The sequence below is a fragment of the Miscanthus floridulus genome, chromosome 14 (assembly GCF_019320115.1).
Source record: "Miscanthus floridulus cultivar M001 chromosome 14, ASM1932011v1, whole genome shotgun sequence".
NCBI classification, from domain to species: domain Eukaryota; kingdom Viridiplantae; phylum Streptophyta; class Magnoliopsida; order Poales; family Poaceae; genus Miscanthus; species Miscanthus floridulus.
The window spans coordinates 10,984,902-11,056,990 of NC_089593.1; the positions used below are offsets into that span (position 1 = coordinate 10,984,902).

Below are 72,089 nucleotides of genomic sequence, written 5' to 3' on the forward strand. Positions count from 1 at the left end.
TCTCGCAATTTCCCACCAAACTGTGCAATTAGTTTTTCTTTTTGTCTACATTTAATACTCCATGCACGGGCCGCAAACATTCGATGTGACAGGTACTGTAGCAACTTTTTGGACTTTGGAGTCTAACTAAACAAGGCGTTAGGACCATACGGATGCTTTGAGCAAAACATTGGTGTTATGGTGAAAGATGGCATGGATGGATGGTGAAGAGCTGAAGGCGAAGATATATGATAGGGTTTATGCTTCAATGGCCAAAGGTGATAGTCAACACAAAGAAGTTGGTTCCGGTTTTATAGGTTGAGGGACCCTTTGGAACGCAGGAATTGTATAGGAATTTCACGGGAGTCCGTTCATGTTCCACAAGAAAAACAAGATCCTATGTTCCAAAGGGAGCCTTGAATGGTAGAAAAAGTTTTGGTTATCACTGACAAGTAGTGTTCAGATCCCGATCTAGAAGAGATGAGAATCAATCACCGTACTAGTGGCCGGCCCATGCCCCCATGGTTTGACCCTTGACTGCTTCTTCCTCGAGTACCAATTAACTAAGGGCGTGTTTAGTTCCGAAAATTTTTGGCTTTTGGCTACTGTAGCACTTTCGTTTTTATTTAACAAAAATTGTCTAATTATGGACTATTTAGGCTTAAAAGATTCGTCTCACGATTTCTCGGCTAACTGTGTAATTAGTTTTTTTTTTCGTCTACATTTAGTACTCCATGCATGTGCCGCAAGATTCGATGTGACAGTTACTATGCAAAAATTTTTGGTTTTTGGGTGGAACTAAACGGGGCCTAAGCCATGCATGCACAAGTTCATTGAACAGTACCGCGTATCTGAAGGAACGTTAACTTCTGACTTCTGACGCAAACTTGCAACGCGACGACTGGAGCAAGATAGAGATAATAAAGTAATCCTCGATCTATACGTCAACTTGTAACACGTTGCGAGATGCCTTCGTTGAAGTCTCAAATGTAGTCTAAACTAGATGTTTATATAGTATAATAAACTAGCTATAGCCTATATATAGCTAGGGCTTCTAATGGTCGATGCATGCCCAAGTTTAGGGCCTGTTTAGTTCATCCCAAAACACCAAATTTTTCAAGATTCTTTGTCACATGAATCTTTGAACGCATGCATGAAGTATTAAATATAAATAAAAAATAAAACTAATTACACAGTTTAGACGAAATCCACGAGACAAATCTTTTAAGCCTAATTAGACTATGATTGAACACTAATTGTCAAATAACAACAAAAACACTACCGTGCCTATTTTACCAAAAATTTTAAAACTAAACTGAGCCTCAGTGCCTATAAAAAGCTAGCATGATACAGGGGCACCGATATAGTCAATTGACCTTGCCTGTTTGCCCGTCTCCATTTGTAGCATCATCTCGATCGTGTCATCTGTACATCCTCATATATTCTATTTCTAGCTAGCTAGTAGCTCCTCATTGGTTCTCGTGTCATCCCTCCGTTTTAATATATAAGGTGTAATCACTTTTTAATCGAGTCTCATAATCTAAGGCGTGACTTCTTTCTAGACACATATAAATCGATTCACTAATACTAGTGTTGAAAGAGAAAATTAAATATATTTTTTGGTCTTTGAATACGCCTTATTTACTGGGACGTGAAGCGGAGGGAGTAGTAACTTCTGCTGGTCCCATCCAAGAAAAAGAAAGACATGGCTTTAGCTGCTGCCGCTCTTAACTTAAGAAGGCCAGTTTGATCGTTGCCGTGTGCGTCGTGCTGCTCCACTCTTCGCTGGGACAGCAGCAACAGCAACCGCCGCCGCCGCCTCCACCAGATTGCCCTTACACGGGGCAGCAGCCACCACCCTCGCCAACGCTGGTGGTGCCAGCGCTGACGCCGACGCTGACGCCAGTGCCAGCGCCAACACCACCGGTGCCGGCGCCGTCACCCGTCAATAATTGCACCTATAGTGAGTGCGCCTGGCAATGTGATCGGTCATGCCGAGCCAGCCACTAGCTCGGCTGGTATGCAGAGTGACCACGTGGCCGCCTTCAACGCGTTTTACGAGAGCTGCACGAGCCATACCTGCCCTGGCAAGTCGTGCGTCCACAGTGGCTGCGGCTTCGGCGACTGCTCCTGCCACAACCGCAACGCAAGCAGCTGCTGCGAATATTGCGGCAACGCTGTTAGCAGCTCCGACCCCGTTTACCAACGTTGCCTGAGTTACTGGGAGAGGTCTGTGGCGTATTGCGTCATGGGCTGCCAGGACAGCTGCTCCAAGAGAGGTTGTGTTTGAATTTCCCCGTTGGAACAAGTTTGTTCCCTAGAGTTCCTAATCTTGTCATCTACGTAAGTGTGTCAGTCCTCGGTCGAGTCTGAAATAAACTCTGAATGTTACTGTTTGTTCACATGTTTCTATGCATTTTTCATATGTACTCAGTTATAATCCCTCGATCAAAAATAAAGCAACGTGAGCTCTGAAATTCTCTGATTAATTACGGCTCTTGTGTGTTTGCCCAATGATCATTAGTCACTACTAAAAAAAAACAACTGTAGAGATGCATGCATTTTTCGACAGAGGCGGCTCAATTGCTAGCCACACCCCTACTATGACCTCCATGGGGACCCACTAATTTATTAGGATGCACTTTCAAGCCTCTAAGAAGGGACATTTTCAGAAGTGGTACAAGTGAGATCCATTTCCATACATGTGCACACTACTATTTGCAGGAGGCAACTCTCTACTAATGTGACCCATTTTATAAAAAAAGACTCCTCCGCCCCCCTTCATCGTTCTCAGGACAAAACTGTAGTCCGAGAAGGAATGAAGGGGGAGCTCCAACAACCACAAAAAATGGAATTGTGAATCTAAGGGGAAGTTCTTGCTCTTATTTTTTTTAAGGATGACAGTTATCTAGAAGATAAGTACCTGCCATTTCTAACATCTTTTTTAAGGTTTTGTGCTGGATTACTTGATTAATTAGGCTCTTGATTTTCTATCTTCATTTTTACAGTCTATTATTTAGCTTTTAAGGCATTAAGTTTGGATCTATGACTAGATCTAGAATTATTTTTGTTAGTCAATTAGTTTGTGACGAATAACATACCTGTACCCGGAGTACCCTCACCCCCTTGCTACAGGTGACTTCCTAGGCCACTGATGCAAACTGAGAGCCGACTGGATGCCGATTAGACCTATCGGCTCACGGTAGGCCAACAGGGACCCTGACTGGCCTTTTCCCAGCTCATCGGAGCCGATTAGATCTATCGGCTCATGGTGGGCCGACAGGGACCCTGACTAGCCTTTTCCCGGCTCATCCGATCCAAGTCAATTTGTACACTGACTTGTATATCCTATTGCCACTGATCCAAAAACTAAAAGGCATATTCCACAGGTACGCTATTCTAATATGATGATGTACTCTCTCTCCTCATCCCATAAAAAGTCATCATTTTTAACTTTGATCAAATATATAAGAAAATATATACGTAATTGGTATCATTAGATAGATAACTGAATATATTTTTATAATAGACTTATTTAGAGATATAAATATTATTAATATTTTTTATAAATCTAATCAAACTTAAGAAAATTTGACTAGCGCGACTCCCATTTCGACTTTTTTATGGGACGGAGGGAGTAATATGTTATGCTTTCAATAGTTCTTTTAATAGTAGGCAATGTTTCCATCAACAGCGAGACACCTATGATAACTTCGTCAATCTCGTCTCGAGAATTTGCCGGTCCAGCCTTCAAAGGTGCTCATAAGGGTAGGATTTGCATGTGTTCATAAGAGTGAGTGTGTGTGCGTCGTACTGTAATCTAAAAAAAAACTATATTTGAGGCGTTTACCGTTTACCATTTACTGCTAAATAAAATAACTAGCCACGCACCATTTACTGTTTCGTGGCAGTTTAAGGCGAACACCGCCCATAATACTATATTTGAGGTTCCGGTTAAGTTATTTGCCTAAAAAATCGTGGCCCTTTAAGGCGAACACTGCCCGTAATACTATATTTGAGGTTCCGGTTAAGTTATTTGCCTAAAAATCATTCTAAAAAAAATTCTAGAAAAAATCATATAAGTTCGTGGTATGAAAAGTAGTATTTTATCAACTAATTTAGTGTAAGGATCGACTAAGGATAATTGTTAATCAGAGTTAAAAAAATTAGCTAGCTAGTTAGCTTTTCAGTGGTGAAATATGCTCACTCGGGTAAGTTCCAACTTAGCCCGAGCGCTCGCAATTTTCTAGATTTATTAAATGATTTATAGGTGCTATTATTTTAGTGGCAGAACAGGAAGCTCCTGTATTGCCAGCCTGCTCCTCTCACCTGCAAAGGCTGCAAGTTAAATCCTATCGTCTCTTAACTCTTAAGTGAAAGTTTCATGCATGGACCATCTAATCACTAGCTGGTTTGTATGCGTACGTTTCTTTTGCTTACGAATTGAGATGAGGACTTGTATATTTATTATATGCAACCAGAGCGCTTAAACTTGAAACGCCTACTGCATCCCAAAATAAGTATTGTTTTATGTTTCGTACAGGCCAAACTTTTCAAGTTTGGCTAGATTTATAAAAAAATATTAGCAATATTTATATCTCTAAATAAGTTTACTATAAAAATATGCATTATAATTAATTTAATGATATTTTTTATACATTATAAATATTAATAATTTTTATATATTTAGTTAAAGTTAAAAATATTTGGCTTTTGAAAAACTAAGGACCACACTTACTCCAAAATCCTCAAGTGCCTATAAAAGCGCACCAGAGGGGGCATTTTAGAATGGAAGGAGTGCCATCCTGTCAATGTCAATGCTGAGACGAGGTACTAGCTGTAACACCCTAAATTTTGTAAGGTTTTAAATTAGAAGAAACTGATTTAATTATGCATTTTGTGAGCATTGAAATTTAGAAAAATAATAATTTTATTAAATTTAAAATCAAATATAGGTCTACATACATGTATGTGCATACATGTTGCTGCATATTATTTTTGAATTGTGTGGGTTGAAATCAAACATTAAATTGATTTGAATTTGTATTTCAAAATTGGTTTGGAAAATTAGAAAAAAAAAGGAAAAGGAATTTTCTTCCTCCCCTCTATTTTGGCCTGTTGGCCCAGGCGTCGGCCCAGCTTCCGCGCGGCCTGCCTCTCTTCCGCTCCGGTCCAGCTTCGCTCGCGCGGCTTCGTTTCTCCGCAGCGGCCCAGCAGCACGCCGCGCCCCTCCTTCCCCTTCTCTCTCGCTGACATCGTGACCCGCGCCTCCTATCTTGCTGACAGCCCGAGCCCACTTGTCAGCCGCGTCATCCTCCTCTAGCTCGTGTCCGAGCAGGACACTGACGTCGCCGCCGAGACCGCCTCCTCTACACGGCGCCCTGGCGTGACCCACACACCAAAGCCGCCCATAAATAGCGCCCCTGTGTTGCGCCGCCCCATCCCAAGATCATAGTCACGTGTCGCCGCCCTCGCTTGAGCCGCAAGAGCAGCCGCAAAACGCTAGCTAGCCGCCGCCGCTTCGTTCTCCGCCGTCGCCGTTCTTCCATCACCATAACCACCTCCCTGAGCTTTGGAACCTGGTAAGAAGTACGTCGGTGCCTCTCTTGATCTCTCCCTCCCTTCCTCTTGCGCAATCACACTCGTCGGAGCAACGCTGTCCTTGCCGAGCCGCCATCGCGAGCCTCCCGCTGCCTACGTGCCTTCGTGGCCTTCCTAAAGGCCCCCATCGAGTTCGCAAGCTCGAGCTACGCACCCCGGTGCTTTTCCCGAGCTGTTTCGTGGTCTCTAGGGCCCTGGCCGTGCGCGCCGGTGAGGAGCTCACCGCCGGCCATGGCCTCCACCGCGTCGGCTTCACTGTTCCGACTGGCGCATCTCATCCAACCGTTCCTAGCCGTCCGATCTGGATCGGACGATACCAAATAGAAGATACCCCTTCGTTGCAAAATTTGCAAAAAGACCCTTACAATTATTTGGATCTTAACCCGCCGTACCTGAACTTTTGTTAAGAGCCCCTGCCTTTTCTTTAAATTGTATCCGAAGTCCCTGGTTCGGTTTAAAATCAGATTTTAATTATTTTAAATTTAAAAATCAAGTTTCATCTATTTACAAAACTGCCACTACCTTCTGTAGGCCATAAAATCTTCGTTTTAACTCCGATTTGATCTGTTCAACTTGCGTTAGGTTCGTAATTTCATAATCTACATGTTCATACTATTGTTAAGTATGTTTTTAACTTTTAAAATTTGAGGTTAGATTAACCTATTATTTTACTAAAGGAAATCTTGTTTAATTCATAATTTCTTCGTTTTAGCTCTGATTTTTGTGATCTTCGCGTCTATGTTCGTAGTGAGACGTAGATTCATTTTACAAACTTTTAACCTTGATTTTATGCTGATTGGTGTACTGTTCTAATCTATAGTTTTTGTTTGCTATGCATGATTGCTTCTGGATGTTTGTATGTTGTTGTGATTATTGAGTATAGACGGTGAGCAATTCGTGGGAGATCAAGAGTACTACTTGGACAAGCAGGATCAACAGGAGCATTTTATTCAAGGCAAGTATAGCATGGGATTATCCTTGTTTCCTATCAACTTTAATACATTTAAGTCATATTGCATGTGTCACCTTGATAGGGATTCCCTAGAATTGAACTTATACCTTGTCTCCTATAGGATATGCATTGGGTAGCTTTACTAGTGCTCACTTAAACCATGATCGTGTAACTTGACTAATGGTATATGCAATAAATGTTAAAACATGACTTTTTAGCAACTTGGAAACAAGGGACTGGAGTGTTTAGCTACTTTCTAAATGCTTCAGATTCTTCTTCCTAAGGACTTATCTGCAAGCGAACATCCGAGACTTATAGTACAACTGTGAGGGCTACATGGCTCTGGCTTTAGCTCAGTACAAGGACCTTTTCTAGCTTGTTAGAGGTTACCTTTATGGCGCAAGAGGGGTGTGTTTCGGGTTGGATATAGTGCGGCCTCTGTTCGTCAGTGTATAGGCTACGTGACATTGTGCCTGTCGGAAGGGGAGCCCTACATTCGCAGGGCACAGAAACCTAGCGGCCCTAACTTGTTAGACGAACTTTTGAAAGGCTTCATAGTGATCCTGCCTGCTCAACTTCGAAGTATTTTGGGAGTAATTAACCTGGGCATATGGGTTTCACGACTCATAGTGAAAGTTTACAACTTCTGTAGTGTAAAACTGGTATATCAGCCATGCTCACGGTCATGAGCCGCCTTGGACACTTATGAAATAGATGATCACTAAGAATTACTGGTTTATGCTATTCGTTATTCATGTTTATATTGATGCTAAAATTATGATAATTAAAAGTTGAACGCTGTTAAACCCATGTTAAGCCTTTTGAGCCTCATGAACCCCATGTTACACTTGTTGAGTACGACACGTACTTACGCTTGTTTATTTTTATTATTTGGATAAAAATCTCGGATGGGTAACAGATGGCTATGGTAATGACGACTTTTCTGAGGATTACTAGACTTGTGGTCAACCAGTTGACGTCCCTGTGATATGGAGTTTCCGCGAGAGATTTTTCTTTATACTTCCGCTACATTTATGTGAAGACTATGTCTTATTATTTATGATGTAATAAACACTTGTGATGATACTATTTATAATTTGCCGGCTTATATGTGTGACTGATCTCTAGGCGCACATAAAATTATGTATCACATTTTATCCTTAAAATCAGGTGTGATAGTAGCAATGTGAAATGAAATAGAAAAAGGACATGGCCAACCTTCCACCAGGTGAAAAGAAACAGCAGAGCTATGCGAAATGAAATAAATAAATAAAAGAAAAGGAAAATAGACATGTGCAACCTTCTGTCAGTACCGGGACTCGGTCTGGGGAGGAGAGGAGGACCTGTCCAACTAGTTGTCTATCGGTTGTTCAACTGCCGATGGTATCTAAATTTGCAATCTTTTTATCATAGTACTTAGATCTGTAATTATTTATTTAAACAATATTATTTTGAAAAAAATCTTCTGAATGTTTCTGTATGTTCATCACGTTTCTACGATCAAATAAAACAAGGTGAGCTTTTTGAGCTCTCCATATTTATTGTTCTTGTGTGTTTTGTGCTTTTTTTACGACGAGAGAAGAATTACACTAGATAATATATATCTGGGTATATCAACAAGTTACAAGCACTCTGGATTACACAAATATCCAGAAACTGATTTTCATCTAAATTGTACTCACGCTGTGAATAGCTCCATATCACAAAATCAAGCATGTACGACGCTTTGTAGTATAGATGACCGCGCAGGTAAACACTCGGCAAAAGGTCTAAGAACAGATGCCCAACGAAGAACAGCCAACATTCATGTAGGCGGAGTTGAGAAACTTCTTTTTTCTGGTGTCTTCCCTTCTCTTCTTTCTACCACCGAAGAATAAGGAAGACTGATCTGAAACTTATTCTCTCTAGTCCTTCATCGTGGTTAGATCTAACCACAATAAAACAGAGAAGAGACCGAAGAAAATTATTCTAAGGCGGTGACACCATCTCCGCCTTGATGTCGTCATCCAGAAATAAAAGTCTTCATGTCGTCATACCGCTAGTGAGGATGTTGATGCCATAGTTTTTGCCCCCATCTTCAACAGAGCTGCCATGGAGAAAATGATTCCACCCTACCATCTCGCCATCGCCAAAGAGGAGGAGGAGAAGATAAATCCCCAAAACTAAAAAACTTGGCATGGAGAGACTCTAACCCTAAGGACTCAATGTACTGAAAAAACTTATTAAAAATGATTGATCCCCACTCCCTCCGGCCCTCGGCGATATGCTGGAGGGAGGAGACCAGCGATGGTGGAGGCGGGGGAGCTGCTGCTACTATTGGAAACTATGAGTTTCCGAGTTTGAATTCCTAGGGAAAAGGCCTAAAATCGTATGGAACCTGATCCCCTACGGTATTTCATAGGGAAAATTTTCTAGGGACACTTCGACGGGAAATAAGTGTCCTGTTCGTTTGGGCTTGTTTGGCTTATAAGCCATGGCTTAAAGTACGATTGGCTGATTTGGTGTGAGAAAAAAATATTATTCGTTGGCTGAAAAAATACGGCTTATAAACCAAACAAGCCCAAACGAACAGGGCGAAAAGAGTGCCCTACGGTTTTACCTAACCGTAGGGGATTCTTGTTTCCCTAGGAAAATAGCACCCTAGGGAACCTGCTGGCCATACTGAAGCTAATCCATTGTGTAAAGTTCTTTTCCCTAGAACTTTGGCATTCCTAGGGAACTAATTCTACGCGGAAAGTTCCATTCCCTAGGAAATTTATCTCTAGGGAAATATTTCTGCATGACATTTGATTTGGCCTCAAATAATTGTAATTTAATTCAAATGCAAATTTCAAATCCAAACATGTTGACACAATACCATCAGCAATAATTTAGTGCATTCAAACTCAAACAGTGCATTATCACATTACAATTAGGGTGTTCACTAATAATAACTGCAAAGTCTAGCTAACAGTTAAACACTAACTCAAAAGGAGTTGTCCAATCTGTTTTGGCAACACAACATAGGTGCCATGTTTTGGCGACAGGCCATAAGTGCCATGTTTTGGCAACAAAACATGTTAGAACAATGGAAGCTTGTCCATAGGAGGAGAGTAGTTGCCGCCACCACTTGTAGTCGCTGCATTTTCGTGGCCACGGAATCTTCCCTGACCAATCCTACTTAATGTTTTATCAGGAGTTAATTTCTATTCCAACAGAAGAGCCACCGGTACAAGCCTATTCAATTAAACAAATGGCATTTCAATTAAATAAGTCTAGATTTCACGGGAAATGCTATGCCAAAAACAGGTTCAAGGACATAGCATTTGAAAATAGGTTTCACTAGACTAGCTAAGATGTGTACAACAATTAACATTAACAAAAGACAGAAGGCAACAGACCATGTAATGGAAATTGAAAATCAGGATGCATTCATGTGTACAGGAGATATAGATGCTATGGCAGACATATCTATTTGTCAGCAAGTTATGATCAAACTTACGTTATCAGGAGACGAATTTAAAGACAACAAACAGAAATAGTAATAATCAAACAGAAATACAAAGGAGACGGATTTGAAGATGGTACATCAGTATAATCAGAAATACACAGTATGATCAAACTTAGGACTGATAGAAAATCGTAGGGAACAACAAAAACCATAGGGAAACTCGTATTTTTCCGGTAGTGGGCTGCTGCTGCGGCGCTCCTATTCGCGAGTCGCGTGGGGTTCGCGAGAATGAACTCGTGCCTTGTGTGTGTTTTGTGCTGTGATCATCAATCAATGCTGAAGTCTCTGAGACAGCATGTGCGCTGTCGTGTATGAAAAGGATTGGATCGATAGTTATGGTAGGATAATTAGTTTAACATATAAGTCTTCAGCTATCATTTTTTATGGTTGCTCAAGATCCAAGTATGAACCCCTGTATGTATATACTGTACAAGGGACCTGGCTCTTCGGACTTTGAGGTCACATAATAGTGACTATTTCACTAGCATGTGGTGGCCCTAGCTAGCTCCATTGGGTCGTTCATTACAAAAACTTCCAATTGTGCAGCATCTTCATCGGGTTGGGCACCCATAGGCCATAGATTTGTGTTATGTCATAGAGTGACTTCTAGTCTTCTTTATTAAATCAGAGTAGGAAATAATAATGTTTGTGTATGAAAGAATGCATCAACAGTGTTATGCCAGGGCTAACAACCCTCCTTCATGCATTGTTTCTTGAAGAAGACTCGTTTGGTCGAAATGATTAATTCCAACTTTTGTTGGTTGGTATATTTAATTGTTACCACTCCTCTAATAACCGAGAAAGGCAATTGCAAAGTTACTGTACTGTTTTTTTTTTCTTCACTCCTTTTTTTTTGGGCCTGCAAAACCACGAACGAGGCACGGGTGCCGCTCTTATGAGAAGCCATTCTTCTTAGGTACAGGAGTTCTCATCATCAATCGTCCGGAACCGTAAACAAGTAGCCATTTTTTATTCGGTAATCCTAGGTACAAGACGTACGTCCGCCCGGATTTTTTTTAAATTTTAACATTTTTTAAAAATGAATTTTAAATCTAACACTCTATTTTTTTAAACTAACACTTTTGGCCGCGCTTATTGCCATGACGCGGTCAAATGCCTGTGCCACGCTATACATGGTGGCGCGGCAGGAAGCTGACGTGGCGACGACCGGTATCGCTGACCGGTGACGTGGCAGGGCCTGCCGCGCCACCATGCATGGCGCGGCAGTGCCGCGCCAAGGAGCATAGCGCGGCGGTACCTGGACGGTTTAATCGGAACTTTTCGCGCCGATAGTGGGAGTTACTCTAGGTATTACTTGACGTAAAACCAATAGTAAATTTGTTTCTGTCTTTTGTTTAATCTTTTTCACGGCCGAATATAGAATTTGATAAGTCAATAATTTTTTTCATAATACGGTTAACCAGCATGTTAACTAATCGACTACGAAAAAATAGATCGGATTGAAACGAATATTTTTTTAAGGGAAAAAACTTATTTTTTTGGCCCCATATTGTAGGATCGGTAGCGACGCGACCATGGACCCTGACGTCGAGATACCCCGGGACTGCCGGTTTTTGAACTAGTTGCTACTTAATCTCGGCTGCAGTAATGCCGTGATGCATAGAAACGAATATGAAGCAAATAAATGAAGCCTGTGCGCAAGTTGACAAGCTGCCACATACCATTTTCATTGGTTTGATATAAGTTCGACATAACATAACCAACTAAACCTGTAAATTTCGGACGCCAATATTAGTTTGACCTAACAAACTAAGACCCAGGAGTGTAAGGATCCCTCGGACGCCTCTATCTCTTCGGATTTGTTGGCAACACATTGGGAGTGTAGCCAACGTCGTGTGGTCGCGTCGCCGATCCGTACGGCTCGTACCCTGCAAGTATATGATATGCATGATTACTTAGAATTCTTTGTGATCGTTAGTTCATGTAGCCTACATATTTAAAGAAACTACCTTTGTTAGTACCTGTGAGGCTCCTTAGGTACCAAGCGGGGCACCACCTAGCTGAGACATGCCTATCTCGTCCTGCGACCAATTGTCCCACTGGTCGTGTTGTCTACGGAAGCCTGAGGGGTCGTCATCGTCGTCCTCGTCATCCTCGGCTGCAGAGTCCTTCCCAACGCTATGATGTGGTGGTGTACGCACCGCGGAAGTGGCATCTGTCACCGGCTGAGAAGAGCTAGCTAGTGTCCTCAAAGAGGCTGAAGACATGCCACCCGACCGCGCCAGGAGTGGCGGTTTCTCATAAGGAGTGTCTATGCAACTCAGCTTTTGAGCTAGCTTTCTGCAGCTCTTCTTCACCTTCTGCATAAATAGACGTTAAAGTTAGTGCATTTCCCAAACGCATATACACTAAAGAAACATTTTCGGAATGGACCAGTTTATGTTTACCTCCACAAAAGCCTTGAGAACGCCTAGCCCTTGCCCTCTAGACTCATGAAGCTAGAACGCTGCTTTGTCGGACAGCCTCGACAATTGTGTCGTCTGGGTACAGAAACGTGGTTGAACAGTTTTAGTATACATACTTAATACTAAATGGATAACAAATTATACTATTCAAGTATCTTACCACGTATCTTTGTAGCGGGGCTCTCTATAGCGGTGTGTCCTCTCTAGTGGCAACGTCGTACATATCTTCGAGCACATCTTCCTCTGAGTCCTTGTCAATCGCCTTCTTAGTGTACGGGGGCTTGATATGTGTCCTCGTAGACCTGTGAAGCCAGCACAGGTACTCATTGAAGATGTGCTGGTCATGTGGAGGACCCGCATAGACCGGCTGCCATTCCCTGGTCTCCCATAAGTGGATGTGCGTATTGTGTGTCACGCGCCAATCCTTAGTCTTGTACCTCTTCCTACGGTCATACCTGCAACAAAACGATGCTAGTTGTACCACACATACATCTGAATTATAGCTTTGTTATTAATCGATAATGCACCTGTGCAATCCTTGGTTGGTGGAGTAAAGCGGTGGTGGGCAGTCTATCATTCTTTCAAACTGTCTACAGACCCTAACGAGCAAGTGAATCTCGACCACGTGAAAGAAAATAAGAGAGACATTGCAGTGATACTCCTCTGACTCATCCCTAGTGATAGGACTGAGATAAAACTAGAGCTCCGGAGCATCCCAAGGACACCAATGCACCTGAACATTTTGTAATTGAGTCAGGCTGTGATATAGTGTACATCGAACAAGGCACAGGTATGATAGTAAAGAGAGCGTAACCTGGTGCTATGTCAAGACGTCGAGACCGTCCGTATACTCCCTGTACTTACGCCTCGCTTTCCCTCTAACTAACTCTGATTCCATCCAGATAAACAGAGCTATAGGGAGTGTATCCTGCCCGTTCCATTGCTGCATTGAACACGATAATGAATTAGCCATTAATAAACTCATTATATGTAACCATATCGAAGAATATAATGAACCAAAGTACTTACCGGTAAACCAGTATTAAGGGGCCTCCCAACGGGCCATCGTTCCCAACACCAAACCTGGAGTAGGTACGAGCAACCCCCAAGGTTCGCATACCCTGAGGTGTGATGGTAGGCAACACATAGCTGTCGATACGTCCATGCCAGGACTACGCTGCCCCAGCTATACGCCGCTATGTTCTCCCATGGCTGGCGTAGTATGTCAAGGAAGATTCAGCTGATGGTGTTGCCCGAGGCGTCTAGGAAGAGGAAAGCAACAAAAAAGTGCCAGAGCCACACTCGAGCGAACCCATCGATCTGAGCCTCCTCAGCCTATGGGTTCAAGTAATCAAAGCGCTCCATGATCCAGGACGACGAAACACCAGAACTTTTCCTAAAATTGAGCAAAGAAAATGAGACCCGATGGCTGCAGGAAAGCAATGCAAGTATTAAATAGCCTTGAATTTCTCACTTATTTTTCTTGGAAGCCTCGTCGTCCGGTGGAAGAAAGCCAGTAAACTGAGCCATCAGCTCCCTCCAGTGATCGTTGTCAACTATCCCTGTCACTGGAAGTCCCCCCAACCGAAGGCCAAAAATAGCCTTCACGTCCTGCATGATCAAGGTCATCTCACCACAAGGTAGGTGGAATGTGTGGGTCTCAGACCTACACCTGTTATAAGAATAGAAGGACTGTTAGTTGCCTCAAATTTGTTCCAAGAATATTTACGTACAAATAAGGCACTCGCACCTGTCTACACTGCAGTAAGTAGTGCTGGGTCAAGGGGTGGAAGACCGTAATTGACAACACGGACAAGCTCAAGGAAGCCGGCACGCCATATGTACGGTGCGTAATGCTCGTCCCACTGGTGCGCCCTGGTGTGTGTGCGGGGTCTCAAAGGAGGCAAGGCCACCTCTACGTCATTGTCACTCAAGATGTATGCTCAGTGCTGGTCGTCGTACTCCACCTCAAGAATAGGGTACAACGGGTGCTGTGTGGGAGGAGCCATCCTGTTTCAAATTGATAAACAAAGGGTTAGAGTATTCAAATTAACAAAATTCAAATTAACATTATGTAGCATTGCAAAATTTGAACTACTTGTTATGCAATACAAACACAATATGAAAGCACATGTATATATTCAAAGTAACATTAACAGACATATTAAACAACTTGACTAGGAATATAAGCATTTGACGAAACTTCATCAAGTCATCAAAATCGACGTATCACACACTGATAAGTACCAACATTTGAAAACTAGTATCTATACCCAAAATCCCTAACTAAATAACTAACTATAAACTAAATAATAAATACCTAATCAATCCCTAAACCCAAAATCCTAACTATACTACAACACACAACCTCAAACCTAAAATCTACCTACCTAAATCACAAACAAATTCACTAACCTAACTATACTAAATCACTAACTATCATAAATCAATAACAATCATAAAACCCTAACTATCCTAAATCACTAATTATCCTAAATCAATAACAATCAAAATAAAATGAAATTGAGAGGGGGTACCTTGATAGGAGCGGGCGGCCTTGACGCGCCGACGTTCGTGGCGCGGACATGGGCGGGTGGGCACGGCCGGAGTGGGCGGGCGCGGCGGGCGCTGGTGGCGGGTGGGCGAGGCGAGGCGCGGCATGCGGGCGGGCATGCGCAGCGTGCGTGCGTGTGGGTGGGGGGCTCGCTCATGATATTTATGTGCCCGTAACGCGCCATGCTCCGTGGCGCGGCACTGCCGCGCCAAGATGGGTGGCGCGGCAGGCCCTACCATGTCAACCGTGACCCTTTCTGGTCGTCGCCATGTCAACTCCCTGCCGCGCCATCATGCATGGCGCGGCACAGGCATTTGGTCACGCCATGGCAATAGGCGCGGCCAAAAGTGTTAGTTTTAAAAAAACAGAGAGTGTTAGATTTAAAATTAGTTTTCAAAAAGTGTTAAAATTAAAAAAAATCTCCGCCCGAACGGTGCCGATGGTGGGCCGCAACGCAGCCACACGATCGCCTCTTATCTCCTCATCCACTCACCCCCAACCGTTCTAAAAAAAGAAAAAACTCACCTCACCGCAGCACCGCGATAGCTCTCTACAACCGTGCTCTGTCGTGCCGCCTCGGCGACGGTGCTCTCCACTACGCTTCTCTCTCCACCGTGCCTCCACTCCGTTGGTCGGCATCTCCTCCGCGCTAGAGCACAGCAACCTATCTTCCTTTTTCTCTAGCGTGCGGACCCATCGCAGTCTTCTCCACGGGACCTTTCGTGACCTTCTCCACCGGACCAACAAGCTCCGCACCACCGGCGAGCTCTACACTGGTGAATTCCACACTTCGACGAGCGTCCATTCCCAAATAGCAAGGAAATGTTGCGCTGAAAGCACATGTTGCAAATGTATGTTTCAAGTGTTTTAGATGTTTTAGAGGTATGTTGCAAGTGTTTCATATGGATGTTGTAAAAGTAGATCAGGACGATGCATATGGTGCAAGTGTTTCAGAGACATGTTGCAAGCGTTTCTTCAAAGTGTTCATCTCTTTCAGACGTATGCTACAAGTGTTTTGATCTGGATGTTGCATGTGTTTCACACATATGTTGCAAGGGTACGTTCCAAATGTTTCAGTTGTTTTACTCTTATGTTGCAGTAAGTGTTTTCATGTTGCAAGTGTTTTTATCTGGATGTTGCATATGTTTGACACTTATGTTGCAAGTGTACGTTCCAAATGTTTTATCTGCTTCAGACTTATGTTGCTTTCAAGTGTTTCATGTTGCAAGTGTTTCGTGTTTTAGGGGTTTGTTCAGAGAGTCATGGGGCATAGCTCGGGCGCTGGGGAAGCAGCGCGGCGAGCTGGGGGCAGCAGATGGGGCGCACGACACGCCTAGGTTCATGTGGATGGGGCATGGTCATCCTCATCCAGGCTCCTAGGTCCAGCCCGCGTGGAGTTAGAGGAGGGGGTCAGGAAGGAGGAGTGGTGGGCATAGCCAGGGTACGCGTGTGGGGCAGGGCAAGGCGGACGAGGTGGGTTGAGGCAGACGGGGGATGTACGTGTGCATGTAGCAGCGATATGGTGTAGCGGCAGGCGCTAGCGGGCGGCTGGGCAGCACCATGCACGGGGCATCCAGACATGCTCTTCTACTCTATACGTCTAAGCGCTAGTAATTCCCTTTTTTGGAATTGCTATTCTTCAGGCGCCTAATTTTTTTTGTTCTTTTTGGGCAACGATCGACATTGTTGGATACAAAATGAATGCTCTAGATTAGATCGCAAACTATCATCTTCTTCCTCATGCACCCCCACCAACGTGCTCCCGCCGCCCCGGCCAGCAACTCTCGCGCCATCGCCGCGACGTCCATGAACCACCGCCATCGTGCCAACCCTGCCCTCCCCTAATCCCAATCCACACATTGTTTCTCTTCATCCTCGCGTCCACACCAGCCCGCTCCTGCCGTCGACCTTCCTGGCCACCACGACCAGTAGCTCTCTCGCTGCTGCCACGTCGCCCACCAACCACTGCCACCATGCCGACCCCGCCCTCCACTAATCCTAACCCGCGAATTCGTTGTCGAGCCCTCACCCCCACCACCGACACTTCCCATCCAGATGAGTCCTACCCTACCCCCTTGGCAGTTGCATGCCCACCGCCCAACCCGGCATCACTGCATGTCTAGCCATCTACCCCTAGGCACCTTCTTTTCTAAGGTCGCCAAAGATCTCTAAAAGGCCGCCGTCACTTGTCGGCACCATTCCACATCACGCCGAAGAGAAGGAAGATGTGCACAGGGAAGAGGAAATCGTGCATGCGTGGCCTGAACATTGCCCAAAACCAGATGACCGAAACGTAGAAAATGTGTTTTCTTTCGAGACCATGTCTATTACATGTTTTTTCATTAGCAAACAAACAAGTGGCCGTGTTGGTAAAATGAAACTTATGAAATTTAGAGAGTTTGTGGTTGCTGATGATTTGGTTATTCTAATTATTAATTCCATCTTCGATGATTTGAATTTAACTACTCTCTCAATTATAAGTAGTTTTGACTTTTTTACATAAAAATTGCTTGTATCTAGACATATAGTATATCTACTAGATGCATAATTAGGTTATGGTTGCATCAAAGGGGAGGAACTCATCACAAGTTCTGTCCTGAAGATGTTCTTGTAATCATTTCTGATGACTTATTAGCTTGAGTAATGAATTTGCCAACGACAACAACAACATAACCTTTTAGTCCCAAGCAAGTTGGGGTAGGCTAGAGTTAAAACCCACCAAGATCCCCAATTCGCGGTTCAGGCACTTCAATAGCTGCTTTCCAAATACTCTTATTCAAACATAGATCTCTAAGTATATCCCAAGCTTTCAAATCTCTTTTTATTGCCTCCCCATATCAATTTTGATCTTTCTCTACCTCTCCTCATATTATTAGCTTGGCTTAGGACTCCATAATGCACTGGTGCCTCTGGAGGTCTCCTTTAGACATGGCCAAACCACCTCAACCAATGTTGGACAAGCTTTTCTTCAATTGGTGGTATCTATAGGCGATCACGTATATCATCGTTCCGAACTCGGTCCATTCTTGTGTGACCGCAAATCCATCGCAACATACACATTTTTACAACACTCAGTTGTTGAACATGTTGAATCTTTGTAGTCCAACATTATGCTCCATACAACATAGCCGGTCTAACCATCATTCTATATAACTTATCTTTTAGCTTTTGTGGTACCCTCTTGTCACAGAGAATGCTAGAAACTTGTCGCCACTTGATCTACCCTGCTTTGATTCTATGGCTATCAACAAAAGATGCTCGGTAGTCCTCCAATGGGTATCCCACGAAGGAGATTGATCGGTGGAGGTGCGCGTGATCAGGAACCAGATGGTGACACAAGGCATCGAGACAGCGATTTAAACAAGTTTGGGTCGTCTGATCGATGTAATACCCTACGTCCTGTGTCTTTCATGTATTGTACTGAATATGAGATGTGTGAAGATGCCTTGGGCTAGGCCTAGGATCTGTATGGGGATGTCGACTAGGGGACCCCTGCCTCTCCTAATATACTCTGGAGAAGTAGGGTTACAAGAAAAGTAGCCTATTTGGTACTATACAATATCTTGCGGTACACGTCGACCAGTGTTGTGCACGCCTTGATCTTGTGGGCTGGGCCACCTCTGATGGTGTGGCCCATGTCTTGTATTGTGGATATCGAGGGTCATATACCACAGCTAGTCCCTGAGCGTCTTGTATCCTTTGAGCAATGCTGTCTTAAACAAGTCTGAGCAGTTTAACGTGAAGCTGATCAGTTTAACTAGTGATCCGAGCAGTGGAAGTTAAAACCGACCAGTTTAACTGGTGAATTGAGCAGTGAAAGTAGGAACCGACCAGTTTAACTGGTTAGGAGACCTCAGACTTAGCCAAGTAAGGCTTGCTAGAAGGATGTAAGGGGCTCAAGATAAAATTTGAAAATTCTTCCACTTAGAAGAAGTGTAGCCACTTAGACTCCGTCAATAAGGAGGGTAAATCAAGAAATAAGCACTACATTCACCGCCAAGTGAAGTGTAGCCACTTAGTCCCCGAGCCTGCTGGAAGATAAATAATGAATCTTGTAGCAGGGTCAAAGAAAAGAAGTTTGAAAGCTTGCTGACGTTATCTGACATACGCGTATCAAGACCCTAGACGTGCCGCCCAAGAAGAGCACCCTGATCCGAACAGCATGGAGCAGCTTGATAGCACATCGATGAGACATAGCAAGATCTGACCACCAAGGGAGTCCTCAGCTTAGCTGGCGATGCTTGCATGAAGAATCCAAACACCGAGGAGTCCCGACGTAGCTGGCGATGTCCGAGCACCGAGGAGTTCCTAGCATAGTTAGCGATGTCCGAGCACCGAGGAGTCCCCGGCGTAGCTGGCGATGTCTGAGCACCAAGGAGTCCTCGACGTAGCTGGCGATGTTCTAGCACCGAGGAGTCCCTGGTGTAGCTGGCGATGTCCGAGCACCGAGGAGTCCCCAGCATAGCTAGCGATGAAGCACGAGCAACGAACAGTCCGAACAACTGGTTGACGACGAAGTGAGCATTGAGTAGAAGCAATCGGCGAACAGTCCGATCAACTGGTCGGCGACGAAGTCCATGAACCTAGTGGTTCGACCAGTTGATCGATGGAGAAGTCCGAGCACCAAGTGATCCGATCACCTAGACGATGATCCTACAGTACAAATATATAGAACGGGTAGTACATGATGTAAAAATATATGAACTCTAGAGAAGAAACAGTAATGGTGATGAAATAGTGTATGTAGCTCGGCGATCAGTTGGTGTGAAGATATATTTATATTTAATATAAACCGTTCGACCAGTTAGTGTGTAGCTGAGTCTTCAGCCCTAGCTAGCCCGTTAACCATAATGCGGAGCGCGGAGCCCGTGTGCGTGTAGGAAGAACAAAGTGTCGCTAAGGAGCCGCTGCCGACCACCTATAACGTAGAGGACAGACGCTCGTGCATGTGCAGGGAGGAGCCAGAGACAGGGCCGTCTCTGGGGACATCCGAGCATCAACATGACTGTTTGGGGGTTCAGAAAATCGTTTGGAGAGCAAACATGGAGAAAACAGCTCAGAGAAACATTATGGCGATATACGAAGATTGAAGAATATTTAAAAAAAATATTAAAGCGTGACCTAGCTTTAGACGGAATGTCTGGTCAACGGCGTATGGCGTTATCTAGTCGGCGATGTGGGCAGCTCGCTTAGCGGCTTGCTTGACAGCCGGAACAAAGTTAATCTCATGTTGAAGTAGGACCGATGTAGTCAGAGCTTGACGATGTCAATCCACGTACGAAGACGTGCGCCATGGTTGTTAAAGGATGTTGATCTTGAGTTACGCCATCTGGTTCGCCAGGGATCAACACGCATGAGCCCCCCGATGGGCGCGAATTGTCCACAAAAGATGATCGGCAGTCCTTCGAGGGGTATCCCACGAAGGTAGATTGATTGGTGGAGATGCGCGCGATCAGGAACCGAATGGTGACACAAGGCGTAGAGACAGCGATTTAGACAGGTTCGGGCCATCTGATCGACGTAATACCCTATATTATGTGTCTTTGGTGTATTGTATTGAATATGAGATGTATGAAGATGCCTTGGGCTAGGCCTAGGATCTATATGGGGATGTCGACTAGGGGACCCCTGCTTCTTCTTATATACTCTGGAGGGTAGGGTTACAAGGAAAGTAGCCTATTTGGTACTATATAATATCTTGCGGTGCACGTCGACCTGTGCCGTGCGTGCCTTGATCTTATGGGCTGGGCCACATCCGATGGTGTGGCCCATGTCTTGTCTTATGGATACCGGGGTCATATCTCCCACAATGGCTAACGTCCGCATCAATATCTTCATCCATCTGTAGCATCGATTCCAGGTACCAAAAGGTATCCTTCTTAGGCACTACTTGACCTTCCAAACTCACATCTCTCTCCTCCTGTATAACTCCACTAAAGTCATATCTCATGTATTCGGTTTAGTTCTACTCAATCTAAAATCTTTAGACTCAAGGGTCTGCCGACATAACTCTAGTTTCCTATTTACTCCCGCCTAGTTTTCGTCCACTAACACTACATCATCAGCGAACAACCTATACCAAGGGATACCCTTATATATTCCTGGTAACCCCATCCATTACTGAGGCAAAGAGATACGGGTTTAAGGCTGACCCTTGATAAAGTCCAATTTTAATTGGAAAGTAATCTGTATTACCATCGTTTGTTTAAACACTAGTCACAACATTGTAGTACATGCCAAGTTTCAAAAAAAATGGAGTACAAATTTTGCAAATTTGTCACACAAAAGACCACAACCTTAAATAAAATTATTCGCAAACGTCGGATGGAAAACAAGCGGCTGAGATCAGACGCACCAGACGACAATATTTCCCCTACTCCTTTCCGCTGTCCCACCCCCATAGATCGAACCGGTCGGATGGCGAGCGGCGGCGCATACCCCGTGCAGGTCCTCCACCTCCCCGGCGGCGGCGGCGACGGTGGCCACTGGAGCAATCTCGGCGCCGCCTACGACGCCGTCACGTTCCTCCGTCCGCAGGGGCAGTCCCTGGTCCTGTACGCGGCGGGCCCCGACGCCGACGGCCAGCAGTGCCAGCAGCAGCCGCGGCCCCGGGGGCGCATCGTGTTGGTGTACCCGATCCTCCCCGGCGACGCCTTCGAGAGGCTGGACGGCGCGACGCTGTCGTGGGCGGAGCCCGAGTCCGGCGCCGAGTTCGCGCTCTGCTTCGCCGACGAGGCAGCGTGTGCCGCCGTCTGCGGGGCCATCTCCACCTCCCCGTCGTCGACGATGGTGAGCCCCGTCGCGGCGGTCGATGGCATCGCGGAGAGGCTGCGGGGCTGCGTGTGGCGATGGAGGAGGCCCCGCCGGCGCCCGACGGGGCGGACATCGCCGCGCGCCTGGCGCAGCTCAGCATCGGCCGCTAGGTTTCAAGGCTTTCAGTTAGGCCGTCGTCGTCATCTTCAGTCCTCTGATTTACTGCCTGTTGAAGCTGTACATATACAATGCAACACTTATCTGCTAAATCTGATGTTTGTCTCTAGCTCCACGATTGGAAGATTTTCTTGCTGTGCTTGAACTGCGGCCTAATCATGCTGAGATGATAGAATGGTTGAAACAATTAAAATGGACATCAGACAATGTTTTTTTTTTCTTTTTTATGAGCACAACTATGGATAACGAACAGAGCAAGAGCAACATATGCACCCATGCTTGCTACAATTTCCATCAAATACACAAGTCTCAGTTTTTTCAGCATAAAAAAAGTTTTGAGCCAACATGTAAGCCAAAATCACTATGTCGGCGTTATGTGACAGCACCACAGGAATCACCTGGTGGCCTGTAACAAATTACGCCCCCTTCCCTTCACTTGAGTAGATAAATTATATTAGTGGTAGATTGGCAGTGGCAACTCCACAAGAAGTGGTAATTCGGCATTTCTCTGCGGTTGAACGACCTGAAAATCCTAACATTCTGTTGTGATCTCCACCTGTGCCACAGTGCAGCTGTAAGGTTTCACACCAACAATCACCAAACCACATAACATTTTGAGAGTAATTGTTAAAGAAATGTTACTAGCAAAAACAAAGCAGCAATTTTACAGTTATATTTTAGACAACTTAATTTAATGGCAAAATTAGACACATACCACATATTCAAGATTGATCAATGTGAACAATAAACATTTGACCACAATTTAAGAAAATGCACACCATCTATGCACCAAATAAGGGAACTGATTCCATGCTCTTCACATCAGCAAGACTGCACATTTCTCAAGGGGAGAGTTGAAAGGTGAAAGCAGTTGTGCAACTAACAGTTGAGTTATTCAGTTCACTCTAAACATGCATCTTACAAGTCTAGTGGCATTCCAAACATATCGTTGATCTCTGCCATGACATCACGAGTGGTGATTGTGGGTTCAAATAGACCATTCTCATCCCCAAATCTGCAGAAATTGCTCTGACTGGCTTTGCTGTTTGAGATCTCTTTTAGGTCATCATCAGCTAATATGGAGAAACCAGAAGCTGGAGCTGCTTTTCCATCTGACTGTGCATTAGTCTCCCTCTTTGTTCTTTCACCCTTGAAGTTCAGTGGTTTTCCGAACATGTTGTTTATATCATCCATTGCTTCCTTTAGATTGACAGTTGGATCAACTAACCCATGGTAGCATGCATTTTCCACCTTAGGCTCATCATCAATAGTGGATCCAACAAACCTACGAATGACAGTGTCTTCTCGAATCCCAGAAGTCACAGGATGAGGACCTTCACGATTCCTTGTTCCTGAATTACCTTGAACTGGACAGAGCAAAGTACTAGTATCATGAGTAGGCTGCACAGTTCTGGAAATTATGTTAGCACCACCATAACTTTCCTCACATTGTTCTTCATCATCTGGCAATATTGCAAACCATCCAACAAATGGCTTCTGGAAGTCACTTTCGCCTTGATGCTGAGATGACTCAGATAATGGTCTTGGAGGATACCTATTACTCTTGTAGCACATAGCATTCCGGACAGTGCCATTAGCCTCATTTTCATCAACAAAGATTTCAAACCCACTACTTTCCTGATTTACCTTCATGTTTTCCTTCCCATAGTTCCTGTTTTGCCACGCATTTTGGTTGTTGCCATTAGGGCCATCCTCATCAACAAAGATCTCAAACACACTTGGTTCCTGATTTAACTTCATGTTTTCCTTTCTAGGGTTCCTGTTTTGTGTTCCATTTTGGTTGCTGCCAATAGGACCATCCTCATCAACAAAGATCTCAAATCCTCTTGTTTGCTGACTTAATTTTGTATGGTCTTGCTTCACACTGTTGTTCTGGAGCATATTTGTATCATTGCCACTAGGTTCATCATCATCAACAAAGATATCAAATGCACTTGCTTGCTGATTATAATTTGGGTTCTCACGCTTTGATCGCCTCTTGAGAATAGTTTCAGGTTCCAGTGGCTCCATAAACATGCCATTGATGGCATCCAAAGCCTCCTTAGTGTTTATAGTTGGTTCAACTAGGCCATGGTGACAGGCATCTTCAGTCTCTGACTTCCCAACCAAAGCAGAGCCTATAAACCGTACAACTACAGTATCATCACTATTACAACGGGACAGATTCTTGTTTGCTCCTGAGTTTCCTCTGGAGAGCATACCAACTTTAGCTGGCCCTAATGGAGGATAAGAGCCTAATGAAGGATTAGAACTACTTCCTGACATTTACTTTGTATTGGATTTCAGTTCTTTAGAGTTTCTGCTTTCACCTGCAACATGTTCCAAAAGTCAGTAAGGTGCCACTGGGAAAATCACCCATTATAATTGTGTGTCAATAAAATGAGAAAATGTGCTTTGAAAAAGAAAGTTCAAGGTGCGGATCTGCAAGAATAAGCATGCTTCTATTTTGAGAAAGAAATCACCCATTATAGTTTTGTGTCAACTAAATCAGAAAATGAGTTTGCAAAGGAAAGTTCTAGCTATGGATTGACAAGAAAAGGTATGTTTCTTTTTTATTTGAGAAAGGTTGGTCAAGATTTTAATAGAGATATAAATGTCAAAGGTAACATTGGTTACAATAAGAACTGATTTGTGTACCCCTCTCTACATGGGCCTACCTTTGACTTGGTTCATAGATGTAGCACTAGACCCAGCTTTCCTAGGCATTCTTTCCTGCAGCTAAAGCACATGAATAAACAAAGGGAGGTCAACAGACCCAACATTGGCCATGATCTAAACTGAAGTAATAAACGGAATGAGAGTTATACTTTATCTTTCCTCTTGTATGATTCCATGCGAAAATTAAACTGTTCATGTGCTCTGTGCAACTCCCCAATAGGCTCTGCAAGGCTATTAAACATTTCAGTAAGAAACCAGCTTTCCTCTCAAAGGAACTACAAACTGAGATCTATTTTAACATGAAGTGTCACTTGCAATCCTTCTTATCTAATCGACTAAATTGTTAAGTTTTGCATAACCGTGCACTACTGTTTTTGACAGAGTTGTTCAGGTTGGCGGCGTCTTGAGCTTGCACAACAATAACAGTTCTAATAGCAGATGTGTGGTGTCCAATTAAAATAGAAAATAATTTGGTGGGTTGGCTTGGTAGTGGGGGCATTAAGAGCTTTAGCTTACTTCTGGATTCCCAAACGGTACATCTTCTCTGCATCATTGAACCTCTTATGCTTCTCATAATATAGTGCATAAGCCATATAGAATGAAGCTCTTTTGAGGCCTATCCCATTCCTCTCCATCTTCTTGAGCAATGGCTTTGCATCCGTCACGTAGTCCATCTACAAGATTTAGAAACCTAATAAGATCATTTCTTATAACAATAACAAGGGCTCCAAAAAGAAATCAAGCTGAATATGGTTTAGTCATTTCCCCAAGAGCCATCGTAGCACTATTTACATCACAAATTTCCAGTGAGGTACTGTTTTTGTCGAGGACAACATTCACGCTAAGATATGATGAGATCTACACTCTACGGTATGATCTGGCTAACGAAAGTAGTATCTTAACATCAATACATATACGTCAGACAGAAAATTCAATTAATTGAACAGGTGCAGATTCTGGAGTTCGCTCCTAAAACCCACAAAGCCCCCCAACCGATCGAAGTATCAACCGCCGTCATCTCTCGATCGATCCCCAACGAAGCACGAGAAGTCAGCAACGAAAAAATTGCAAAAATGATACTGTCCCATCGAAGTATCAACTCTGTGATTATGATGACACTCGGATGACAAGTGGGTCCATCTATCTCTATGAATGTAGGTCCAGTGTCAAATTTGCAAACGACCGATGTTGTCCCATGTTTGCAAATCAACAAGCGAAGACGAAGGGGATCGAGACGTCTGGCTAACCAGCTGGATCCAGACGCGTAGGTACCGCGGGTCGTCGCGGTAGCGGGCGTCGTCCTGGAACTCCGGGGCGCACTTCTGGAGGAACCTGGGCAGCTTCTCCCGCAGCGTCGCCGGCGGCAGCGCCCGCTCCATCTTCCGCATCCCCCTAGCAGGCAGCGAGCGGGCGAATCAACCGATCGGTGGGGCGAAGGAAGCGATGCGGGGAGGCGGAGAACAGTCAAGTAAGAGAGGCAAGACAACGGTGGTGAGGGTGCCGTACCGGAGCCATGGGCGGAGCGGGTCGGAGCCGGAGTAGCTCCGGATGTCGCCCACCACCGACGACAGGAGCTCCTTCTCCTTCGCATCCTCGGCGGCGGCGGCGGCGGCGGCCATCGGCGGATTGGATTGATCGGGTTGATTGGCGGCCTGCCGACAAGACGAGCAGGAGCAACGAGGATTTGAGGTGGTCGGTTTCCTCCCAATTTCAAATTTCATCTCGCTCCGCGGCCCGCGGGGACGGGTAACGTTAACGTGCTCGAGAGAGGTGGGGCCCACCCAACCACCATACGGCCCCACCTGCCAGGGCTTTCCCTGCACTGCACCTATACTTGGCCATGCAGCACGAGGCGCGACGGCACGACACGAAGCACGAAAAAAAGCCCGACACGAACCTGGCACGGCCCGATGAAACTTGGGCCTGGGCTGGCCCGGCCCGCTGCTCAGGCCGTGCTTGGGCTGACCCCCAAGCCCGTGGGCCAGCACGGCCCGGCACGAGAAATGGAGGGAGGCCCGACAGCGGCCCGAGGCAGCCAGCCCCCCCCCCCCCCCCGCAACGGCTACCCGCCACCGCCAGCCCAACGGCCATTTTGGCCCATCATCAGCACACACTCGGCCCCTCCCTTCATATATAAGGGACACGCTGCGGCCGCCGGTCGCCCTCTCTCATCACCTAACCATAATCGGCTAATCCATTCGACTCCACCCGCCGCGCAGCGCCCACACCGCTCTCGTCTTTGCCTCGCCTTCGCTGTGCCGCCGTCTCCTCGGTGTCCGACCTCATCGACTCCGGTGACCTTGATCTGCCTTCCACCGCCGGCCAGCCTTTCCCTTCTCCTCCCTGATCTCCTTCCTCTCCCCCTCTCCCTTCCCCTCTTGGTGATATGTGAGTTCGTGTTCCTGTCAGTGTCATCCCTCCTCCGCCGCTCGCCGTCCTTGCTAACGGTCTATCGTCTTCTCTGCAGGGGTCATCGTCTTCTCCGGCACCGGGCTCCGGTTGCGCAGGTAAACCCTAACCCTAATCCTAACCCTAGCATCTTCTTTCTTGATCCGATTCTATCATCTGATGTGTTTCTTGATCTGTAGGTCGGTAGCCGATGCTTCCTCTTCTAGCTGCGGCGTAGAGCGAGCTCGGCGGCCACCCACACCGTCGAGGAACGGGCCGGAGTGGTCACTGCCATGGCGGATGAAAATGCCATCCTACCGGGCATGGCCCCCGAGGGTGAGGACGACGACGACCTCTGAGAGGACGCAGCTGCCTTGTTCGGTGTCGATCTCGGAGCCAGCCAGGCTCCGATTGATCTGGACGGCGGCGGTGGTGAAGGGGCGACGATGGCTGGGACTGGCTCCAACACCAATAGCTCTGCTCCATCTGTTTCTGGTAATGCAATCAGAGTTGGTAAGCGCAAATCTCCTGTCTGGGCTGACTTTGATGAGATCTATGAGGATGTGAACGGCAGTAGAATTTGCACTAAAGCTATTTGCAAAATATGTAAGGCTACTTTGTCTGCTAGATCTGTTTCTGGAACTAGGCACTTGAAGAGGCACCAGAAATCATGTATGGAAAAAACTAATCAACGTGCTGCTATTCAGTCTAGGCTTGCGCTTAATCCTAATGGTTTGCGCAACTGGGACTATAAACCTAATGTAGCTAGACAGGAGCTGTGTCGCTTGATTGCTAGGCTTGATCTTCCCTTAGGTATTGGTGACACTGATACATGGGAGGAGTACATTCAATGTGTTCATAACCCTATTTTTACTAGGGTCTCCCGGCAAGCCACCACTAGAGACCAAGGTCGTAATATGCTTAAGAATCATATTTTGCATGGTGCTTCATCTGTTGGTTTGACATCTGACATTTGGTCTGGTAATGCTAAGGAGGACTACATCAGTGTAGTTGCTCATTTTGTGAGTGCTGACTGGGAGCTACAGAAAAAGGTAATTAGGTTGAGATTGATTGAGGTGAAGCATACTGGTCAGAACATTGCTAAAAAAATTAGTTCTGTGATTGAGGAATTTGGTTTGATTGACAAGATCTTTTCTGATACTCTAGATAATGCTTCTTCTAATGCAAAAGCAATGGAAACTTTGACACCTTTGTTTGCAGGATACTTGGGTTCTGATCCAGCCCCTACAGAATCATGCTTCTTCTCTTCAGAATCATGCTTTAGCTTGACAGGAAGGATACTTGAAGAGCGGCGCTGACGCTTGTTGCCAGAACATGTGGAGATGCTTGCTTGCATCAAGGATTAGGAGTTGGGAGAACGAAGACTGCAGCATTCAACAGACAACCAAGAGTTGGCAAGCTACTTTGAGCATCAATATCTTGATGAAGAAATTCATAGTGCATCTAGGGCTCCTTCGGCTGGTACATCAATGGCTTCTGCATCTACTTCTGCTGGTACTTAGTGTTCTCTGGTCTGAGAGAGTTGAGAGATGAGAGATGAGAGATGAGAGTGAGTTGAGAACTTGAGATTGAGAGGAGAGATGAGAGTTGAGATGAAAGACATTTGTATCTGAACTTTGAACTTATCATTATAAGAGCTATGCTGCACTCTTTTTTTCTTTTTAGGGTTTCTCACAAGGGTGAGTTTTACCTAGAAAGATTTTTAATGAGGCAGCATTGCACACAGCTCAATTATCTCTTTAAGTCTTGTTTGTGCATTGTTATTTTGTGATTGTGAGTTGTGAATCTGTTAAGATACTTCATACTTGTGAGTTGTGACTGGTCACTGGTCAATGGTCTAGTTGTTAATTGTTATCTTTGAATCCGGTCTAGTTGTGAACTTGTGATTGTGAGTTGTGATTGTGAATCTGTGATCTCTTATCCTTTATGTTTTCTGTGAAATTTGATTCCAAATTTGAAAACTGAAGTTAGAGCTGAATTTGCTGGTGTGTTTACAGAATTGCGGGCTGGCATGACCCGATATTTTCGCCGGGCTGGTCGGGCTAGCACGGCCCGAAAATCAGCCCGCAGGCCCGTGCTTGGGCCGAATGCCAGGCACGAGGCCCGTGCTGGCATTGCCCGCAGGCACGACGTGCCGTGCCGGCCCGAGAAGTTGCGGGCCGTGCTTGGCCCATGCCTGGGCCGGGGCGTGCCGGCCCGGCCCGATGGCCATATATAACTGCACCTGCGCGGGGCAGCGGGGGCACTGGCAACGGCAAAAAGCGCCGCCATCTGCCCGCCGTCCGGCTGCCGGCTGCGAAGACGATGGTCAGTTGTTCTACAAGTCCGTAGAATCGCGTACAATACATACAACCAAGAAAAATGTTTGACAAACTGGCCACGATTTCAGGCTATATATATATATTGTGCCAGCGTTCGCTGCAGAGTTTCCGATACATCATCCAGAACCAGAATTGCTCGAATCAAAAGTCTATCACTATCATATAGCAGCAACATCACTCTGACTGCTTAATGTAGAGACCGCAACATTATTTCACTGATGAAACAAAGCTTTCCTCTATGTAAACTGTAAAGAAACCCCCTACATGCCTGCTCAAAATTCAAATCCTATTCGAATGGCAGACGTGTCTCGGCCTGACAACATGCCCGTACAGTTGAGCGGCTGAAGGAACCAAATGCACACACGACTGGAGTGAACAACCAAAAGCGCACGCGAGTCCCTGACACACAGTACCACCGATCAAAAGTATCAAACGCCCTGGTGCCTTGCAAGGATCAAGATGGTGTTGGGTGTTGGATGCCGACCAACGATCATGCCGTCGTCTGGAACAGGTCTTGGAGGTCAATTATATCAGCAAGGACGCCGGCGGCAGTGGTGTCATTGCCAGCTCCTGCGCCCTGGATCACCAGGGGGGAGCTCTGGTAACATCTGCTGTATATCTCCACCTGATCGCAGCACAGAAAACAATTTTCTAGAGTGAGATTGTGCTCGTAGACATTCACGATAGGGATCCTACTAATCCTAGCAATAGCAACAATAAAACATGTTCACTCCCCATGAATAGGATTAGGAACCAACAGTCAGTGGTGACATACAAGGATGATCAAACGAAGAGAGATAGAATAAGAGAAAGAAGGGTGACATTACCACATTGTCACTTCCCCTCAATCTACCCAGCGCAGAATCCTTTGGGAGCTCTTTAAGGCCTACTTGGCACCTGCAAACTGGGGTGTTAGACAACAGAAAGATTGAAAACCATCAAGCACCATGCAAAAAACAAGCACCAGAAAGAAGTTCCAAACAAATAAGAAGAAACCAAATAGAGTTAATTACAGGAGTGTCAATGGCGATATCAGTAAACCATGTTGTAGCTTCAGAAAACAGATTGATTTTTTATGCTAATGGATATCACACCAGGGCCTAGGGTGGATGCATACCCTGTGCTTTCAATCTCACAGACGTATCGAAGAACATTTCCTCTCAAAGATGCTGCTTTGACTCTTTCTTCCATGCTGTTGTCAAGTTGCACTAAACCACTTTCAAGGAAGTCCTTTGTAGACACTGCATCAGGTCCTAATTCACTAGGATATAAACTCTCAACCTGAGGCGAAGAGAAATAAAAAATCTTCAGTGTAACTGAGTCACTGACTGTAGGGCATAAGAGAAAGGAATTAAAAGTAACCACTGGCATTAAAAATAGTCAAACTAATAGCTTCCTCATATCATATAAAGTCAAAAGAAAAGCTTTCATGACATATAAAAGATTAAAATTGGCAGCTACCACAAGAAACAAGTGGTGCAATCAATCAGCTATACGACAACTTTACAAGTTTGGGGGGCTATTTAATCTACTCTTACAGATTTAGCATATCAGTGTACAATTGATGTAACAATTCAGACAAGTCAATCTATGCCTCGATAAAACAGGACACAAGCCTAAAAGATGGCCCCATGTAATCATTTAAATGAATAGGAGGCAGACCTTCCACAACTACAATATGTGAACAGGATTACTTTGCCCAGAAACTGCTTGATTATTGTTAGCAGTGAACTAACAGTGAAGTAGCACACCCATATCTATAAGCAATAACAGTGAAAATATCACCCAGTGTACAGAGCACCATGCCTATATAACAAGTTATCAAATATAAAATAATAATCTCAACTTCTCAAGAAATAGTACAGACAGGCATACATTGATATTCTCCATGCTCATCTGTTGCCCCAGAAGCCTAGCCAGGATCAACGCCTGCATTCAAAGATGAAGGTATTAAATGCGAATATGAACACTGGACTGTACCTCGACAGGTGGACCAGTTTGTGATAATGGTTATGTTTACATGATTTTTCACATCAAATTCTAGTAGGACAAAAATAAACTCAACACTGCAGCAGTTCATGCAATACACAAGAGTTCACTTAGGCAAGGGAAAAAACAGAAAACAGAATACAGTTTATTGAATGCGAAATTGTAAGGTATCTAACCTTTCTAGCCACATCCATTCCACCAAGATCATCACGTGGATCTGGCAAAAATAAACACTTCAATAAATACATATTGCAAATAGGCAAAGCAATAAAAACTATGGTTGTGTTTCTTGTGCTTAGACTATTCATATTAGTAGTTTTTTGTTTGAGCTCTGCTTCACAAACAGGATCTACTAGAAATTGACACATATAACAACTGCGATGAAAATATATCACAAGATATCTGCAAGACCTGGTTCTGTATAGCCAAGAGATTTGGCATTTTTCACGACTTCACTAAATTTCTTTCCATCCTCAAGCTCACTCATCACATACCCAAGTGTACCTACAAACCCATATGAAGGAAAAACTTGTAATATTTTATATATAAACTGTCATCATTTACAAAATAGACTAATAATTGCATACCACTCAAACTGCCAACAATACGAGAAATAGGATCTCCAGATGCAATAATACGGGTTACAGAAGCTATCACAGGCAAACCTGCTCCAACCTGAAAGTATAAACACCATAAATAAAGGAGAACAAAATGTGAAATAGAACTGTCTTATATGTATGTCCTGACACTCCTATCATGTCTGTCATCTTCTGATGTCAAGCAAATGTTACGAACCAGTACAAATTAACTCAATGCAAAGATCAAAATGATAGAATTGCAACAATATAGCTAACTTCTTTATACACCAGTGCATTCAACGTTTTAAAGCAAGGTTAGAAATATAAACCATAACAGCAAAACTTTAGTCATGGACAGCAGTAGTTAGAAAAAATGCAAAGCAGCAGTTTGTACAGATCCACAAGCATCGAAACAGAAACAAAAAAACAAACATGAACATACAGTAGATTCAAATCTTATGCGACGGAAGTTGGAGACCAACTTCTGAAAATCCTCCTGCAACAGCAACAAATGTATTTGTTAACAAATCAGATAACAACAACTCTTTGTTGAACAACATGACAGAGTGCGATACTGCGATTCCGGCATTAGGAAAGACTATTATCAGAGAAATGGAAGTCAAATAGTATTACATAAGCACCAGTAAGAGGTTTCTTGTTTGCCAACACAATACAACATCCATGATCCACAGCATCTTTCAGCAGAGCAACAGTGTCATAAGTTGCAGAACAGTCAACTAGCACCAGACCTGAGAATAGGCGTGTGAAGATGAAATGTGAAATGTGGGCTTAAAAGGAATTCCGGGCTTAAAATCAGAAACACAATTGAAATTTATGTAGACAAAACACCAAGGATGTAAGCGTTTCTTATGCTCTACTGATTGGAAGATCAGAACACGTATGTGCAGTTGGGCACAGAACAACGAACCAGTTGTTCTTCCAAGTGTGGTAGCGGCGTCTATGACTTTGCCCCTAGCCTCAGGGTTCTTGAACAGCTGACAGTGCCCTGAAATTGCACATCCAAGTATCTATCATTCTACTATACATGTCAACGAAAACGATGGAGCGCGTACATCGGAAACGGGCAAAATCAAATGGGGGAATGTCTGTCTACCTTGGGCGAGCAGGGAGGACAGGGGAGAGCCGGCGGACTTGGCGGCGCAGAGCTGGGTGAGGAGCGCATCATCGAGGCCGGTGGAGTGGACATCTTCGGCGACGAGCAGGGAGGAGCTGTCGGCGACGCCCACCACCCGGATGGCCACGCCCTATCGGCGCCTCAGTAATCAGTGATCGCCGAATCGATCAGACGTACCCGCGGAGACCGGGAGGGGAAGAGCAATACCTGATTGGCGTGGAGGGGACGGCAGGAGACGATGTGGCGGAGGAGGTAGCGGCCGACGCCGCCGCAGCCGAGGAGCACCACGGGGAGAACCGACTTCACCGGCGTCGGCATTTGCACAACTTGGATTCGTTCAAGAGGAAAGCAGGGTCTACGTAGGGACGGCTGGAACCGGGAACCTCCGGGGCACCTCAACTGACCGCTGAGTCCGGCAAGAGCCCGCACGGAAGCCTCCGCCGCCGCCCGCCGTGGCCTGTGACGCGACGGAAAGGGAGAGGTGGTGATGTGTTCGTGTGGGTGGTACTCGCACTACCGGAGCTCCTGCTCCTCTCTCTGCCGTGTGGGCCCAAAGTGTGGACCCTGCTGAATCAGACACCACTAGAAGAGTGGGACCATGGTGTCAGTTTCATAGACTCAGTTGCCCAGCCGGCAGATCGACGCGTGACAAGCTTTGCCGTCTTTTCCTGCTTGCGGCGGCGGCGGCGGCGGCGGATGAGCCCTAGACACCGGCGGACGGGCGTCGATCTGCAGCCACGGGTGAAATCGAGGAGGGAAGTAGGCAACGTTCCGGCGACGTTAGCGGACGAGCCGGCGGTTCACCTGGGTTCGTCTCCTCCCCTCTCCTCTCCTGTCCTCTCATGCCTTCGTATCTCGCATTCGATTTTGCTTGCTCATTGCCTCATTCTGTCTCGGGTTGAACCACAGTGCCGTGCAGTTGTGAGTTCTACTGCTATGCAAAAAATTGATCCGATTCCATTTTAAATCAACACTGGAGTGCCAGATTGCAAAACAATAATCTATGCACACCATGCTCATCCATTTCCTTTGGCCAAAATAAGTAGGATTACAGATTTGAAGTCAACAAAAGGTAGGTAAACAAGAACAACAGCTCAATGGATTCACATGCCCAGCACCAACTAATTATAAGAAAATTTACAGATGCAGGCAGTTACAGTTATGGATATCCCAAACCTCAACCACTGCTCTGATAAGAACATTAGCACACCCACAAAATTGAGCCAAACTCTGACTTAGCCAACATAGGCTCTCTCACATATGCCCTGCCTCTGGCCAATAACACAATATTTTTTTTTCTACTGCTGCTGATAGTGCCTTCCATTGCTTGGCTTGAGGAGCACACAATCTGCCCTCATTTTTGATCTTGAGATGGTGAATAGAATCAAGGTGCCTAGTAAATGTGTCAATTAACAACCTGCAAAGCAGGGCCAGTTCAAGGATTTCTCCTCGAGGCCTGCATTCTTCTGTTCTCTTCCATGTACCATTTCTTCAGTCTCTCTTGAGCAGTCACCACCTGCAGATAGGGGTTCAGAATAATTCAGCATATTGTGCCCCTTGTAGCTGTCCACGTATTCTAAGTGAATATTGCAATTTGTTAAGCACAACACTGGACAAACCTGTTTTTCCCAGTCGGTCCTTAATGTTATGAAGAGAAGCACAATAGTTTGGACTAGTGTTCCGAGAAGCATTCCGATCCAAATGCCCTGTTGTTGATATGTTGAACCGCCAAGAAGAGTGAGGAACAACTTAAAGCGGAGATTGCACTAGACACAATGGTAATACCAGACTCTACATCTCACCTTTACATGAAGCCCCACCACATAGCCCAGGACTGCTCCAAGAGGAATGCCAATCAGGTAGTATGATGTAACGTTAACGTACGCGACTACACTTTGCCATCCCGCACCAACAGCGACACCTATAAATGATGAAATGACGTTTTAGTGTCAACAAAACAAGGTTGTACAGTGTAGCAGTCTCTATTATCAGTAGAACTGAGAAGGATACCTGATAGCACTGGCTGAACACTGTTCAACAATATGGAGAAGGCTAGCAGAGGCGAAAGGTCGGCGACTGCTTTAGCTACCGCTTGACTTTCAGTAAATATGTAGGCAAGGCTTCCACGGAAGAAAAGGAAGGGCACAAACAACACAAATCCGATCGAGAAAGAAATGATGACAACATTGTAAATCGCAAACTTGGCCCTTCTTGCACTTCCAGCTCCAAGCTCATTTGCCACTCGCACTCTGAAGATACATTGCGTTAACTTCAAAACTGTGGAAAGTCCAACATAAATAAATGAATAAAAGGCTAAAGCTGAAGTGATTATGTACCCTGCTGCAGCCAAAAAGCCGATGGAAACCATCATCTCCCAACCGTTGATATTAAGGCTGCACATTTAGTAAATAGGTACAGCACCCCTTAGTTATGCTGTTTGTGACCACGAAGGGAATATCATGACCAGTACAATGACATCAGCTATTATTTGGGTTGTTACTCCAATTATGGTGGAAAGACTAAAGTGGGAATGACAGCTGCCAAGTGAAGTGCAGAGTGATCTGAACATTACCATATCGAAAGGGCATCAAGTGCAATCTCTGCGTTCTTCATGTATCCTGTGAGGAGCACCAATATGGTGTTGTACCACAGCTCCAAACTGAAACAGCAAAGCAGAGCATTGACTGAATATATGTATTATTATATCATGGGAATCTTGATAATTCCAGAGTGTTCTTCTTATCTGAATGAAACTTATGCGTGTACTGAAACATTAATGCTGGCTTACCAGAGCATGACACCAGAAGATATTGAGAGCTTGATGATGGCACCAAGGTCAGCGAACGCAGCAGACGAGAAGCCTGTCCACGTGAGAGGGCAGCCGCCGAAGAAGACGAAGGCGAGCTGCCCAAACACGGGGATCCACATGGCGATGACCATGGACCCCATGACCCCGGCGAGTCCAAGGTGGAACCTGACGGTCATGAGCCATGACAGGACGAGGTGGAGGCCGAGGTTGAGCACAGCGAGGTAGGTGATGATCATGTTCTTGCTCTGCGCCTGGAGGTACATCTGCAGCGTGAATGCCCAGACGTAGGAGAACATGACGGGGATGTACCACAGCGAGATGGTCCCCGCCACCGCCGAGATCTCCGGGTCCTGCCCCAGTGCCACCAGCAGCGGCTCCGTGAAGAGGTAGACGGGCAGCAGCACGACGGCGCACGCGAAGAGGATGATCCACGACCGCTGCAGGTAGATCCCCAGCATGTGGTACTGCTTCGCTCCGTAGGATTGCCCGCACAGCGTCTCCAGCGCGCTCGCCATGCCCAGCTGCAGTGGTTCGTCGTCATCATGGTAATGTCGTGTTAGTTACTGAAGCAGATAGTAGTAGACTGTTACATTGGTGTATCCTACTAAGGTGATGTTGTTTTCAGCTGCTAATTATGTTTTGACAGGTTGCTTTTTGGTCGACGGTGACACACACAGAGAGAAAAGAAAAAGAGGGAGAAGTGTTTGTGCCGGTCAAGAGTTGAAGTCTAACCCCGAAAAAAAAAAAGTTGAAGTCTAACAATTAACCTGCTGGAGGTTTGTCCATCACACAAGCATTTTTCTACCATGACTTTGGGGGCGCAATAGACAGAATCAACGACGGGGACTGGTTGGAGTCGACGCGTCGCTATTTTCTTCGCCGACGCGCGCCAAGAGGGAAGAAGAGCAGAGGAAACGGAACACGAACCTGTTGCGATCGATACGAGCTGCTGGCAAATTTTATTCGAATGATTGTAACTGGTGGATCTACATGCATGCATGAGCCGAGCCCCACTGAATCTGTTATCTGTAGTGCCTTTTTCTAGCTTGTTCGGTACGAGTTGGTGGCAAACTTTATTGGAATTTAACTGTGGGCTGAGAATACGGATCGATATTTGAATTGACGCTGCTCACGGGCCTGGACCACGATACAGTTGGTTTGGATCTGGACTTGACCTCAATGAAGAAGGCTACCACTCATGCATGTAAAATAATATAATATATAGTAATTTAGTGTGTGACTAGATATGTACTCCCTCACCCTCAGTACCTAAACGTCTGTGGTTTTCGTTTCCTAAGAAACAACTTTAATTAAATATATATTAAAAAATATTAATATTTATGATACATAATTAGTATTATTGAATAGATATAGTTTTATAATAAATTTATTTGAAGACATAAATGTTGTACGTATTTTTTATAAATCAAGTTAAATTTATCGGCACGCAAGCCGTGGCGACACACGTTTAGGACAGAGGGAGTATAGTATACTAGTAGTTTGCAGGAACTTTCCTTGAGAGTTTTTAGCAAGACATGAGTACAAATGCCCCTCTTGTTTGTGTGCGACTGTGCGTCGATCACATCGCACTCGGTGTGTGGTCACTTGCGGGTATATAGAAAATCTGCTTTGTCTCGGTGCTCTGGTCCTTGTCCAGGTACTGACGCTGCATGTGGATGGAAACGCAGGAGGCGAAGGAACTCGAAACAGGAGGGACCTGCTGCCTTGGTTTAGCCTGCACTACACGCGTGAATCTCGTTGTTTCGCAGTGCGCACCGGTTTGTTTTTTGGTTTCTTCTCGGGTGACATGACACGAGATGCCTGTGAAGGCGGCCTGCCTAGCTACGACAGAGCTGCTAACAGAGAGCTAGCTGATGAATCATGCATGCATGTAGATCCACAACATTAAGAGAGGAGTGTTGGGCGCAACAGCTGGAATCATCGATCCACGCATGCCGTAGTTCCTAATAATCCTATGGAGTCTAGAGCTTGTTGATGAACAAGACGTGCGTATATAGATTTGAACAAGAACCAAGAACGGATGGATTTGTTAGCACTACGTACCAGGATGCCGTTGCTGAACCTCATGAGGACGGTGGAGACGAGCGCGTAGGCGGCGAGCTCGGTGGCGCCGATGTGGCCGATGAAGGCCTGGCTGATGACGGTGACGCCGAAGGAGGCGAAGCGCGTGAAGATGGAGGGGCCCGCCACCACCCACAGCTTCTTGTTCTCCTCCCACGCGCGCCGCCGCAGCGGCAGCGACGACCACTCCGCCTCCGCCGCCGCCGCCGCCGCCCTTTCCTCCTCCTCCGCCCCCGCCTTGCCGTCTCCTCCTCCTACTACTGCCGCCCTTGGCTGCAGCAGAGGCACCTTCGCCTCTTCCGCCGCCTCTCCGCCACTAGCGCCTTGGCCAGTGCTCTTCTCCATGCCGTCGTCGGCTTGCACGCGGTGGCCGCCGCCTGCACGCGTGCCCACGACGGCTTGTGTGTGTGTCCTTGATCGACGGGTCGAAGAGAGGAGAAGAAGAAATCAAAGAACGAAGTTAATGGTTGGGGAGCGAGGACGACGCTGAATTTTCAAGATGGGGGAAGCCTAGTCTTCTTATATAAAGGTCAGATGGTGGCAGCGAGCGGCACCCGGCAGGCATTGTGTGTACGTACTGTGTAGGTAAGCAGCGAGGTAGCTGGGGCACAGCACGTGTTCGCTAGCTGAGAAGACGAGATTGCCCCTCTGAATTAGGAGCGGCGGCTGCATCATTGTGCTACTAGTTATTAATTTTTTTAGATTATATAGACGTAGGTAATAGGGGCCGTGCTTGGACGATTCTATGGAAAAGCGAGCCTGTCTAGCTAGTCAGCCTAGTCTTACCCAACAAGAATTTGGAGCTAATGGCCTTGTTAAGCTTCTCTTATAATTCGTACTTTTCAGCTTGTTTTTTCAGTCGAAACAGTATTCTTCTCTCCCAATAAATCAGCTAGAACAATGTTTCAGTCTAATCGACAAACTTATGTTGTACCGCCTGTTTGGCTGGGCTGGTGCTGGCCAGCCCACTCACACGGGCACTGTTCCAGCCAGAACAATATTTTTCTCTCACAACAATCCAGCCGAAATAGTATTTTAGCTTATTTAGTGAGTGGCGTTGTCAGCTGCATATGACTGTGCGTTGGTAAGGAGGGGCACGACGGGCATTTTATTTTAGTTCATTCATTCACAATAATCATAGGCCAGTTGGACTAGACTGGCCTTTTTACGTCCTGTGGCCGCGAGGCGAAGCACGTAGCAGCTAGCACTCGTGAACTTGTCTCAGGCTTTTCCACGTATACGACTGGTAAGAGCGCATGCCCAGGCCACTGCCATTTCCTCCCTGTTCACAATGGCAGCACAATGCCCTGGCCACCAACCACTCCGACCCGTCCGTTGTCTGTTCCATCTAAACCCTCCGGGGTGACCGGTCGTTAGTCCGCCTACGTGGGCGCGACAACTGCTTCTTCCTGCCGGAGCTCGCGGCGCAGGCGGTGCCACGTAGACGGCTGGGTCGTGCTGGTGGCCAACCAGCCATCGACGTTTGTCCTGACTTGCATGCAACGAATACTTCCTGCTTATTATCCTATGGTGGTGGCAGCGTGACATGCACGTACACGGGTTACTGACCGGAGGAAAAAAATAGTGGAGACAGTTCCCTTCACATGCCTGCATTCAATACATGGTACTGTTGCTTTAATTTATTAGGAGGAATAGTTAGAAAGAAAAATTATAATTGTCTCGTACATTAGACGCATATATATATATATATATATATATATATATATATATATATATATATATATATATATATATATATATATATATATATATATATATATATATATGTATAGACATGTCACGAATCCACCAGCGATGAAGCCAGAATTTAGGAGTTGGATATTCGTGTCCTAGCGGCCGGGTCACTGGCCCACCGCTTAGCCGCCTGCCCGCCGATCGAGAGTCCGCTGTACCGCGCGCCTTGCAGGGACAGGGAGGAGCTGAGGAGAGTCGCGCGCCTGCGCTAGGCGCCCAGGCGACCCCGTCCGTCGCCGCTCGCCGGGGCGGTGTAGGGTTAGCCGTGGAGATGGGTGTCACAGTGAAGGCAGCGAGGAAGGATCACCACATCTCGTAAATGGAGGCGTGTGCTGACCGAAGGAAGAGGTGGTAATACACAAACGCGTCTTGGTAAGGCTATCTCCATAAAACAACACCCAAAATACAAGACACATTTATTCTTTGGGTAGCGTTACAGGCAAATGGTTCAATACATATTCGGCATCTTCTTCAATAAACAAGACCAAAAAAAAGAATCATTTCTATAAATGTGTTTCCAGGAGAGAGAACACCCATATTTAAGTTGTGCCTCTCAGGTAACCCAAAATAAATCTTCCATTTAGGTACTCTGTTGGAGGCTGATTTTGGATCTCTTGCTATCCTTTTTAAGTTTAGGTTCCTATATGAGTTTCTTGTCGGAGATGGTCTAAGGAATAGAATGAATGTATATATGACCGGTGGGCCAGCATGGCCGTGTACTGTTTTTGCTATTACTTTACTATGTACATGGGTTGTAATGGAGAAGATACGAACTCAATTTATTGAATACTACTGAAGGAAGGCGCGCGATGCCAAAGCGTTATGTTCATGAGACTGAAGGATATGAGTTGTAGAAATGGAAGACGATAATAGGATATCTGGTTCCATGCATATCATATTAGTACGGGTAGCATATGTGTTTCTTGTTGACTAACTGGCAAATAGTACTTGATGTCATAATAGCCAGGATATTATACAGTCGATAGGCTAGAGACCGACTGTTTAAGTTTGCAATAGTACTAACTAACGATAGATACAAGTGCAACAGCCTGGATATTATACAATGAGCAGGCTTAGAAACTGATTCCATGGTTATTTGTACAACATGATCCTCTGCAGATCTTGAGCACTTTTCTTTGCCAAAGGTTCAACCTGCTACCTTCTTTATCGCTGTGATCTGCTTTGGGATTTAAAGAGTTTGCTCTTTCCCAATGCCGGGAGTAGACTTTTACTCCTGGTTGGAGGGACCAACCGGAAGTAAAAGTTAACCTTTAGTCCCTGTTGGAGACAGCAACCGGGACTAAAGGTCCCTTTCTAGTTCCGAATGGAGCCTTCAGCTAGGAGTAAACTTTTACTCTCGGTTGGAGGCACCAATCGGGAGTAAAAGTTAACATTTAGTCCCGGTTAGTAGCTCCAAACAGGACTAAAGGTGCCCTGCAGCAAAAGCCTGCCACATTAGCCGTTGGGCAGGGACCTTTAGTCCCTGTTGGAGCTACCAACCGGGACTAAAGGTTTCTCTAGTCCCGGGCACGAAAAATACCAGGACTAAAGCCAAATTTCGAAGTGGATCAAAAGTCGTTTCTCTACTAGTGTTTTCAACTTGCTGTGTGCAGTGGGCGGTGGGACTTCATGCTCTACTAGATCCGAACCGTCAAATATGCAATCGGGCATGTCACCATGCTTCATCAGCTTACCGTCTTACCAGGTGTACAAGAAGCTGAGATTGTCTAGAGTGCTTGGCCGACAAGAACAGAGATTTCATGAAAATGGAAATTAAAGTTTACATGCAATGTAAGTAAGAGCAAAATAGGAATTTACCATGATGATTGTGTGCATGCTGTCTATAAAACTGATTTCTGATGACATGGCCGAACTTGCATTCGAATTCGATCTGTTTAGCTTTTTTTTTTAAAGAAAAGTTGCGTCTCTAACCTAGAAGCACTAGACAGTGTCGGCCTTTTTAAAACCCTTAAGACAACCAAGAATATTGGAACACAGATATGCATGTTTTACTATGAAATAGTAGGTACCTTGAAGCAATGTTCGATTCAAGAGCAGCTCGAAGAGCAATTAATGACGATAACATATGGACCAACTTAGTAAAAGCCTCGAAAGTAAAAAAGATTGGATGGCACATCCAAGGCCAGTGTGTTATAATAGTAGGTAGTAATGGCTGTAACACTTGTCTTTAGTAGTGATATTCCTCTCTGCCAATATTGTAGTGATATTCCTCTCTGCCAATAATAGTAGGTGGTAAGCCCAACGGGGAAATTGATGCCTCTTCATGGAGTGGGAAGATGCACTAGAAAAGTTGCGTTGCTTCTCTTGGAATCAAAAGGTAGTTTCTTGACAGAATCCACTGAGGCAACTCCAAGGTTACTCAAACAACTTTTTGTCAATGAAGCTTCTTCCCCCATCTGTGCAAACAATTTTCCTTTAGGTATAAAAAGTGGGTAAAGCTTGCTGAAAAGAAGAAAAATAGAGTCACATCAGTCTGTCTTATGTGTCCATCTTCATGCAATAGAGAGGTCTTGTTTTTCCTATGTACACTTATACAGTACCTCTGGAACTGTTGTATGCTCCAGTGGAACCCCGCTGCTATATATTTGAGCATGAACCCTAACAAATATTTAAATTATGTTAGCCAATGAATCAACCAAGTAGCCAATACAAAGTTCATGCTGCTACCCATGCACATCACAAATCCAAATGAGTATAACTTGCTTTTTTGGAAGGCAGATTATATTAATTTAACCGATCATTACAAAGGATAGCCTGGATAACTTGCTGAATATACATGCACATCGTTTGTGCATAAAGCATATGGATGTATCACGGACAAATCCTCATTAAACGAAGTGTTTAATGAATTAAACAACAACATTTCCATTGACGAAAATAACTAAATTCACAATGGATGATTCGAGCAGTAAATTTGATCTTACCTTAAAGCCTGATACTAGTAGAGCAGGCATGGATAGGATACGGACTGCAATATTGATGAACTGTAGCATATACCTGCAACCAGAAACTTAAGTTTCAGCAATCATATAACCAAATTGAAAAATTATAGTTGCAATCTGATATAGTAAACAATTTACACAACCCAAGAACATTATTATATTTAAACTTCTCAGGTGGGTGTAGATAATAAGGAATGCTACTGGTCTCCATATAACATTCCTAAAAAAACTCGACCGGGGGGTTAAGACTGCCCCTGCAGCATTACAAATAAGAAGAAAGGACCTTCTCACCCGGCCAAGAAAACCCCCGCCCCAACCTTTACACGGTGGCTTTCCATCGCCCAAGTGAGAATTGGGCCGGTGCCCCCCCCAGTGCTTTGGTTATGGGGACGGATGAGGGGATTTTTTTAACCTCAGCCTGAAATTCGCTCCCACGGGGAGTCGAACCCAGGACCTGAGGAGTGCCGCTGGGTCACCTAATCGTTTGAGCTAGGCGCCCTTTGGCATATAACATTCCTCTATGGTCTAGATAGCGGTTATTAATGTTTAGAAGCAAGCAACTCTATAAAATATTTTTAAAAGAATTAGACGGTGTGCATAAGGCTGAATGACTGATGTCTAGAAGATAGATAAGCCATAGACCATAGAGAAATTTCTGAGGTGGTTGCCATCTGCCAGCAAAGAACAAATATTTTAAATTGCAAGAGAATAAGCATGAACATAAAATACAGGTCAAGGATGATTCAGATGTGCAACTCTGATGGCATTGGTGTGCATAGCCACTGCATTGGCTCGCCTCTTTTGCAGCTGACAACAACAAACAAGGTATATGTAGGGTTAATAAGATATCTGCATTGACTTTGTTCCAAATGAACACAAAGTGACAAAAGCGATATTTATTGATGCAATTTTTTCCATGAGATCACTTGTGCCTGGTCGATCTTGATCTTCTCTATAAAAACAGAAACAAGCATACCTCAGCATCACTAACCCCACTAGCAACGACTACCGAAATTTAACAGTGTGAAAGGGAGTGGCCTACCTATGGCAGTCTGCAGTTTTTCTCTTCAATTCAATGAGCCCACCCCTAACTGAAATGAAATGAAAACTCATCGCAACAATTTGGTGTGAAGCCATTTAATGTTAACTTGGTAGAAAAGTTAACAGTAATTAACACAACCATATCAAACTGAAACAAAGAAATTTCTGCCTAAAATATTTTTAGTTTAAGAATATGAAAATTAGTTTGTTTTACTACCCAATAAACGTATAGTTTAAGAAAAATAGTTAGTTTAGTTTAACAAAGTATTCTTCTCAGTTCTATGAATCAGTTAAGGCTTATAGTTCATATGTTCCATCAAGGCATTTTCTCAAGCACTTGGTGTCAAGCCAACATTTCTAAATTCCGTGAAGGCATTTTCTCAGGCAGGCCAACATTTCCAAATCCATTTGTTACTCAAAAAGTAATTAAATTAGGGGATAAGATATATGTGAATTTGAATTTGATACCAGAGATCACCTTTGGAGTCACAAGAATGATCTGTCGATGTTGTAGCTCCTTACTGTTGGTGTCCGATTCGAATGAGCTGCAGCACGGTTTGACTTCAGTTATTAAGATAGAGTATACAATATTGACAAAATGAAATATGGTTTGACTTCACACGAAAACACATGCAGCCACACAGGTTACTGATAGGCTTTTAGAAACATCTTGAGTAAGCCACTGGAGTACATAGTGACACTGACAGTTGTGTATTTAGCATATACCGTATATGATGGTTTGAAAGGATCACTAAAATCACAAACAGTTTTAGCTCAGATTTCTTTAAGTAAATTATCGTTTTCCTTAGCTAGGCAACTGATTATAAAACGATTCATTACCACTTAGCTTCAGTCATTTTCAGAAATTATTAAGAAAAAAAATAAAGTTAGATCCCAGAATGACTTGGTCAAAAGCAACTACAATTCTTTTCATCTTGTCTATCAGTAGATTTAATAATAGCAGATCACAAGAATCATTGTAACTTTATAATGGTATTCTCAGATAATCACACAAGAATTCTCAGATAATGGAACAGGGGATCAGAAGTCCTGCATATCCTTTAATTTCTTTTTCGAAATGTTAGATCCTTGAATTTCTGAATATTGTCTAAAATCTTAGAGTTTTTTTTAAAAAAAACAAAAAAACTTAAGAGATTTCAAAATCTGACTATGGTCTGTAACTTCAGAAATTACTAAATAAGCCAATGTTGGTGGCACAAAATTACAGAGTGCCCAAAATGTAGCCAGAAAGTTCTTTGAAGCCAACTTGTAAAAAATTACAACACTAACTTACTTGAAAACATACTAACTGCAGCTGAAGAAATAGGTTATACAACTTCTAATCTAAACCTCATCATGATAGCAAGGCAAGTGATAGGTTTAGAGAAGGTTTGAGACAATTTTATAGTGTTGTTCTTCTATTTGCTGTCTGTTCAAGAAGTCTGTGCAACTCGCATTTTTGAGCTGAACAGCAAATTTATATCTTCTATCATTATGAAAATCAAACACATGTCTTTTTGGCATTCACAAAAATATACCACATGTCCTTATCTATTTAATTTGTAGACGGAGCGAGGTTAGGATGGTAGTAAAGATTGAGAATGTGGATTGCAGTTAATTCCAAATCTTCATAAAACTAAAGGCAGAGCCTACCTGTTAGTTGTGTAGGGGAGCATCTGTGGAGGCACTTGTCAGCGATGGAGCAGCGCTAGTCCTACACCAACAATGATGAAGTGGTGCAACAATTTTATTTTCAAAAGACAAAGGAAAAAAGCAATCAGATTGTAAAGAGCTATTTTTTTATGCACAACTACCACTGAACATTATTCAGTAACTTGCCTTGTCAATTGAATTGACACTGTCTTCTCTGACTTGTTAAACATGAACCTAACACAAAAGAATGGTAATGTCAACATGTTTAACAAATAGAACCTAACACAAAAGAATGCTAATTCCTTTTTTTTATACATGATGAAATGGAAACACAAAACAACATTATTTTTTTTTACAATCCACAATCACTGAGCATGCTATATAATTATTTGTTGCAAAAAAAAGGTAGGAACCCACTAATCTCTCTGTTTGTGCTTCGAATCGCTCACGTCCGGGCGAGGGGCATATGTTCGCTCGTTCGGAATAAGGTCCACGGGTGACCTGTCGGCCTAGGAAGAGGAAAAACGAAGCCCCCATGCCACATTTGGTGACGCTATGGGCTGATTTACCAAGGGAAAAAACAAGAGAACAACTTAATTATACATTATACAATATACAACTATATATATATATATATATATATATATATATATATATATATATATTGAGTTGTTAATGAATTTGCTTCATTCGCCAACTCTATTTCATTTGCTGAATATATATGATATTTCTTTTCTTTGAAGCAAAAATTCTATAACAAGGTTTGAGACCTTGTATTTGTATCTATTTCTCTTTTTGTATACTAGTGGAATTTCATTGTATTGGGTTCTTTCTTAGATCTAAATGGAGTGGAATAGAGAAATAAAAAAAGGCCTTTCATATAAAAATGGAAGAATAGTATGCCATATATCTTACTTGTGCGTGCGTGTGTGTGTGTGTGTGTATATATATATAAGCTAGCTAGGTATCCTTCGTAATACTCTATGGCCATGCAGCCCGTGGCACGACGGCCCGCCACGAGGCCCACAATTTTAGCCCGGCCCAAGCACGGCATGACCCGAGGGTCATCGGGCTCAGGCTGGCCTGGCATGGGGCAGCAAGCCATGCCTGGGCCGCTACTTAGGCCCGCGGGCTGGCACGGCACGGCTCGGTTTATAGGGGTCGGCCCGGCAGTGGCCTGAGACCTCCCCCTAGCGGCGAAGCGCAGCAGCCAGCTGGCCCAGCCCCACAACGTCTCACCCCCTGCATATATAAGCGATGGCCGCGGCGCTCTCCCTCCTCAACCCTAACCGTAAATCATTTCCTCCCCCACCGCCTCGCCGCTCTCGCCTCTCGCCTAGCTCTTGCCTCGACCGCTCGACAGTTGACGCCTCGTTGTCTTGTCTGCTAGCGTCCGACCTCACCGACCCCGACTCCGGTGACCTTGAACCACCTGCTGCCAGCGACCTCCCCTAATCCCCTCCCTCTCTGCCTCTCCCTTCTCCATCTCCCTATCTCCCCTCTAGATCTTGGTGATTATGTGAGTTCATTGTCCCCGTCTGTTCCTCTTTCGCCGCTCGCCGTCCTTGCTAGCCGGTGTGTCGTGTTCTCTGGATGGTCGTCGTCTTCTCCGGCACCGGGCTCCGATTGCATAGGTAAAACCCTAACCCTAACCCTAACCCTCCTCTTCTATCTTCTTCCATTGATGTATTCTGATGTGATGTTTTCATCCTCCTCCATCTCTTTGTGCAGGTCAGTAGCCGATGCGTCGTCCTCTAGCTGTGGCATAGAGCGACCAAGTGAAAGGTCCTAACGGCTAGAGGGGGTGAATAGCCTATTAAAAATTTCTACAACAACACTTAACAAACCGGTTAGACTATTATAAGGCGAAGCAAGTGTTGAGCTAGCCTACTAAAAATACAAGCCACCTATCACAATTCTAGTTTATGTAGTTTCTATCCACACAATAACTTTGTCACTACACTAAGTTAGTGTGCTCTCAAAGGCTAACTAAAGAGTCACACTAACTAAACTAACAAGCTCTCACAACTAGCTACACTAAAAAGCTTGACAACTAGTTTGCGGTAATGTAGAGAGAGTGATCAAGATGGTTATACCGCCATGTCGAGGAGTGAGCCAATCAATCACAAGAATGAATAACAATGAAGACCAATCACCTCAGAATCAAATGATGACACAATGATTTTTTTTCTGAGGTTCACTTGTTTGTCGGCAAGCTAGTCCTCGTTGTGGCAATTCACTCACTTGGAGGTTCACGCGCTAATTGGCATCACACGCTAAACCCTCGATAGAGTGCCGCACAACCAACACAAGATGAGGATCACACAAGCCACGAGTAATTTACTAGAGTACCTTTTGGCTCTCTGCCAGAGAAAGGTCAAGAACCCCTCACAATCACCAAGATCGGAGCCAGAGACAATCACCAACCTTCGCTCAACGATCCTCGCTGCTCCAAGCTATCTAGGTGGTGGCAACCACCAAGAGTAACAAGCGAATCCCACAGCAAAACACGAACACAAGTGCCTCTAGATGCAAACACTCAAGCAATGCACTTGGATTCTCTCCCAATCTCACAAAGATGATGAATCAATGATGCAGATGAGTGGGAGGGCTTTGGCTAAGCTCATAAGGTTACTATGTCAATGCAAATGGCCAAGAGAGAGAGTTTAAGCTGGCCATGGGGCTTAAATAGAAGCCCCCACAAAATAGAGTCGTTGTATACCTTCACTAGACACAATACGGGGTAACCAAACGCTCCGGTCATATTGACCGGACGCAGGACCCCAGCGTCCGGTCATGCGATGCACGCCACATGTCCCCTCTCTTTAAATACTGAGCGCCCAATCCCAACGATCAAGTGATGACCGGACGCGCTGCTGCAAAGTGACCGGACGCAGGACCTCAGCGTCCGGTCATTTCCAGTAAGCATCCAGAAGCGAAAAAACACGAACGGACGCGTCCGGTCATGCTTGACCGGACACACCCAGCGTCCGGTCACTCAACGTCATCATACGTCAGACTGACCGAACTCAGGCCCTGAGCGTCCGGTCAGTTTTTGCGCTAGCGTCCGGTCATGAGAATGAAACCGCGCGCCCTCTGCTGCCACTGACCGGATGCGCCGGTCCAACCGAGACCAGCGTCCGGTCACTTAAAGTGACCTCCGTCTTTTCTGTATGGAGCGCTGGTGGCACCGTCAGACACTCCACCGGTGAAGTTTCTAACCCTTGCTCAAATATGCCAACCACCAAGTGTATCACCTTGTGCACATGTGTTAGCATTGTTGATGCAAAAGTGGATCTGCAAACACAAAGGGCTAATACCCGAATCGATATCCAAAGCGTGCCAGTCGATTTGACCTGCTAATCGACAAGGATGAAGGTACGAACACTTTGGTCCTGACAACAGCGATGCGCCCAGAAGTCACGGCCAAGAGGTGCTCACGCGGAACTCAAGAATCGCCGAAGGTCGCACTGAAACGATGCAGCTCGCCGAATCAATGAGAACTCGTAAAAAAGGAAAAAATATGCAAATTGACGAAGTCGCCGAAAAGTAAGTAGATGCAAATAGGAGTAAAAATTAGTTTTGATATTGATTGATATTATTTCTATTACATTGCCCCTTACTCCATATTTATACCCTGATCTAAAGAGACACAACCAAACACAACTAGGACACCAATCCCATATCTAAGGAACACGTGACTCTTACATGAATCATACCCTAACAAATATAGAAAAGGAAATCAACTCCTATCTATTTCCCTGTCCGCCTCAATTACGATGGAAACCTCACCGTCCTCTTTCCCATCGGCATACTCCCTATTTCATCGGCAGTAGTCTTCAAGTCTTCCTTCATCGGCATACTCCCTGTTTCATCGGCAGTAGTCTTCAAGCCTCCCTTCATCGGCATACTCCATGTTTCATCGGCAGTAGTCCTCAAGCCTCCCTTCATCGGCATCGACAATAATACCTCCAACCTCATCGGCAACGCCCGAGTCCAAATCAACCTTTCCATCGACCATCACCAGCTATCGGCAACCATCTTTTCAAACTGGCTTTCATCAGCTATCAAAGTATTCAATAACTTTCCCCTCGCCGATTAGTCCACTCCGATTATTTTGACACGTGCAAAAAACGGTGTCAACACATGCCCCCCAATTTCGGAGTATAAAACCATTAATGCTCCGAAATTTACTCCAGATAACGCTTGCCTTTGCCCGATTACCGTAACTCATTCTCCAAGCCAAAACTTGATTTGTTATCAAATCCAATCAAATCTAATCTTGATTCACGCACTTCAGTAAATATCACACAATCGCCAACCACTCTTGCCTTGATTATGGTTAAGATACCAAAACAATAACCCATCGGCAAGATCTTAACATGATAATGCTGCCATTTTCAGAATTAAAATATCATGTATCGATATCCCTTCCAAGTCATGATTACTTGTTATCAACTCATCTGTACAATCCCCTGATTATCGCGCGAACAGTTACCATATCCCTCTGAACCGCCTTGACCTATATGCGCGCGACATAGAGATAAGTCCAAAATACCCTTATTCTGGGCGGCTTATAAATAGATTTCTCCGGAACCCTCATTTCCTATCTTCAGCCTCCAATCCTTGGCATTCTCTCTCTCCGGCGGCGACTCCGACGAACAACCGCGCGACCTCAACCAACAAGAACCCTTCTCCGGCGCTAACTTCAAGTTTCTGGCTCGTACCTCCACCTTCCTCAAGACAATGGCCATCAACTTCGATGTCCCCGCGGTTCGCTCCACTTCCATTACCTTTTACTTTGATCTTTTTGCAAATTCATTCAGTTGGTGATTTTTTCTTTTCTTCTGTCTTCTGGATTCCATAACCTTAGGAACTGCGCAACAAATTAGTTATCCCAACCGATCAGCCGCACGTCCAATGCCTTGGACCAATGGGCAACCCAGATCCAACCGATCTGATCAATGCAGAGGTTAACAGAATCCCCTTTAGAGCCCAAAATTTCTCTCTGAATTTGTGGAAAGACACATTCCGATCTTGGCCCAAAACCACCAAAGGGTGGAAAGATTGGTACTTGAGGGTTAATAGATCGATGCAAGTATACTGGGCAGAACGAAGGTTAGACCAATGCATCAGGCTCTCTATTGCCGATATGCAGAAAAATGAATCAATGATAATTGCAGCTGCTTATTTCTGGTCAGACACGACCAATACTTTTATGTTTGGACATGGCCCAGCTACTCCTACCCTTGCCGATGTCCACATGCTTACTGGCTTGGACATCTCAACTGCCGATGAAGGCTCCATCTATGGTAGAAAGTCTGAATATAGGGTAAATACCCGCAACATCGGCGGTTGGACAGGATATATTCAAGAATACCAGAAAACCGGGACACTTAGCCAGAGGGAACATGCCACATTCCTGAATATGTGGTTAGAAAAATTTATCTTCTGTGGTCGATCAGTAGGACCAACCAACGCCTTCCTCCCTGCAGCTGAACTTTTGGCTAATGGCGTAAGGTTTCCTCTTGGCCGATACCTTCTGAGCTCCACTTATCATCTTCTTCATCAAGTGTCTCAGAAACTTTTGCTCGGCGAACCCATCGGCAACCTGGGAGGCCCGTGGTGGTTTATCAACATGTGGCTGAATGCCCATATGCACAAACGTTTGCAATGGGACTTTTTCGCTCAACAATTCCCACGAGAAATTGCTGAAGACTATGTGCTCGGGGATGATGAATCGGCAACACGCTCACCCCTCAATTTTGGTGAAGCCATAATTGTCCTTCCTGGAACAGAAGCCAACGAAGACCAAATCGGCAGATTCTTTCAAAGCTTCTACAATGGTCTTTCTCGTGATCATAGGGCCTGGGTGCCTTATATCGACGAAGAAAACAGATTCCCCCTTCTTTTCAACTTTGCCGATGACACTCTGAATCAAGATAATGAGCTCATGATGGCTATCATCACTCCCAGGGCAATTCCAGTAAACACATTCGGCAGCGGGAAAAACACCAACATTACATATGAATTTTACAACCCATCGGCAGTATCCCGCCAATTGGCTTTTGGGCAACTGCCAATCAAACTCTGCTTTGCCGATGTGATCAAACCCAGGGAAACAATCACCTGCGGAACAGACTGGAACAAGGTAGTACAACTCTCCCCCGATGCCGATACTACAGATGTTGATATATCCACCTGGACACCAATATCTTTCATCACCGAGTCATATAAGCAATGGTGGCGAGAGTGGAAAGAACAACTGTTCGCAACTTCTGTTCACACATATCGGCACATGATCGACCCTGAATATGCCATCCCTGACGACGCGGTAAGTTTCCTTTAACTCCCTTCTGCTTTTCCTTTCATATATCAGTAACTGACTCTCTTGTAACAGGTTAACAACCCAGCACCATCGGTGAGTAAAAGTGGGAAACCCTTCAATCTCCGGCCTGTTTCCCCAACATCGCCGATCGGCTACAACGCTCCCACCTTAGCCGCTTTGACCCACCAGAAGATTCGTACCAAGACCATCACTTCTAAGTCCAAATTGGCTACATCCAGGGCTACTCCATCGGCCGCTGCTACAACCTTGGTCAAAGCATTTAAGGTAACAACCTTGATTATTTTCACTTATGCCGATCACACACTGTATTAACCTTAATCATCAGGGGGTAAGAGCTGCTACTGGATCATCATCGGCAATTCCGCCGATATCAAGCACCACTCCTTCAGAGGTAGCTTCTTGACTTTACATTTTATCTATTAAATATCATATCTTACACTTGTTTTGCAGCAACAATTGGGTACATCGGCAAACGTACCAGATGTCCAAGCTTCACAACCAACAAGTGTCGATGCCCCCCAGCCAATCGTTGCCGATGCTCAAGCAAAGCGCAAAGCTTCAACAGATACTGAAGCACAGCCAAAACGACAAAGGTCTATGCCGATCCCTACATCTGCCCCAATGTCATCGGTCATCATACCTCAAGAGCCCACCACCGATGAAGTCACAGAGGATATCCCATCGGCAAGCTCAGCCGATCCCCCACACGACATACTCCAGGTTGCTTCTTCCAGTCAAGCACAGGAAATTGCCTTGAAACAGGTAAACCAATCAGCCCATCTGATTTTACAATACTCATACTTACCCCTAACTGATCTCCTTTTCTCTCTCTCAGGAACAAGATTCCCCGAACAGCTTATTTTCCTTTGCCATTGACATTTCTGACGACGATGGAGAGGAGACAAGTTCTTCTCTTGCACTGGGAACAATATCGGCAGAGACTAAATCCAAGTTGGAAACCCTCCTGAACTTGCTACAGCAAGGAACCGCCCAACTGGTAGATGATTCGGACCCCGCAAAGGCAATTTTCAAAACAATTCGTGGCCAGGTCCCTGCCGATGTTGAAGAAATACTCTTCCCAGCAGCTCACTTAGAAAGCCGCCAACTGCAATATCAACGGGCTGCTCAGCGCATTGCCGATAGAGCAGCTCAAGCTCAACTTAAAGAAGAGATGCTACAACTGAAACAAATCGCTGATGAGAAGCACAAGGGCATCGTCAACTTGCAGACTTCGGGTGCTGCACTTAAGCAGAAAATCTTGGATCTATCAGCAAGGAAGGTAGCTCTATTGGCTGAATTGAAAGAAATCGACGCAGCCTTAACTCATGCTCAACAAGAAGACAGCCAGCTATCCCAATGCCGTCAAAGCCCTTCAGCAAGAAAGAGATATCCAAGCTCGCAAAGCTTTAGCCATGAAGAAAAAACTCAAGCCTGTGGAGGGTGCTGCCGATGACGATATCAAAGAAATGGAGGAAGCCGACCAGATTCGCCTGCGTGCGATATTAGCTATCCAATCCTTGTTGAACGTGTAATCTTATTTATTGTATCGGCACTTTATGAGACATTGACACCCTTGCATAATTCTAGCCGATAGTACTGTTATCGGCACTTATACTTTTATGCATCTGTCCAGATACTAGGGTAATATTTCTTTAAATATTTTCCATTTAACGCTCTGGGAAACACAACCCCTTCGAGGGTTTCTAAAATATATGCATTACCAGGAATAGACTGATTTATCCGATATGGACCTTCCCAATTAGGAGACCACTTTCCAAACTTTGAACTTTTAGTCCCAATCGGTAAAATCAACTTCCAGACCAGATCTCCATCGGCAAACTCTTTTACTTTCACCTTCTTAGTCATACCATCTAGCTACTCTTTTCTTATTTTCTTCGATACTAACTAAAGCCCTTAACCGATGACCCGCCACATCTTCCAACTCATCCTTCATAAGAGTATTATAATCATCGGCTGTCAGCTGATTTTGAGAACGTATTCGTCTAGAGCCAACCTTAATTTCCCAAGGCAATACTGCATCGTGTCCATATACTAACTGATAAGGCGTTACTTTGGTTGCACCATGACATGACATCCGATATGACCACAAGGCTTCATTTAATACTGTATGCCACCTTCCTAGGATTTTCTTCAATTTTGCGCTTAATGAGTTTGATGATCCCTTTGTTAGAAGCCTCAGCTTGACCATTAGCTTGAGCATAATATGGAGAAGAATTTAAAATTTTAATTCCCATACCTACAGCAAACTCATCAAATTCTCCTGATGTAAACATAGTACCCTGATCGGTAGTGATAGTCTGAGGAATACCAAATCGGTAAACAATATGCTCTTTCACAAAATCAATCATATTGACCGATGTCACCTTTTTTAAAGGAATTGCCTCAACCCACTTTGTGAAATAATCGGTAGCAACCAGAATAAATTTATGTCCCTTACTCGATGGCGGATAAATCTGACCAATGAGATCAATAGCCCATCCCCGGAACGGCCATGGTTTGATTATAGGATTCATAGCCGATGCAGGCGCTCTTTGAATATTACCAAACTTTTGACACCCCTGGCATCCCTTAAAATATTTAAAACAATCTTCAAGAATAGTCGGCCAATAGTACCCATTCCTTCTGATCATCCATTTCATCTTGAAAGCCGATTGATGTGCCCCACATACTCCTTCATGAATTTCACCCATCAAGCTTTTCGATTCATCATTGCTAACACATCTGAGTAAAACTCCATCTATAGTTCGATAATATAATTCATCGTCGAGGAGCACATATTTGGTAGCTTGGAACCTTATACATCTCTCAACCTTTCTATATGGATCCTTTAAATAATCGACAATCTCCTTCCTCCAGTCATCGGTATCAACTGCCGATGTTAGCACTTCCTGAATAGGCTGATACCCTGAAGCATGCTGAGCTAGTCGATTAGCTTCCTCATTATGCAATCGAGAGATATGTTCAAGACGAAAATCTCTAAATCCTTTCAATAATTGCAAACACCTTTCATAATACGAAATCAAAGCTTCACTTCGGCATTCATAAATTCCAGCCAATTGATTTATAACTAGCATAGAATCACCAAAGATTTCAACAACATCGGCACGTATCTCCTTCAGCAATTCTAACCCCTTTATCAAGGCTTGGTATTCAGCTTGATTGTTTGTCGCTGTAGCAACAATCGGTAATGAAAACTCATACTTCTTTCCTTGAGGTGAAATTAACACAATGCCGATACCTGCTCCTTCACCACATGTGGACCCATCGAAGAAAAGTGTCCAGGGAGCAATCCCCAGAGAATCCACCGTATTACAATGCTGAGTGACAAAATCAGCCATCACTTGCCCTTTAACTGCCTTAGTTGATTTGTAGCGTAGCTTCAAATTCTGATAATGCTAAAATCCATTTGCCGATTCTACCACTTAATATCGGCATCGACAGCATATACTTGACCACATCGTCTTTGCATATGACCGTACATTCGGCAGATAACAAATAATGCCTTAATTTGACACAAGAAAAGTATAAGCACAGACACAATTTCTCGATAGCCGAATACCTCGTCTCAGCATCCACTAATCTTCTGCTCAAATAATAAATAACACGTTCTTTCCCTTCAAATTCTTGAATAAGAGCTGAACCGATAACTGTATCATCAGCTGACAAATATAACCTGAAAGGCTTCCCATGTTGAGGTGGAACTAGCACTGGAGGATTTGATAAATATTTCTTAATTTCATCAAGGGCTAATTGCTGTTCAACTCCCCATACAAACTCCTGATCAGCTTTCAATTTAAGTAGTGGGCTGAAAGCCTTGATCTTACCCGACAGATTGGATATGAATCTTCTAACTGAAATTAATCTTACCGATCAAAGATTGCAATTCAGTCTTATTGGCAGGAGCAATTACCTTGTTAATTGCATCAATAGACTTCCTACTGATTTCAATGCCCCGCTGATGCACCATAAAACCCAAGAATTGTCCTGCCGATACACCGAATGCACATTTATTAGGATTCATCTTCAATCCATGCTTCCTTGTGCACTCCAGTATCTTTCGTAGATCAGCTAAATGTGCTGTGATATCTCCAGACTTAATCACTACATCATCAATGTAGATCTCCACTAATGTGCCGATGTACTCATGAAAAATAAAGTTCATAGCCCTTTGATAAGTAGCACCGGCATTTTTCAAACCAAACGTCATGACTATCCACTCGAACAACCCCACATGACCTGGACATCTGAAAGCAGTCTTGGGAATATCTTCCTCAGCCATGAATATTTGATTGTAACCTGCATTACCATCTATGAAGCTGATAATTCGATGTCCAGCCGCAGCATCAATCAACAAATCAGCAATCGGCATTGGATAGCCATCCATCGGTGTGGCTTTATTGAGATTCCTGAAATCAATACAGACACGAAGTTTTCCATTTTTCTTATAAACAGGAACCACATTAGAGATCCACTCTGCGTATCGACATTGCCGAATAAACTTTGCTTCAATTAATTTAGTTATTTCGGCCTTAATGTCAGGAAGTACATTAGGGTTGCATCGGCGCGCTGGCTGCTGATGTGGCCGAAATCCAGATTTGATAGGTAACCGATGTTCAACTATCGATCGGTCTAATCCAGGCATCTCAGTATAATCCCAAGCAAAACAATCTTTATATTCTTTTAACAAATCTGTTATTCGCTGCTTACACTTGGAATCTAACTTAGCACTAATAAAAGTAGGTCTTGACCTATCACCATCACCGATATCTACTTCTACTAAATCATCTGCCGATGTGAACCCTTGACCTAATTTTCCATCATCGGCAAACCTATCCATTAAAACTCCTCTTCAGAACCGACTGCTTGGATCGGTGGAATTTCATAATCAGCAACTCTAAGGAACTCTTTTTCCCAAGCTTCTCCTGATATGCATTTAGTTCGCTCATAAGTATCTGATTCTGCCGATGCGATGATATAAGAAGAATCACCAGGGACGACCTCAATCTTATCCCCAATCCACTGTACGAGGCATTGATGCATTGTAGAAGGAACACAACAATTAGCATGAATCCAATCCCTCCCTAGAAGCAGATTATATGCACCCTTGCCGTTGATAACAAAGAACGTCGTTGGCAAGGTTTTGCTGCCGATGGTCAATTCAACGCACACTGCCCCTTTAGCCGGTGACACATTGCCTTCAAAATCTTTCAACATCATATCGGTTTTGGTCAAGTCTTGATCTCCTTTACCAAGTTTCCGATACATTACGTAAGGCATAATATTAATCGCAGCCCCTCCATCAATAAGTACCTTAGACACAGGCTGCCCATCAACTCTGCCCTTCACAAATAAAGCCTTAAGATGCTGTCTCTCGTCATCGGTAGGTTTCTCAAAAACAGCCATCATTGGATCTAGTGTTAGCTGAGCTACTTGATCAGAGAGAACAACTTCTTCCTCATTATCAGATAGTGCCAGAAACTCCATCGGCAACATGAATACCATATTAACATCTGCCGATGGACCCTTATTTTTGTGTTTTACCTGCCACTGCTGATGACCAGGCCTTTCATTGGAGGATTTTTCCTCTTGGTATAAATCCTCCTGACGCTCACGTTGCATCCTCCTCTGCGTCTTTGTCAGACCCTCTGGGCACCATCGAGGAAACTTGGTTTTCCAAACCGGCTGATAACAAGTCCTAGTTGGTTCTACACGACGTATATTAGGGTCCCTGTAGAATATTTCCTCATCGGGAACTCTTGCGTTTGCCATCTCCTCAAGCTCCTCTTGATTCCTTGGAAAATATCCAGCGCGTTTACCAAGCCTCTCATGTACACTAAGTCTGCCCCCCAGCCGATCATGCACTGATGCTCTGCCTCTGATCGGCTCGTTGATAGACAAACCCTGATTACCACGTTGAAACCTCCTTTCTGAACGATTGACTCCGTAATAACCATTACACTCAGGGCAATTTTCAACAGTTGGCAATTTAATACCTTCTTCCCAGCAATGGATGAAAAACGGACATCTCCAATGATCTTTATGTCGATTCCATTCTTCCTGACGTCTCATTTCTTGCTATTGTCGATATCGGTCATTACATTGACGCCAACCCTCCTGCTGCCTTCGATGAGTAATCACAATGCCAGGTCGAGGAGGATTTTTGGAACTACTGCTTTCTCCTAGCAAACCCTTACTCTTTGCATCATCGGTAGTTATCCGATGTTGGGGGTCCACTGACGCGTCTTTCTTAGCAGCCTCTGACGTCAATACCTTGGTCTTTCCTTTGGCATCCAACATATTTGCTGGAAAAGGGTGTTGATCAATTTTCATCGGCTTCTGGGTCTTGGAAGTACCAAACTTAATTCTCCCAGATTCAATAGCCGATTGTAACTGTTGCCTGAATACCTTGCACTCATTTGTACTGTGTGAAGTTGCATTGTGCCATTTGCAGTACAAAATCTTCTTCAACTCTTCTGCCGATGGGATCACATGATTAGGTGACAGCTTAATTTGGCCCTCTTGAAGCAGAAGATCAAATATTTATCGGCCTTGGTGATATCAAAGGTAAACTTTTCTGGCTCTTTTTGACCAAAGGGACATGATATCGGCTTTTTATTCTTAACCCACTCAGCTAAGCCGATAACTGATTCTTCATCAGAGTCAGAATCTCCTACTTCTTCAACAAATGATACCTTTTTACTCCAGTTCTTTTTAGGTTCAAAAACCCTAGTATCTTGATCAGAGATCCTTTGCACAAGATGACTGAGGCTTTCAAACTCCTGAGAAGCATATCTATCTTTAAGATGTGGCAATAACCCTTGGAAAGCCAGATCGGCAAGCTGCCGATCATCCAGCACCAGGCTATAGCACTTATTTTTTACATCTCGTAGCCTTTGTACAAAGCTCTCTACCGATTCATCATTACGCTGTCTCAATTTTACTAAATCGGTAAGCTTCTTTTCATGGATTCCAGCAAAGAAATACTTATGGAATTATTTTTCTAGATCAACCCAAGTAATAATAGAATTTGGTGGTAATGAAATGAACCATGTAAATGCTGATCCAGACAAAGATGATGAAAATAATCGAACTCTTAATTCATCTCTGTTAGCTGCCTCTCCGCATTGAATAATGAAGCGATTGACATGTTCCATTGTTGATGTATCATCTTGCCCAGAGAATTTAGTGAAATCCGGTACCTTGTACCGATTTGGGAGAGGAATTAAATCGTATGCAGGAGGGTATGGAGTCCGATAAGAATAAGTATTGACCTTGGGCTTTATCCCAAACTGATCCTTCATGATTTCTGCTATCTTATCGGCCCAAAAAGCATCAGCCTCCTGCTGACGAACTGGTTGAATTTCTACAGGAGGTGCCTGCTGACATCCCTCCACATATCTTTGTAGCCCACGATCTCCAGCAATCGGCATATTTGCCGTTACTTGTGGCCCATTAGCCTGTTGGAAAGGATTCATCGGCTGGGCTGCCGATGCTTGATTCTGGAAACCAGCTTGCATATGACCTTGTTGAATCCCTGCAACCTGCTGATTTCGCTGAACTGTATGTTGAACAGGTAACTGTCCTGACCAATCATTATTAGAACTCATCGGTACAAAACTTACCGATGGCTGGTAATGTGCTGATATTGTTGGATAATTATAACTGGTTTGAGGCATGAACTGAACCCCAGTTTGACTCATAGCAGGGGCTTTCTGCTGCATCGGCAGTAAGCTCGCCGATGGACTTGAATTGAATGTTTGAACCATAGCCATCTGGAAACCTCCTGGAGTTGGTTGCACAGAAGTAGTTGCGGCATATTGAGGCACTTGAGCCATCGGCGAAACGTCCGATGGTATAGGCGCTCTTCCTACTGCATCAATCACTTGAGGTAATCTAGGATTGAAAGCAGATGACTCTGGAGGCATGCCATATCCCCACCAATTAGTAGGAATCTGGCTATTTTGAGACACATGGCCTGACATAGCTGATGCCGATAGATCTGTATTAAGCTGAACTCGCCCTCCTGGTAGTACCTGATCTGATTGTATCGGTGTAGATTGAATATTAGGTGAGCCTACCAATACTGGAGGGGAAGTAACTTCTGTACCCACAACGGCCGAAGGAGCCGATGGAGTTTTGACAGATGCCGGCTCTGGTTGATGATAGGCAGGCCCAACGTAATGTGGTGTCGCTTGTCCTTCTTTGAGAGTTCGAACCACAGCATTATGAACAGTATTGGACAGCACATTGGAATGATTAATCAAAGCATGATTTACTGCAGAATTAACCATCTCTTGAAGTTTACCAGGATTGGAGTCAAAGGTAACCTGCCGAGGCAACGGCAAATCTTGCTTCTGGATGACTTGTCCACTCTTGTTCAAGCTAAACGATCTCAGACAAAGCTGCTTGTATTCTTCTACAGCCTTTTCCATAGCCTGCCTCTGTTCTTCCTTGAGATCTTCTTCTGATACTGCGATAATGTTCCCTGAATCGATCTCGGAATTGAACATATTGATTGATCTGTCCCACCGAGCGTGCCAAAAGATGTGTTGATGCAAAAGTGGATCTGCAAACACAAAGGGCTAATACCCGAATCGATATCCAAAGCGTGCCAGTCGATTTGACCTGCTAATCGACAAGGATGAAGGTACGAACACTTTGGTCCTGACAACAGCGATGCGCCCGGAAGTCACGGCCAAGAGGTGCTCACGCGGAACTCAAGAATCGCCGAAGGTCGCACTGAAACGATGCAGCTCGCCGAATCAATGAGAACTCGTAAAAAAGGAAAAAATATGCAAATTGACGAAGTCGCCGAAATGTAAGTAGATGCAAATAGGAGTAAAAATTAGTTTTGATATTGATTGATATTATTTCTATTACATTGCCCCTTACTCCATATTTATACCCTGATCTAAAGAGACACAACCAAACACAACTAGGACACCAATCCCATATCTAAGGAACACGTGACTCTTACATGAATCATACCCTAACAAATATAGAAAAGGAAATCAACTCCTATCTATTTCCCTGTCCGCCTCAATTACGATGGAAACCTCACCGTCCTCTTTCCCATCGGCATACTCCCTATTTCATCGGCAGTAGTCTTCAAGTCTTCCTTCATCGGCATACTCCCTGTTTCATCGGCAGTAGTCTTCAAGCCTCCCTTCATCGGCATACTCCATGTTTCATCGGCAGTAGTCCTCAAGCCTCCCTTCATCGGCATCGACAATAATACCTCCAACCTCATCGGCAACGCCCGAGTCCAAATCAACCTTTCCATCGACCATCACCAGCTATCGGCAACCATCTTTTCAAACTGGCTTTCATCAGCTATCAAAGTATTCAATAACTTTCCCCTCGCCGATTAGTCCACTCCGATTATTTTGACACGTGCAAAAAACGGTGTCAACAAGCATATTTTCACAAAAATATTTTCAAGGGTATTAGCACTCCACTAGATACTAAATGCATATGTAATGAGTTAGAGCATCTAGTGGCACTTTGATAACCGTATTTCGATACGAGTTTCACCCCTCTTAATAGTACGGCTATCGAACCTAAATGTGATCACATTCACTAAGTGTCTCGATCACCAAAACAAAATGATGCCTACCATTTATACCTTTGCCTTGAGCCTTTTGTTTTTCTCTTTCTTCTTTTAAGTCCAAGCACTTGATCATCACCATGGCATCACCATCATCATGTCATGATCTTCATTTGCTTCACCGCTTGGAATGTGCTACCTATCTTACGATCACCTAATAAACTAGGTTAACACTTAGGGTTTCATCGATTCACCAAAACCAAACTAGAGCTTTCACCAAGGCAACCCCACGCACCGTTGAGGAATGGTGCTGGAGAGCCATCCGCCATGGTGGCTGCTAATGATGATATTGTCTAGTCGCTCACCAGCAACGATGACTTGATCACGGTAGGCTGCCCCATGAGGACGATGACGACACCCGAGACGATGCTACTGCGTTGTTCGGTGTCGATGTCAGTAGCGGCTCTGCTGCTCCGATCGATCTAGACGGCGACGGTGGTGAAGGGGTGACGACGAATAGGACCCCGGCCTGCTCCAATGACTCAGCTCCATCTATTGCTGGTAAGTCTTCTGGTGTTGGTACTGGTAAGCATAAATCTGCTGTGTGGGCTTATTTTGATGAGATCTATGAGACTGTGAATGGTAGGAAAATCTGCACTAAAGCTACCTATAAAATGTGTAAGCATACTTTATCTGCTAGATCTAATGCTGGCACTGGCCACTTGAAGAGGCACCAGAAATGTTGTAGGCAGAAAATTGATCAAGCTACTAGGGTTCAGTCTAGGCTTACTTACAATCCTGATGGTTCTGTGCATAACTGGGACTATAAACTTGATGTTGCTAGATCTGAATTGTGTTGCTTGATTTGCCGTTAGGGATTGCTGAGACAGATGTATGGGAGGAGTACATTGTTTGTGCTCATAACCCTAGGTTTACTAAGGTTGCTAGACAGACCACCATTAGAGATCTTAATAAGCTATTTATTGAACGTCATAATATGCTTAAGAATTCAGTGTTGTCTGGTGCTTCATCTGTTGCTTTGACATCAGACATTTAGTCTGGTAATGCTAAGGAGGACTACATTAGTGTTGTTGCTCATTACATGAGTGCTGATTGAGAGTTAAAAAAAGTTATTGGTCTGAGGTTGATTGAGGTGAAGCATACTGATGAAAATATTACTAGAAAAATTGCTTGTGTGGTTGAGGAATGTTGTTTGATTGACTAGGTGTTCTCTGTAACTCTAGACAATGCTTCTTCTAATGCTAAGGCTATGGATACTTTGATAGCTATATTTGCTGGTTATTTGCGTTGTGATCCTTCACCTAAGCCTATAAATCGTAATTAGCGTAAATATAGTCTTGTGTATCAACGTTGTGCTTGTCATATCATTAATCTGATTATAAAATCTAGTTTAAAGAGGTTCAAACCTTACATAGAAGATTTTAGAATTGCTATTAATTTCTTAAATTCTTCCAATCAAAGAATTACTATGTTTAAGAACTACTGTACTGCTCAGGGTAGACCTAGAAAGTTTGACTTAGATATGGATGTTAGATGGAATGCTACATACCTTATGCTTAAACACTTGATTCCGTATAAGAATGTTTTTTCTGTGTTCATTAATGCAAATTATGGTTCAACATTGTTGACTGCAAGGCATTGGTATATAGCTGAAAAGATATTGGAGTTCCTGAAAATATTTTATGAATTCATAGTTGTTCTTTCTGGTGTTTACTATCCAACTAGTCCACTTTTCTGCACCATCTGCTAGACATTGCTTCTCATTTACATGCAAGTAAAAAAGATCAAAATCTAATAGCTGTTGTATATCTTATAAAGCTTAAATTCCTTAAATACTGGCAGGATTTACCTCTGTTATATTCATTTGCTTTCATTCTTGATCCTAGAGCTAAATTGAGATGTTTTATTTAATGTTCTGCAAATACTTAAAGAGAACACCGGTGTTGATTATAGTTCATATTATGCTAATGTGAAAGCTGAAATTTACAAGTTGTTTAACAAATATGGGAGAAAGTTTGGTGCAGCTAGGTCTCAGAGGCCTGCATAGCCTACAAGCCATACAGGTAAGAAAAAACAGGCATGAGAAAGAATCTTTGGAGGCCCTGGATCATCTGTTGTTGTTGGTCCTTCCCCTGCCTCTGCCCACACTTCATCTCAATCTGCTTTTGCTGCTGGTTGTGAGCTCACAGCTTATCTAGACAGTGACAATGTCACTGCATATGAGGATGACTTCGACTTACTTCTCTAGTGGCGTGACCACAAACTAACATATCCTATCCTATCCTATCTATAATAGCTAGAGATATTATGTTTGTTCCTGTTTCTACTGTCTCTTCATAATCATGTTTTAGCTTGACAGGAAGGATAATTGAAGAGTGGCAACGACGCTTGTTGCTTGAAACTGTGGAGATGCTGGTTTACATAAAGGATTGGGAGTTAGGATAAAAGGTTACAACATACCGTTGACAACCAAGAGTTAGAAGACTCCTTCAAGAATCTTTATCTTGGTGAAGATGCTTCTGGGGCTGTTGCTGTTGCTAGCACATCTAGGGCTGGCACATCTGGATCTGCATCTGTGGTTTCTGCTGGTACTTAGTGTGTGAGACTTGAGAGTTGTGAGACTTGAGAGTGATATGTTATCTTTGTATCCATGATGTGTGACGGATACTGGTGAACAATGGTTTAAGACTTAATTAAGAGCTGTGTTGCACTCTTTTTCTCATTCTAGGGTTTCTCACAAGGGTGAGTTTTACCTAGAAAATGTTTTTAACGAGGCAGCATTACACAAATAGCTCAGTTATCTTAATTCCCTTGTCTCCTTTTGGTGGCTCTTGTTAGAATTTAGAATCTGTGATCAGTTTATTACTTGTGAATGTGAAATAATGAAATATGAATGAATTGTGAAATGTGATTGTGAGAATGGAGAAGTGTTGGATGAGAGAAGCAGTTTGAGGTGTTTTAAAGGCACTGGGCACTGGGCTGGCACGGCCCATGGATTTGGCCGTGCTTAGCGGGACGACACAACACGTATTTTGACCCGTAGGGCCATGCTTGGGACAAAGGCCAGGCACGAGATCCGGAGGGCACGGCCAGGGAGGCACGGCGTGCCATGCCGGCCTGAACCCCTACGGGTCGTGCCTGGCCCGGGCATGGGCCGGGCCGGCCGTTGGCCAACTATATACTCAAGAATCATTATAGCTCTGCTCCTAAAATAGAATCTATGATGACACTACTAGAAACCAAAAATTTCCCATTGGTAAAAAACCGACAGAAAAAGCAAAAAACCGACAAGGAAAAATAAAAATAATTTTTCTGTCGGTATAATGACAAGAAAATTCCGACAGAACTAAAGCGACAGGGAAATAACTTTTTCCTGTCGGATGTATTATTTTACTGTCGGTTTACTATTTTTCTTGTCGGTGGGCGTCGACAGAAAAATTGTTGGTCACCAAGTCTAGAATTTTGCTTCTGTCGGTAAATGACGACAGAAAAATTATGTGTACCGACAGGGAATAAAATTTCCTATCGGTGTTGAACCGCCAGAAAAATAAACTCATACCTACAGTAAATATTGGTTTTTTGTCGACGGAACCATGACAGGAGAATTATAGTTTTCCTGTCATCCTCTCCTGACAGTATAATTATAACGTATCGACAGGAAATAATTGCAGTCACCTGGCCATAGAAGCACCTCATTTATTTATAATTTCATACGATATTCATGATACCAGTATAGGCACAAACATGACATCAGATTTATAAGGTTTTCAACTAGAACACAAATATATTGCATCAATTTGTCATCATCCACATGCCATACATATAGATTAGATGCCCACGGTTGGCATCAATAGCCACAAATTAAGATGCCCATAGGTCTTGCATCCACAACTACATAATTAAGATGTCCATAGGTCTTGCATCCACAGCTACATAAATAATAATTTCACAAAAGCATCTACTAGTTGATTGTCTTTCCCAAAAACTGGCATCACCTTGTTGGTTGCACCTTTACTATCTAAAGGTTAGAAGTGGCAACTACAACAGCTTCTACAAACACAAAATGACATTATCTGTTTGTGATGAGTCCCACCTTCATGCATGGTTTTGGTTCAGTGTTTCCAATGCAGCTCTATATGCGGCATTGAGATTGTCTTCATCGTGGCCATATGTGGCATTGTCATCATTGGTCGATTCTGAGCTAACATGAGAAGAACCAGTGGCCTATACATATATGAAGAGAAATATTAGTTAGATTGCTACAGGTAGTAGTAGTAATATTCCATATGCTAACAACAGCCAATAGGTAAACACATTCTAGAACAGTGCTACCTATTTTTAGGGAATCAGATCTATGAAAATTAGGTAGTAAGTATAAGTGCATGATAACCAATGTTCGCCTAAATGGTATAAACGGCCGTCTACACGGTTTAGAAAACGGAAACGGCACCCTACTGTCTTGTTTAGGCCATATTCGGTGCATTAAACGTCATAGCTGTTTACACGATCCAAAACACTAAAAACAGCATAAACGGGCGACACGTAACGGCATTAAACAAGACTGGATGGGGTAAATGGGTTGTTCAGGCGATACAAGCACAAGGGTGGGAGTGAAATTTTGGACCAAACAAACTTGCGCCCAAATCTCGCGGTCAATTTTGGGCCAATTGGTAACAGATAAGCCCAGTTCGGCACAAACTCGCCCTAGGGTTTTCATTTGCCATTTGCCACTATCTCAGATAGTAAGCCTCTCAGCCGCCGCCGCCAGGTAGCCACCGCGGCCGCTCGTTTCGGTGTCCAAGCTCGCCGACCAGCCGCCGCCCTCCATCATGGCCTCCACGGCTCCATCTCGTGAAGCTGTGCGCCTATGCCCTTGCTGTTCGTGAAGCCATAAAGACATCAGGAAGCCTCGCCCTCTTGCTGCGGACGCTGGCTGCACACACCTCGACCCACACCGGCGCCGGCTGCACTGACAACGTGACTCCTACAATCCTCTAATTTCTCCAACTCTACGACCGTGCCAGGCTCAAGGTGATCCACTCTTCTGTACTGCCTTAGTCCTGCACTCTCTCCATGAGTAGATCTAAATGTCTGTGCTTTCTTAGTTGTTTTCCTAGAGTTTTTTGTTGTGCTTCTCCATTTTCAGATATGTGCTCACTTACTGATTGAAATTGAGCCTAGCTAGTTAACCTTTTCTATAGTACATTGATTTTCAGTTATGTCAGCTTCTTTGTTGGATGCCATTCATGGCTAGATGCCTGCTGCCTGGTTAGCTTTGGCCTTTGGGGCATGTCTGGACACGTGCAAATGGGATAAATAACTAGTTAGCTTGTGAATTGTGAATTGGGAACACTTTCTACTGAGTATCTTAGTAATTGTATTATTCAGACAAGTGCAGCTAAAGGAGATGGCTGTATTAAAAAATTTCGTGGTGATTGCATCTGCTTAGAACTGCACATGGAGTATCTCACACATCAAGATTGCATCTGCTGCTTCTTTCTGATAGAATAGAATGCAATGATAAATACTAAATAGTTATAAATGGATTGTTAAATAAATGGTTGCCTAGTATATTGTAGTTTGCTCAACAAATTATTTGTAGTTGCTTATTAAATAGTTGTCTAAAGTTTGCTCATTAAATTATTTGTAGTTGCAGGATGTCATCCGCTGCATCTAATCCTTCTAGTTCCACTAGCAAACCCATGATCCTAAAGATGAACTCTAGTGACATTGGGTGGGTGTATGGAGTGTTGGTGGATCCAAACAACTTGAATGTGATCAAGTGCAAGTATTGTGGCCTACAGGTGATAGCAGGAATACATAGGCTAAAGCTCCATATTGCTGGGATTTGTGGCGAGGTTAATATATTATATCTATTCTCTATCAAGCCATGATTCTATATTCTTGCTGAGAACTTAATGTTTCTTTTTTAAATAATAAATATGCAGGTTAAACCTTGCAAATTATCGATGGAAAAGGATAAAGAAAAGTGCAAGAAAGTCGTAGATGACTCAAAAAAGGCTAAAAAGTCTAGGCTTACTCAACAACAAGAGGTTAGAGATGCTGTGGACCTTGATGGTGCACCGGATGCTGATGAGGACACCAACATAGCAGAGGTAGAAGAGGTTGATGCGGCTAGAGGGAAGACCATTAGGAAAATAGGGCCTATGGATAGTTTTACAATGCCTCTTGATCAAGCCTCCATTGCATAAGGATGCTTATTTTTTGAATCCATATTACAGCTACAATGATGATTCCATCTTCAAGAATGAGGGAATCATGGATGGATTCTTCACTGTTGTTGAGACCTTTTACCGTGGTGACTATGACAAGCAAAACAAAGTGCTCAATGAGGAGCTATGCAAGTTTAGAGAGAAACAAGGTCACTTTGGTTCAAAAATTAGTTGAGAAGAAATCTGGAGTGATATCAACTGAGTCCCGATCCATGGGAACTAAACCAATACAAATATCTACCTTACCATTAGTACTCAATTAATTCAATTTAAGTCTAGACGCGAGAATCAAGATGAGGCCACTTCCTCACTGGTGGACTGCATGTTGCTATTTTGATTACCACATCAAAATTATAGCCATTTTATAGAAAAGATAATAAGTTAGGCTAGCTGTACTCATAATTGCTTGCGCTGCTGCTGCTGCTGCAAGTTGTGAGGATGCCTCTAGAATTTCCTGTCCCAGTCCTAAGCATCGACAAAGTGCCTATAGTGAAGACATTAAATATTTTAGATTTTGAAAAATGGTTTGCCTATAGAAAAAAAACTATCAACACACATACTTACCATTGTTAGATCTATAGCAACTTTGCCTTGCTGCATCGCACTATCCTTCTCTTTATGTAGCCTTGCATTTTCTCATCATAGTTCTGCATTTTGTTGGGCCAACACTTTCATTGAAACTGGATTTGATTGACTCACATTATTCTCCTTCACAACTGCTCTGACAACAGCTGCCCTAACAGCGCCACATCCTATAGCAAAGCGCCCATGGGTGGACAAACCACCCGACACGTGGTACAACACCTTTGCATTCAACTCTTGCTCATGTTTTGGCCCTTGCCCTTGTTCCACCTCTTCCATATCCTCATGCTCTTCATGCTCCCCATCATCTTCATGTTCTTCATGCTCCTGTGTAACCCTCTTAACCCCTGCTATATAGTCATGCTACAAGCAATTCAAGTAATCATGTTATGATGCTACCAGGGTACTATCTTAATCTAAAAACAAGAAATTTAATTGTCCTTTAATTTGATATATATCAAGCCAAGAATGGAGTGAAAATACTGTTGGTATTTTAATCACTCTTGTTTCAGGGTCTAGACCATTTTAAGCAAATTACATCCTAAAAATAACTTACCTAGAATCTCTATGCAGATTAGAAGGTAGCACAAAATAAGATGTAACCTCTATATTACTAATATGTCATTGTTGATATACTATTTACATATTAGAGTTCAAAGGTCAGGAAAATTGTGGTCAACAGAAAACAGGTTGCAGCCACAGCTACTTGCACATTTCCACGGGATAGGGAGATCCTTGAAGAAGCTTATGAGCAGCAGCCATACTGTCTTACTGACATTCTAGTTCTAGTAATCTTGTCTTACTGAATGCAAGCACAAAGCCATAAGCCAACTTGATCATAAAAAGTGAACAAAATTGAAGTCTATCACTAGTAGCCATAACCATGACAAACAAATAAGCACTTCAAGCATTGCTGACAGTGAGACCGTGGAACAACCAAATATTTAAAAGTGGCATGCTTTCATGTTACATGAAGAGACAAACAAGATACAACTGTAACTTCAAGGTTAAAGTTTAGCTTCATTTCTAAAACAAACTTAGTAGATATCAGGTACAATACCTTTTTACACACATGGCTAACACATATAACAAGTGAACAATGCAGCAAGTAATACCATAAGCACTGTTTCTTAAGAGGTTTGGTCCTCGGCTAGAACCCAAGGCTTCAGTGACATTGCATAACCAAGATCAGGAGAAGCTCAACAGAAATCACTAGTCATGTATCCATTTCAGGCTATCATGGTTGGATTTCAAGAACTAAAATTTTGTAGAAACTAAATGATTAATGTATGTTTTCATAGCCAGACTTAGATTTACATACCATGTGTTGTTGTGTTTTGTTGTTGTTGACCGAACCACAATTACCACTGCTATCCATATTTTTCATGCCAGATTTCATTGCAGCAAATGCATTAATAGGGGTTCCCTTATGTTGTCCAAACCTATGTGCCTACAAATACAAATAGTTAATGAGCAGCATCAAAATAGACATGTTTACATTTGTATGCAAATATTAAGTCAAAGATACACATACACATAACATACCAGAACTTGTTGTGTCTTTGTGAAGGGTCTAGACCTTCCATGGTTTTGAGCAATATCATCAGAACTAAAGCGACATTCCTGTCCTATCTTCCGTTTTGTCTTGAACTCCTCTGAGCACCAATAGTGACATAGAACCGGCCACACAACATCATTGAACCAGTCCAGCCTGACGACCTTGTATTGTTCATATTCAAGCTTAGTTGTGCAGGCTAGTGTATCATCTAAACTTTCACCCCTTTTTCTGTAGTATGCCTTTACACAATCCACACGGGCTTAATACATGATGTCCCTCACCTTTTTCTTCAAATAGTTGTCAAGAACATGATCTGCCTCTGCTTGAAATATAGATGAACCATCATCATATCATGGCATCTTGTTTCTAATAGAAGGTGCACTAGATTTGAAATATAGACTAAGAAAATTTTGTAGCCTCTTCAACTAGAAATGCCTCAACAATGGCAGCCTCAACACGTGCCTTATTTCTTACTTTCTTCTTAATTGTCTAGATAAACCTATGAAATAAGAGAACATATTACAAATAAAAAACTAATGGGCCTTAATTGATATGTAGATTTTTTTCTAGATTTACCTCTCATATGGATAACTCCAACGGGCTAGAACTGGCCCTCCCAATCGTGCCTCATAAGGCAGATGGATGATCAAATGTTGCATAACATTGAAGAATCTAGGAGGGAATATCTTCCCTAATTTGCAAAGAAGAACCTCAACATTCTGTTCCAAACAGCGAGCAACATCTTTACTAAGTTCTTTGGCACACAATTGTCGATAGAAGTAACTAAGCTCAGCCAAAGAGCGCCATACATTATCTGGTAGAAACCCACGGAACACAATAGGAAGCAATCTTTCAATAAAGATGTGGTAGTCGTGACTTTTTAGGCCAAGAATCCTCTTATGTTGCAAGTCCACACCACACCTAATGTTGGCTTCATATGCATCAGGAAACTTCAATTCTTTGAACCATTGGAGAATGATTGGCTTGTCATCTTTTTTAATGCAGAATGGAGCTCTAGGCTTGTCCCACTTCCCATTGTTCTTTTGGACCAGATGGAACGAAGGTTGGTTACAAATCATAGCTAAATCTAGCCTAGCTTTCACATTATCTTTGGTCTTACTACCTATGTCAAAGCATGTGTTCCATATGGCTTCACTCACATTCTTTTCATTGTGCATCACATCAATATTATGTGGAAGAAGTAACTTAGAGAAATATGGAAGCTGCCTAAAGCAAAGTACATGTGTCCAATTGTGCAATTTACCAAAGGTGTCGTCACCTGCAAATCTGGTCATGTTGGCTTGGAGTTCCTCCCCTGTCAACCTCCTAGGTGGCTCTTCCAACACCCTTGTGTTCTTACGAAATGCATTAGCTTGTTTCCTAAACACATGATCCATAGGCAAGAAGCGCCTATGACAGTCAAACCAACAAGCCTTATGACCATTACAGAGTTGGAAACCTAGGCAGCCATATCCACATGGACATGACAATCTACCATGGGTGCTCCATCCAACGAAGTCTCCATATGCCATGAAGTCATGTACAGACCAATGGTATGCTGCCTTCATTTTGAAGCTACGTTTTATGGAAGCGTCGATTGTGTCAACCCCTTCCCGCAGTGTTTTAAATTCATCAACTAAGGGCTGCATTAGAATGTTCAAGTTTTTACCAGGATGCTTAGGGCCAGGAACAACAAGGGCAAGAAAATATATACTCTGGCCTTAAGAGTGTTCCAGGAGGTAGATTTAATGGAGTCACAAAGACTGGCCAGCATGAGTACGGGGCAACATCCCTACCAAATGGTGTGAAACCATCACTTGCTACAGCAAGCCGCACATTTCTTCTATCCCTTGCAAACTCTAGAAAGTCTTCATCAAATTGCTGCTAAGCTTCTCCATCACAAGGGTGCACCATCTTACTAGACGTTGATGGACTAGGTGCCCTCATTATCTTGGTTGTATCCACATATGCATACAACCTTTGCAGCCTCTCTGTGATGGGTAGGTACCACAGAAGTTTGCGTGGAACCTTTGTTCAGTGGCCTTTCTCATACCGGTTGGTACCACAAACATCACATATCTCTTTACTTGCATCATCTTTGTAGAAGAGCATGCAATTGTTATAACAAACATTAATTTTCACATACGGCATGCCAAGACCCTGTAGTAGTTTCCTTGATTGGTAGAAGTCATTAGGTAAATTAGAATCTGGAGGAAGAAGTTCATGTATTATGCCTATGATATCATCATATTCAGCAATTGACATGTTGTGTCGTGACTTTATGGCAAGCAAGCGAGCCATAGCAGATAACCTATAGTGTGTGGTCTTCTCATGCACCAACTCACTTGCACTATCAACCATCCTATAAAAAGCTGTGGCAAATGGTGTTGGTTGCTCATCTACTATAGGTGGATTGTCCCCAGCTAGATCAA

General features: G+C 43.9%; 3 protein-coding genes and 3 pseudogenes across 4 annotated transcripts; 1 reads left to right on the top strand and 5 right to left on the bottom strand.

The window, feature by feature from the left end:
• Positions 1 to 21,162: 21,162 nt before the first annotated feature.
• Positions 21,163 to 22,126, top strand: LOC136506166 (uncharacterized; annotated as a pseudogene).
• Positions 22,127 to 22,415: 289 nt separating this feature from the next.
• On the bottom strand, positions 22,416 to 29,368 carry LOC136502606 (uncharacterized; annotated as a pseudogene).
• Positions 29,369 to 29,384: 16 nt separating this feature from the next.
• Positions 29,385 to 33,519, bottom strand: LOC136502605 (uncharacterized). Of its 2 annotated transcripts, none has more exons than XM_066497851.1 (12): positions 33,251 to 33,519; positions 33,023 to 33,173; positions 32,837 to 32,914; positions 32,542 to 32,657; positions 32,351 to 32,404; positions 31,918 to 32,005; positions 31,742 to 31,834; positions 31,507 to 31,547; positions 31,217 to 31,270; positions 30,459 to 30,622; positions 30,117 to 30,238; positions 29,385 to 29,966 (listed from the first exon to the last, which is right to left on the bottom strand). In XM_066497851.1, the coding sequence occupies exons 1-12, from the start codon at positions 33,359 to 33,361 to the stop codon at positions 29,899 to 29,901; spliced, it is 1,140 nt and encodes a 379-aa protein (XP_066353948.1). In that variant the 5' UTR covers positions 33,362 to 33,519; the 3' UTR covers positions 29,385 to 29,898. The 2 variants fall into 2 exon arrangements, with proteins under 2 accessions (XP_066353948.1, XP_066353947.1); XM_066497850.1 differs by having other exon boundaries at positions 30,169 to 30,238; positions 33,251 to 33,511.
• Positions 33,520 to 34,005: 486 nt separating this feature from the next.
• Positions 34,006 to 38,433, bottom strand: LOC136502603 (protein DETOXIFICATION 21-like). Its single transcript, XM_066497849.1, has 8 exons — positions 37,917 to 38,433; positions 35,832 to 36,373; positions 35,616 to 35,702; positions 35,380 to 35,436; positions 35,054 to 35,292; positions 34,846 to 34,964; positions 34,663 to 34,749; positions 34,006 to 34,559 (listed from the first exon to the last, which is right to left on the bottom strand). The coding sequence occupies exons 1-8, from the start codon at positions 38,277 to 38,279 to the stop codon at positions 34,479 to 34,481; spliced, it is 1,575 nt and encodes a 524-aa protein (XP_066353946.1). The 5' UTR covers positions 38,280 to 38,433; the 3' UTR covers positions 34,006 to 34,478.
• Positions 38,434 to 41,234: 2,801 nt separating this feature from the next.
• LOC136503032 (uncharacterized) lies at positions 41,235 to 42,990 on the bottom strand (annotated as a pseudogene).
• A 22,389-nt stretch (positions 42,991 to 65,379) lies between these two features.
• On the bottom strand, positions 65,380 to 68,378 carry LOC136503033 (uncharacterized). The gene is given in 3 exon segments (XM_066498242.1): positions 65,380 to 65,508; positions 67,909 to 68,001; positions 68,082 to 68,378. Coding segments are annotated over 3 exon segments (519 nt in total).
• Between the last annotated feature and the right edge of the window lie 3,711 nt (positions 68,379 to 72,089).

Coding starts and splice junctions, on each gene's coding strand:
- LOC136502605 (XM_066497850.1), bottom strand. CDS start 33,361: ATGCCGACGCCGGTGAAGTCGGTTCTCCCCGTGGTGCTCCTCGGCTGC. Junction 33,174..33,250: donor GTCCCCTCCACGCCAATCAG/GTATTGCTCTTC, acceptor AGGCGCCGATAG/GGCGTGGCCATCCGGGTGGT. Junction 32,006..32,350: donor GCATAAGATTTGAATCTACT/GTATGTTCATGT, acceptor TTATACTTTCAG/GTTGGAGCAGGTTTGCCTGT.
- LOC136502603 (XM_066497849.1), bottom strand. CDS start 38,279: ATGGAGAAGAGCACTGGCCAAGGCGCTAGTGGCGGAGAGGCGGCGGAA. Junction 36,374..37,916: donor GGTTCAGCAACGGCATCCTG/GTACGTAGTGCT, acceptor GAACCACTGCAG/CTGGGCATGGCGAGCGCGCT. Junction 35,437..35,615: donor CTTGATGCCCTTTCGATATG/GTAATGTTCAGA, acceptor CTAAATGTGCAG/CCTTAATATCAACGGTTGGG.